General features: G+C 63.2%; 4 protein-coding genes across 4 annotated transcripts; all 4 read left to right on the top strand.

Moving 5' to 3' along the window:
* The first annotated feature begins 6231 nt into the window (after nucleotides 1–6231).
* ID3 (inhibitor of DNA binding 3) lies at nucleotides 6232–7571 on the top strand. The gene is made up of 2 exons (XM_063355840.1): nucleotides 6232–6804; nucleotides 7500–7571. The coding sequence occupies exons 1-2, from the start codon at nucleotides 6484–6486 to the stop codon at nucleotides 7554–7556; spliced, it is 378 nt and encodes a 125-aa protein (XP_063211910.1). The 5' UTR covers nucleotides 6232–6483; the 3' UTR covers nucleotides 7557–7571.
* A 13774-nt stretch (nucleotides 7572–21345) lies between these two features.
* On the top strand, nucleotides 21346–30573 carry E2F2 (E2F transcription factor 2). The gene is made up of 6 exons (XM_063355874.1): nucleotides 21346–21630; nucleotides 27033–27120; nucleotides 28153–28372; nucleotides 28488–28646; nucleotides 28848–28962; nucleotides 29232–30573. The coding sequence occupies exons 1-6, from the start codon at nucleotides 21346–21348 to the stop codon at nucleotides 29715–29717; spliced, it is 1353 nt and encodes a 450-aa protein (XP_063211944.1). The 3' UTR covers nucleotides 29718–30573.
* A 3370-nt stretch (nucleotides 30574–33943) lies between these two features.
* Nucleotides 33944–54167, top strand: ASAP3 (ArfGAP with SH3 domain, ankyrin repeat and PH domain 3). The gene is made up of 26 exons (XM_063356040.1): nucleotides 33944–34318; nucleotides 38244–38316; nucleotides 38707–38852; nucleotides 41211–41285; nucleotides 41636–41685; nucleotides 41918–42044; nucleotides 44408–44493; nucleotides 45286–45361; nucleotides 45488–45574; nucleotides 45926–46035; nucleotides 46934–47003; nucleotides 47500–47587; nucleotides 48004–48052; nucleotides 48163–48350; nucleotides 48487–48620; nucleotides 49022–49116; nucleotides 49419–49599; nucleotides 50295–50380; nucleotides 50505–50620; nucleotides 50711–50778; nucleotides 50932–51039; nucleotides 51151–51394; nucleotides 51494–51782; nucleotides 52346–52490; nucleotides 52715–52837; nucleotides 53130–54167. Exons 1-26 carry the CDS (start codon nucleotides 34193–34195, stop codon nucleotides 53202–53204), a joined length of 3015 nt encoding a protein of 1004 aa, XP_063212110.1. The 5' UTR covers nucleotides 33944–34192; the 3' UTR covers nucleotides 53205–54167.
* Nucleotides 54168–55169: 1002 nt separating this feature from the next.
* TCEA3 (transcription elongation factor A3) lies at nucleotides 55170–63057 on the top strand. Its single transcript, XM_063356121.1, has 14 exons — nucleotides 55170–55451; nucleotides 57220–57282; nucleotides 57424–57529; nucleotides 57865–58036; nucleotides 58333–58401; nucleotides 58602–58670; nucleotides 58788–58868; nucleotides 59150–59227; nucleotides 59343–59497; nucleotides 60184–60245; nucleotides 61195–61344; nucleotides 61936–62082; nucleotides 62192–62263; nucleotides 62400–63057. Exons 1-14 carry the CDS (start codon nucleotides 55383–55385, stop codon nucleotides 62406–62408), a joined length of 1302 nt encoding a protein of 433 aa, XP_063212191.1. The 5' UTR covers nucleotides 55170–55382; the 3' UTR covers nucleotides 62409–63057.
* Nucleotides 63058–66918: the final 3861 nt, after the last annotated feature.

Raw genomic sequence — 66918 nt, 5'->3', positions numbered from 1 at the left:
GTGACGGGGACGGATGGTTGGGTTAGGGGCTCATGGCATTTTTGGGGTGGATCTGGGGAGGGTTTTAGGGTGGCGGGGGTGTGGGGGTGTCAGGTTTTCTTGGGGGGGGGGGCGGTTTGCCGGGGGACGGTGTGATGCGGGGCTGGGCAGCGCGGGCTGGGGGGTGTGATGAGTTGTAACAGTCTCGCTGGGTGTAACGAGGCCGCCTGGCAAAGCCACATCCTGCAGCGCGGCGGGACCTGGGGGGAGGAATTTTGGGGGGCTGAGAAAGGGAGGGATTTTGGGGGGGGGGGCTGAGGGGGGACCAGCAAAACCCCTCTTGGCACCTGCCCACCTGCCCGAAACCCAGGCTGGGGTCTCCTTCCCTGTGCCTCAGTTTCTCCTCTCTGGACCATGCCAGGGCTGGAGCACCCCACCATTTTTTTTTTGGGGGGGGGGGGGGGTTGGGGGGGCTGCGGTGAAGGCGGTGCCGCACCCCGGCCCCGGGGAGGATATCGTGGGAGGCAGGAGGCGCTTCGCTTTGCCACCCCGGTGACGGCGGTGGCAGCGGGGCCCGGGCTCCTCTGAGTCACCCGTGTCCCCACACCTGCGGTGGCCGGGGGGTGTGGGGGGGTGGGTGCAAGCAGGGATGCTCACACCTGCGGCCTTCGCCCCCCCAGCCTCATCCTCCTCCTCCTCCTCCTTTTGCAGGGGAAGCGATGGATGCAAGGGGCGGGAGGGGGGGGGAAATCAAAGGGGTGAAGGGAGAAGGCAGCAGAGAAAGCCGGGGCGGGGGGGGGGGGGCTGAGTGGTAAATTGTGGGTGCACCCGCAGCGGTGGCACAGCACCCACCCTGCCGGGGGCACCCACTTGTGCCCATAGACCCCCCCACCCAGAGCTGTGTGGGTAGGGGTGGGGGGCGGGTCGCATGGCACAAGCTGTCCTTACCCCAGGGTCGCTCTTGGCCCCGCTGGGGGTAACGTGGCGGTGTGATGCTCCAGCCCCCCCATGGCACTGAGGATGTCCCGAAAGGGTTGTGGGGGGGGGATAAGCCCCCCCCAGGGGTGCATATGGGGCATGGGGGGGCTGCTGCGGTGTCAGGCCTAGGGTGGGCATTGGGGTGGGGGGAAGTGGGGGCTCCGGCTGGCCTCGGGGTGGGGGGGAGACCGTGAGAACAGTGGCCGGGGAAGGGGGGGACGGACGGACGGATAGTGCAGGAAGCGCCGGGGGGGGGCGGCCGCTCCCGGCTCCCCCAGATGTGCCCGTGAGATAGGGCGGCAGGAAGCAGCTGCGGGGAATCCCGGCGCTGGGAACGGCTGCTGTCGCCTGCCCGACACCCCCCAGGCCTGTGAGACCCCCCAGCCCTGCTGTCCGTCCGCCCCCCCGCCCCCCCGCAGCCGGGTACCACCCAGGGGTGCTCCCAGTCTCCTGGCGTCCCCCCTCTGGGGAGCTGGGGGTGCCCAAGGTTTGCCCTGGAGAAGCGGCTCCGCTTCCTCGTGGGAAGCCGCGGTTCCCTCCGGCCCTGCCGGGGCTGCGGGGGGACGGAGATGGAGCCACGGCCCGGCTCCTGGCTGAGCTCTGGAGGACAAGACAGCGTCTGGAGAAACTGAGGCACGGCTGCTGGCTACTGATCGGGCTGGGCAGCTGGCCAAGGCTGGGGCCACGGGCCCACTCAAGGGGGATGTGCGTGCTCTTCTCCCTTCCCTGGGTGCTCTGGTACAAGGCAGTGCCTCCCTGTGTTCACTCTGGCCCCTAACGATGACCAGCAGGGAGTGCCCTTCGGCCCGCGGTGCTGGGCGCTGCCTGCAGGCTCAGTCGGGCCAGGCTCGCCCTGAGCCGCTCTGGGATGCTCCATCCCTGCCTCGGGCATGGGGGGACAAGGGGGGGCCCCGGGGCTAATCCCCTGCACAAACAGCTGCTCATTCCCCAGGGCTGGAGCCAGTCTCCTGGTGACAGGGCTCGGGGGGGGGGCTCGCTGCCCCTTTTTGGGTGCCCACTCCCAGCTGCTCCTTGGTCCCCCCTAGTTTTCCCCCCGTTTCCCTGCACATCCAGCGCCGTGCATGGCACAGCCCGGAGCCTCCGGTGCTGCCTGGCTCTCGCGGTGGGTCCCTGCGGTGGATGAAAGGGGTAAACTGAGGCACGGGGCATGACGGGGGGGTTGGGCTTCTTCCCGCGTGGGGTGCTGTCAGCCGTGTGTACTCGGATGTACACCCATCCGAGTCTGGCAGCTCCGATTTATAATCCCCATTTATCCCCAAACACCCTCAAATCTGGGACATCGTAGCCCAGGATGGGGCTGTCACCGTGGCCACGGGGACGCCAATGGAGGCCGGGTTTGCCAAATGGCGCTGGGGCCTTTCGGGACGTCCTCCGGGTGACTGACAGCCAGAGCGGGACCACCGTGCCTGTCCCTGCCCATCCCGGACCCGCTGCCCATCCGGGACCACCCGGTCCCAGCACGAATTGGGGTGTTGGAAGAACCAGCACCCCGGGGAGGAGCGTGGCTACCAAACCTCACCGCGTGGCACAGCCCAGCGTGACACCAGGCTGGATGCAGCCCTGGGGACGAGGTGGGAAAGAGATTTCGGAGCTGGTTTTAAGAAGCCAGAATCCCTTTTTTTTCCCTTGAGCATGCAGCTGGATTTCTTCTCCAGCACCAAAACTCCCTGGGATCACTGCCATGCCGTGCCGTGCCGTGCCGTGCCGTGCCGGGTGGGTGCCCAGGCTGGATGGTCGGCTCGAAGCATCTCCAAAAATCCATGAATTCAAGCAATTTCTCCAAACCCTCACTCCCACGTTGTGCAGAGCCAGAGCACGACTGTCCAGGCCCCCCCCTCCCCGCAGCTTCCCTCACTCCCGATGGATCCCGAGGGTCTCCGAAGATCCCATGGAGACGGGATTCCTACCCCAGCCCTATCCCGAAAGCGAATCCAGATGACCCCTGGGGAAGAGCCCTTCCCTTTGTAGCTGCCTTGGGCGCTCTGCCACGTCTCCGTTCCTCCCCTCTCCCGGCCAAATCCTTTCCCCGCAGCCAGCGCTTCCAGGCAGCCTTCGGCTTCCAAAACACAAGTAATTCCCCCCAAAAAACGCCGGCGCTGAATTCCCCCCCCCGCGGGAAAACCGGGACCCCCACACTCGCCCCACGGCGGCCGGGCCGAATCTGGCCCTTTCCACCCCGCTTTACGTCCTTCACATCCTGCCACCTGTACCGACTTATTTAAGGAAAAAAAAATAAATATATCCAACCAAACCCAAGCCCAAGGGGTGGATTTTTTTTTTTTTTTTGTCGTTGGGAGTGGGGGGGGGGAAGAAGCTGCTTGTGAACCCCCCCGCCCCAAGCGCGACGAGCCGCGGGGACCTCCGTAGATATTTGCAGCGCAAAAATCACACGGGATTAACGCCCCGTCCCCGGGAAAGGGGGAAAGGTTGCGGGGAGCGTAAGGGGGGGGGGGAACCCGGTCACACACCCCCCCCCGGGGGACATGGGGAGGCTTTGAGTTGTTTGGGGGGGGGGGGGCTCGCCGAGCTGGGTAAACCCCAACTCCCGCTCCTTCTCCTCCTTTTATTTCTATTTATTTCTAATTTAATTTTTTTAAAATTGTTTTTATTTATATTTATATTCGTGTTTATATTTATATTATTTTTAATTTTAATAAAACGCCCAGTGTGGGCCTTTTTCACCCCGAAACCATCGCGCCCCGCACCGCAGCAGCCGCGCTCCCTTCCTCCCCCCTTTTTTCCTTCCTCCTCCTCGCCAAAAAATCCACGCGCGCACCCCCCCCCACACACACACACGCCCCCCCCCCCCAAAGAAAAAAACAAGCCACGGAGCGAGGACACCCCAAATCTAGATCCGACACCCTAAAAACGTGACCCCCCCAGCGGGGGGGGGGGGGGGTTGAAACATCCTCACGCTGCCACTTCGGCGCGGTCGGGGATACCCCAAAACCGGCAAAAAGCGCCCCGAAAATGACAAAGCGGCGCTCGGCGGCGGCGGTGGTGGGGATGGCGGGGAAGAAGAGAAGAGGAGGAGGAGGAGGAGGAGGAGGAGGAGGAGGGGGGGGGGGAGGAGGGGGGGAGGAAGGTTGCCTTGGCCACGCATCCCTGTGTGAATGCATGACGTGCGCAGGGCTGGCGCCAGGCTGTCTGGGGCCGGGAGTTAGATCAACACAGCTGGAGGGCCCGGGCCACAGCTGGGCAAAGGCAGCGGGTCCCGCCGCCCAGGCAGCGCCCGGTGGGAACCGCCGCCAACAACCCCCCCCCCCCCCCGCAAACAAAAGCTTCCCCCCCCCCCCCCCGCAATCCCGAGCAGCCTTTCAGCCCCCCCCCCCATCCCTCGGGAAATGGGGGGGGGAGGCATGGGAATAAGCGGAGGGGGGGGGGTGGGGGGGTGGGAGACGGCGGTGCGCCGGTGTTTTGGGGATGGGATGGATTGGGGGGAAGGGGAGGCGGGGGGGGGGGTCGCTTCACCGGATAAAAAGCATTCGGGTGGGTTGAAAAGACTTTTTTTTTTTTTTTTTTTTTTTTAAAACGCTTTGTAACTTTTCATTTAAAAAAATTGCTTTTTTAAAATAAATTTTAATTTATTTTTTTTTAATTTTTAAAAAAGTTTTCTTTAATTTTTCCCTTTTTTTTTTTTTTTTTATAGCGGGTGTGGGGGGGGTCCCGTTGTTGCCGCTTGCCCCGGAGCAGGTTAATAAGGGTAATTATGGCTCTTCCGATCTGCCACCCTTCACACGGAGGCGATTTCCCAGGAAATTCGTAAGGGGGGGGGGGGGCAAGGGGAGGTGTAAAAAAAAAAAAAAAAAAAAGGACAAAAAAATAATCCAACCCCAATCCAAAGGGCTGGGTGCTGCTTTCAGGAGGGGTTTGGGGGGGGGGGGGGGCATAGAGCCGCTCAAGGGCTGGGGGTGAAGGGGGGAGGGCGGCTGCCCCCCCCCCCGCCTTGCGGCCCCCAGACTCCCGGGGGGAGTTTGGGGGGGGGGGGGGTGTTGCAAAGGGGGGAAACAAAACCCAGCGGCACCGAATTGGGATTTGGGCAGATCTGGAATAAATTGCTGCTGTGGGCAGGCGTAATTTGGTCCAGGTGCCTCTGCCCCCCCACCCCCCCGAATCCCCCCATTAGCTGGGACCCCCGGGGGCCGAGCGGGGTCCCAGGGTGCCCCCCACCCTTTTGGCTGTAACATCCCCTTCCTGCTCTCACCCCCCTCTAAGCAAAACCTATGGAAATTCCCCCAAAACAAGATGTCGGGGGGGGGGGGCATTGCAGCTCGATTTTAACAGGGGGTTCACACTCTGGCGCCGTGACACCGCCCCCCCCCCCCCCCCCCGGGACCCCTCCATGTGCCACCGACACGCGTGGGCACCGGCCGCCCCACATCGCTCCAACTTTTTTCGGAGCTTTTGGAGGCAGCGACGGTTCGAGGGAGGCGGGGGGGGGGGGGTGTTGGAATTTGCCTTCGTCTCCCCCTTCATCACTTTTTCTGAAATAACCCCCCTGCCTATAAATCTCCTTGGGGGCCTCCCCCCCTACCCCCAAAAAAAAAAAAAACAAAAAAAGCCCCCCCAAAAAAAAAAACCCCTCCAGGCCTCTCGCAGTTGCTGACCTAAATCTGGTTTCTCCATCGTAACCTCAGTTTTACCGCAATTAATTTTTTTCTGCTGGTCACAAGATAATTCCCGACGCCAGAAAGTCTGGAGGTCAGATGAGAAGCGGATTGAGGAACAGGGCGGCACTAATTTCCTTACGGGATCGCCCCCTAAAAAAACCGGGGAGGGGGACACACACACACACACACACACACACAAACGACACACGGGGGGACGGGACACCCCCCCGTCCCTCCCCACCGTGGCCCTGCCTAAAAATAGGGGGGACTCGCTGGGATGGGGTGTTGGGGGAGCAGTTTGGGGGCCGGGGGGGGGGGGGAAGCTGGGGTGGGGTTTTGGGGGGGCCACGGGAGCGGGTTTGGGGTCTGGATGTGGGGAGGGGGGGGGGATACACGACCGCGCAGGTTTTCCCCCCCCCCCCCCACCCCGTGGGGCCACCCCGGCCACCAAGGGTCATTTTGGAGGGGGGGGTGGGGGGGTGGGGGGGGTGGTGCCTCTCGCTTAATTTAGATGCAAGGGTGGGGTTTAGTGGGTCATTAACATAAAAGGGGTGGGGCCATACCTCATTTGCATACGGGGCGGGCCCCCGCGGGGCTCCCTATATAAGGAGCGGCGCGGGGGTGCCCCCTCCCCAGTGCGCCAGGAGCTCGGAGCGTTTGGGGTTGGGGGGGAGGGTGGAGCTGCTCGTCCCGGGGCTCGGTGGTCCAAGCTTTTGGTGGTCCCGCTGCTCGGAGGTCCCAGCAGAGCCCCAGCCGTCGCGGCACCCACCGAGGAGGCGCCCAGGCATTTTTTTCCCTCCCCCTTTGCCCCCTCCCCCCCCCCCCCCCTTCCCTCCAGCATCCCCAGCAGTGCTCAGACACCCCCCCCTCCCCCCCCCCGCCCCCTCTCCCCACCATGAAAGCCATCAGCCCGGTGCGATCCGTCCGGAGCTGCTACGAGGCCGTTTGCTGCCTTTCGGAGCAGAGTTTGGCTATCGCCCGGGGGGGCAACAACAAGAGCCCGGCCTTGGAGGAGCCCATGAACTTGCTGTACGACATGAACGATTGTTATTCCAAACTGCGGGAGCTGGTGCCGGGAATCCCGCAAGGCAGCAAGGTGAGCCAGGTGGAGATCCTCCAGCATGTCATCGACTACATCTTCGACCTCCAGATCGTGCTGGAGGAGGGGGCCAAGGGCCGCGACCCCTCCCCCGAGGCCACCCTACTGTCGCTCAAGGTAAGGGTTCTTTTGGGCTGGAGGGGGGGGCGGCGGAGGTGGAGGGTTTTGGGGGGACGTGTGGGGCTGGGGGGGATGTGGATATGTTGGGTTTGGAGGGCATAGGTCGGGTTGGGGGGGGACGTGTCGGGCTGGGGGGGTGCGGAGATGTTGGGTTTTGGGGTGTCGGGGCGGGGGGGGGGTGCGGAGATGCTGCTTTTGGAGGGCATATGTTGGTTTGGGGGGTGACATGCCGCGATGGGAGTGTGTGGGTATGTTGATCTGGGGGGGGGGCACACGGGACATGCTGGGTTGGGGGGGGACATACTGAACTGGGGGAATGTGGATATGTTGGGGTTTTTTTTGGGGGGGTAGGGATACGTTGGTTGAGGGGGGACGACGGGACACATGGGCTGGGGGTGTGTGGATATGTTGGATGGGGGGGCGGGGGGGGGACGTGTCAGGTTGGGGGCATGTGGATATGTTGAGTTGGGGGAGAGGTATGTTGGCTTTTGGGGGGGCACGACGGAGGGACGGACACATGTCGGGTTGGGGGGGGGATGTGGATATGTTGGTTTGGGATGTGGGGGGGACATGCTGGGCTGGGGGTGATGGCGCCGTGCCGGGTGCGTTGGGGGGGGGGGGGGGGGATGTGTCCTGGCGCGGTGGGGCCGTGGGGGGCCATGGGGCCTGATCCCTGTCCCCGCTCTCCGCAGGCGGCCGGGCTCGCCTCTGAACTCTGCTCCAAAGACGAGAGAAGTTTGTGTCACTAACGGCTCCTCCATCAGGTGAGTGTGTCCCCCCCTCCCAACACCCCCCCCCTCCAGCATCAGCATCCCCAGGGGACCGACACCGGCCCCGATGCACCGCGGTCCCCCGGCTTGGGGCGACCCCCAAATCCCCAAACCCAGATTTACCACGGCGCTAATGGTATTTTATTATTTTTTTTTTTTCCCCCTCCTCCTCCCCCCGCCTTTTCTCCTTCAACACCCCCCCCCTCCCCCCCCCCCCCACGCCTTTCTCCTCTCTCCTCCCGGTGCCAATTAGCAAACAGGCAGCGAGTGTCGGTTCCTGGTTCGTTATCAGCCGGAGGTAAATAGCAGCTTCCTCCGTGGCGCCGGGCTGTCTGCGATCTACCGGCCCCGCCATCGCCTCCCCCGGGCCCGGCCACCGCGGGCGGGGAGCGGCTGGTCCCGACCCCCCACCATCCTTCCAGCATCGCCCCCCCCACACACACACCCCGCCTTCCCTCCCCCACGCCAAGCATCCCGGCTTCAGCAGGATCTTTGGACCCGAACCGAAATGAGACACTTTTGAATGAGAAAACTGATGAAGAGGCGGTTGTTCTGTATATTTTGGGATTATAGCAGCGAGTCCTTTTTTTTTTAAAGGTGGTTAAAGGGGATGGGGAGGGGCGGGGGGGGGGAGGATTAGGGGGTTTTGGGGAGGGGGTGGGGGTGGGGGGGCGACATCCTCGAGTCTGAACCAAACTCTCTGGGGCCGCGGGCCTCGTGTATTGTGGAGCTCTATACTAGAGTATAACGTTTTTGTACCTTTTGTGCAGGAAGGTGAATTTCTGCAAACATGCCTTGTACTTGCTTTATAAACTTTTTATAAAAGTTACCATTTTTACATAATAAAAAAAACCCAAAACAAACCACGGGTCGTTTTGAATGTGTCCGTTCCCCCCTCCCCCGGCCATCCATGGGCTGGAGAGAGATGGGATGCACCCATGGGTGGGAGAGCAGCACTTTGGGGGGTGGAAGCCCCCCCCCCCCCCCCCCCCCCCCAAACCCTCTGGCCGACATTGTAACTTCTAGGGTTACGGGGAGGAATCTCATTAATTGTTTAATAGCTTTGAAATGTCAGCTCAGGTATGGGAGGAATTAACCCTAGGCTGCCGTCTCCCGGCTGAGGTGTCTGCCAGCTATTTTGGGTGCTGCTCCGCTTATCTGATATGGAAGGAGGAGGGAAGACGCTGCCGAGCCCCGGGGACCATTTGGAGGTGTAGCTGGAGCCTTGGGAGGGAGGCGGGGGGGGGGGGGAAAAGATGCCTTTTCCAGGGGTTTCCACACTACCTTGCAAAAAATCCCCAGAGCTGCCCGGTGCCCTGGGGCAGGATTTGAGCTGGAAGGGGTGATACTTTGGGATGGTGCCCCCCCCCCCCACACACACACCCAGGATACCCCCAAGGGAAGGGGAGTTTCTGGCCTGCAGCTGCCCTGGCTCTAATTAGGGCCGCTCTGAGCATTGTAATTCCCCAGGTGGCATCCACACTGTGCACTCCTGCCTGGACAACCCCCCCCCCCTGCCCCGGGGCTGAGGAGGGGGGGCAGCACCCTAGGGAAGGGGTGTTAGGAGCAGAAATGCCTTTCCCTCCCTTTGGATTGATGCTGTGGTTTCCCTTTGCCCCCCCCCCCCCCCCCCTGCCCTGGAGCAGATGCTGCCGGCTCAGCTGTGGAGCCCCATGGCCGCAGCACAGCTGGGCCGGATCCTGCTCCCTGGGGAAGGTGCTGGCCTGCCTGCAATCAGGGTCAGGCTGCTTCCCCCCCACACACCCCCGGGGTTAAAATCCCCCCCACCTGTAGCACCATCTCCTCCATCCCCTCTGCTGGGCTTTGGCTTTGTGGCTGCAGGCTCGGCGTGGGTGCTCGCCCCATGGCATCGGGGGGTCCCCAGGGTGCTGCAGCATCCAGGTGAGCTGGGTCAGGGGCTGCGCGGTGGCAGGAGGGGTCTTGGGGCATAGGGTGTTGCAAACGTCCCTCCGCATGCACCGGCTTCAACCTGCATCACTGCGACGGCCAACATGAGCGTGGGGTGCAGCTGGCACCCGCCAAGCACCCCGTGTCCGTGGGCACTTCCATGGGGAAAAGCACCATGTGGGGCACCCAAAAAGCCATGGCTGGTCCAACGGGATCACACCCCCCGCCCGAGAACATCCCTCCCTCCTCCCAGCTTGATGTCCCCAGGCTCCCCCAGGGCATGTTACCCTCTGGCACCCACGGGTGGTGGGGTGGGACGGGGTGACCCCGGGCTGTCCCGCTGCGGTGGGAGGGAGGTGAGGGTGTCCAGCTGGAAACCGCCGCTTCTGGGAACGGAGCTGCTGGTTTGTTAAAGGGTAAAAATAGGGTTTTACCATCTCTGCTGCCTTTCAGCTTGGGAGGAAAAGCCAAGGGGTGGGTTAGGGGTGAGCGTCCCCGTGCTCACCCCGCTGTCGGGGTCCTCCAGCCGCACCAGTGCTGATGTGCCAAAGGGATTTAACTGGGATGGGTGGGAAAAGCACCCTGGGAATGAGCTGGGGGACTGGGATGGGGCTCGGTAGCTGCAAAATGGGGGTCCCAGCAGCGTGAGCACCCCAGCTCGCAATGGGTCCCCCAGCTGGGGTGATGGCGGTGGAGATCCTGGATCCGTGGGAGCAGTTAATGAGCCCAGTTTGGGACTGGGGTTACTGGGAGCAGTGGGGGCAGGCACTGGTGGGGTGGGAGAAACCAGTCCTGCGGCAGCTTTTGGGATGGTAACGGGACCAGGGAGGCGGAGGGGGACTCCCAGCCCGGGGGAGCGGAGGTGGCCCCCCTGTCTCTGTCCCCTCGCTGGGGGGTCAGGGCAGGGGATTCCCTTGGCCAAGGCCAGGGGCCGCGGGTCCCCGGGGGGAGGGGGCAGGGTTTGGCAGGGCGAGGGTTTGGCGCTGGCTCCTGGGAAGGCTCCCAGGGCCATCGCCTCCTCCCCCGGGACGGACGAACGGACGGATCCCGGCGCCTTTCCTGGAACAGCCGCCCAGCCGTTCCCAGGCCCCAGGGATGGCCGGGGGGGAGCGGGAGGAGGGGCACAAGCCTTGCCTGGACCCCCAGCCTGGGCTGTGGCGTGATGCCGATACTTTCCTTGGACACCCTGGTTAAAAAAAAAAACAACAAAGAAAGAAAGAAAAAAAGAAATAAAAAAAAGAAAGAAAGAAAGAAAAAGAAAGAAAAAAGAAAGAAAAAAAAGAAAGAAAAAAAGAAAGAAAAAAAAGAAAGAAAAAAGAAAGAAAAAAAGAAAGAAAAAAAGAAAGAAAAAAGAAAGAAAAAAGAAAGAAAGAAAGAAAAAAAGAAATGAAAACAGAAAGAAGAAATAAAAAGGAAAGAAAAAAAAGAAGAGAAAGAAAAAAAGAAAGAAAATGGGAAAAAAACACGACTGAAAATAGCTCCTGTTGCCCCACCGGGGCTGGGATTTACCCTGGGGGGGCAGATTTAGTGGAAGAAATGCCCCCGCCGCACAACCCGGGCTTCGCGCTTTTATCTTCCCGACGACATCGCAAGGGTGCAAAAAAAAAAGAGAAAAAAAAAAGAGGATGAGGAGAGGGGAAAAAAAAAAAAATTAATAATAACCCCAGGAGGTGGAGGGGGGGGCGGGGGGGGGGGGTGAAGGCCAAACGTCCCCCAGGCGCTGTGCCGGTGGCCGGCCGGGCCGGCTCGCTCGCCTCTTGGCAAGAGCAAGAGTCTGATGCAATCGGCTGCGCTGACGGAGGCCGCGGTTCCCCACCTGTATTTGCCATTGTGTGCCCGGAGCTGTTTGCAGGTGTTTGCTGGCGCCGTACTGTCTGAGCCGCATTTCCCTCCTCCTCCTCCCGCTGCCTGCCCCGGCCAAGGCCTGGGCCCCCCCCCCCCCGCGCTCCCCGGCTCCCCGCCAGCCGGCCGCCGCCTCGCCGGGACGGATGCCGCGCTCACACGCCTGGCCTTGGGCGGACGCGCCCCCGGCTGGGCGCGCTCCCGCGTGGGACGGGGCTCGGCGGGCGCTTAGCGTGTGTGTGTGTGTGTGTGTGTGTGTGCACTCGTGCCTGTGTGCTCTTACACGTGTGTACATGCACTGGACACTCGCGCCTCCAGACACTCGCACGCCTACAGCCACTTACAGGCGTGTACGCGCACATGCCTACAGACACACGCGTGCCCATGTGCACTTACACATGTGTGTGCACTTACACATGTGCCTATGTGCACTTACACACGTGTGTGTGCACTTACACACGTACCTATGTGCACTTACACACGTGTGGGTGCACTTACACACGTGCCTACAGGCACACACGTGCCCATGTGCACTTACACACGTGTGTGTGCACTTACACACGTGCCTACAGGCACACACGTGCCCATGTGCACTTACACACGTGTGTGTGCACTTACACACGTGCCTACAGACACACACGTGCCTATGTGCACTTACACACGTGTGGGTGCACTTACACACATGCCTACAGGCACACACGTGCCTATGTGCACTTACACACGTGTGTGTGCACTTACACACGTGCCTACAGACACACACGTGCCCATGTGCACTTACACATGTGTGTGCACTTACACATGTGCCTATGTGCACTTACACACGTGTGTGTGCACTTACACACGTGCCCATGTGCACTTACACACGTGTGGGTGCACTTACACACGTGCCTACAGGCACACACGTGCCCATGTGCACTTACACACGTGTGTGTGCACTTACACACGTGCCTACAGGCACACACGTGCCCATGTGCACTTACACACGTGTGTGTGCACTTACACACGTGCCTACAGACACACACGTGCCCATGTGCACTTACACACGTGTGTGTGCACTTACACACGTGCCTACAGGCACACACGTGCCCATGTGCACTTACACACGTGTGGGTGCACTTACACACGTGCCTACAGACACGCACGTGCCTACGTGCACTTACACACATGTGTGTGCACTTACACACGTGCCTACAGGCACACATGTGCCTATGTGCACTTACACACGTGCCTACAGGCACGCACAGGCATACACACTTACACACGTGTATATGCATGTACACACATGCCTATGTGCACTTACACACGTGCCTACATGCTTGCACACATGTATGTGCACTTACACACCTGTATATGTGCTTACACGCATGCCTACAGAAACACACACGCCTACAGACGTGTGCCTATGTGCACTTACACGCGTGTATATGCACTTACAGACATGCCTGTAGACACACATGTGTCTGTGCACGTACACACGTGTATATGCACTTACACACATGCCTACGTGCACTTACACACACGCCTACAGTTACACACACGCCTACATGCTTGCACACATGTATGTGCACTTACACACCTGTATATGCATTTACGCACACGCCTACAGAAACACACACGCCTACAGACGTGTGTGTATGTGCACTTACACGCGTGTATATGCACTTACAGACATGCCTGTAGACACACATGTGTCTATGTGCACTTACACACATGCCTACGTGCACTTACACACACGCCTACAGTTACACATGCGCCTACATGCTTGCACACATGTATGTGCACTTACACACATGTATATGCGCTTACACGCATGCCTACAGAAACACGCATGCCTACAGAAACACACACGCCTACACTTACACACATGCCTACACTTACACACATGCCTACGTGCTTACACACATGTATATGCACTTACACACATGCCTATGTGCACTTACACACACCCCTACACTTACACATGCGCCTACATGCTTGCACACATGTATGTGCACTTACACACCTGTATATGCATTTACGCACATGCCTACAGAAACACACACGCCTACAGACGTGTGCCTATGTGCACTTACACGCGTGTATATGCACTTACAGACATGCCTGTAGACACACATGTGTCTATGTGCACTTACACACATGCCTATGTGCACTTACACACACGCCTACAGTTACACACGCGCCTACATGCTTGCACACATGTATGTGCACTTACATGTATATGCGCTTACACACATGCCTACAGAAACACACACGCCTACAGACACTTACACGCGTGCCTATGCGCACTTACACGCGTGTATATGCACTTACAGACATGCCTGTAGACACACACATGCCTGCGGACACACACGCCTACACACATGTGCATATACGCACTTACACACATGCCTATGTGCACTTACACACATGCGTATATGCACTTACACACGTGTATACACATTACACACACGCCTACACTTACACACATGCCTATGTGCTTACACACATGTATATGCACTTACACACATGCCTATGTGCACTTACACACACGCCTACACTTACACACGCGCCTACATGCTTGCACACATGTATGTGCACTTACACACCTGTATATGCATTTACGCACATGCCTACAGAAACACACACGCCTACAGACGTGTGCCTATGTGCACTTACACGCGTGTATATGCACTTACAGACATGCCTGCAGACACACGTGTCTATGTGCACTTACACACGTGTATATGCACTTACACACATGCCTACAGACACACACATGCCTACACACGCATGCGTATATGCACCTACACACGTGTATATGCACCTACATTTACACAGGCGCCTACATGCTTGCACACATGTATGTGCACTTACACACCTGTATATGTGCTTACACGCATGCCTACAGAAACACACACGCCTACAGACACTTACACACGTGCCTACACTTACACACATGCCTATGTGCACTTACACACGTGCGTATATGCACTTACACACATGCCTGCAGACACACACGTGTGTATATGCACTTACACACATGTCTACGCGCACTGACACACGCGCATATGCACACCATGCATTTGCATGTGCATGCATGCCCCTGTACACACACACACACACGCTTACACACACATGCAGACACACATCCTCCAATGGCAGCATGTGCGTGTGCTTACGGGCACACGCATACACGTATGCGCACATGCCTATGTGCACTTACATGCCTACAGACACTTACACACGTGTCTATGCACACTTACACACGCATGCATGCACTCACACACACATGCTTAGCACACGCGCAGACACGCAGACATACATACCCTCATGACAGTATGTGCGTGCACTTAGCGTGTGTGCGTGCACTTAGTGTGTGTGCGCACAAGCGGTCATGTGCACGTGCGTGCACGTATGCAGACATGCCTATGTGCACTTACACGCATGCCTGCAGACCCTTACACATGTGCCTATGCGCACATACACACACACACGCGCGTGCACTGATGCACACACATGCATTTGCCACTCACGCACACGCTTATGCACACATGCAGACATACGTGCCCCAACGAGGGTACGCACATGTGTGCACGTGCACGCTCTGGCAGACACACGTGTGCGCGCACACACGCACACACAAGGCACCAGCCGCGCACGCGCTCCTCCAAAACACGCGTGTGCGCACGTCCACATGCACCGAGGCGCGCGGGGCTGCAACGAGGGTGCAAGACGTGCACCCCCCCCCCAAACAGCGACACATGCACACACGCGTGAACACACACACACACGCGCACCCCCCGATCCAGACAACAAGGACATGCATCCACACGCGTGCAAACGCACAGCACCCCAAATCCAAACACGCAGCCCCCCCCCCCCCGCACTCTGCTCCCCCCCCACCGCCCCCGGGTGCTCCCAGCCCTGGAAGGGGATCCCAGGGGACACCCCGCGGCCGTTCCAGCTCCTCCCAGCCCCACTGACGGGTGCCGGGGGGCTGGAGCCCGGCCTGGCTCCGGGGGTGGGGATGAGTCAGGGCCGCGGGTGTATTTCGGGCTCAGCTGGGGACAGCACCCGAACCTCAGCCCCATCCTGCCCGGCACAGGGCGTTCCTGGCGCCCTCGACACCCCGCTCACGCCTCGCCCCGCTCCGGTTCCCACCCTGCCAACGAGTGGGGAAACTGAGGCACGCTCGGCATTTCCAAGGTGGGAAAGGGGTGCACAAAACCCCAGCCTCCCCCGCCACCCTCCCAGAGCCCCCCCCCAGATTTCCTTTGGCACCCTCCACCCCAGAAGCTCCTCATTCCCCAGCCGGGAGGGCTCATCCTGGTGGAGCTCAGCACCCTTTTGGCTGGAGCTCCTGGAGGTGCTGGGGGATTGGTGGGGGGGCGCTATTCCTGCCCCCTCCCTTTAACAGGGAACAAACAGGGTTGTCCCCCCTCATTCCACAGGTGGGGAAAGCAAAGCCCCCTCCTCACCCCCCTGCAGACCCCCCCAGCGTCCTGGCAGCCACCCCCCCAGTGCTCCTGCCAGCCCCTCGCCTTCCCTTTCCCACAGGTGACATGGGGGCTCTGTCCCACGGAGGGACGGGGGTTCCCCCACGCAGACCCAAAATTCGCAGGGGCTGGGGGGAGGCAAAGGCTGGAGCAGAGGAAGGAAGGCTCGTTACTGCTGGGTTTTAATTAACAGGGGGATTTGGGGCGTGGAGCTTTGTGATGGGCTTGGTCACCTGGAGAGACCTGAACCGCTGACACCCATGGGGACTCGGTGGTGCAGCCACAGGCTGTCGTGGGGATGGCCCTGGCCGCGGGTGAGGATGAGGTGGGTGATGGGGGAGCATCTGGGGGCTGGATGTGATGTGGGGAAGGTCGTCCCGGTTGTGGGGCCGAATCAGCCGAGAAACCTGGGTCTTTAGCCACAAAAAATTGTGCCTTTGGGTCCCTGAGCTCCCTCCGTGCCTCAGTTTCCCCATTCATATAGAGGGAAGTGGCTGCAGCTCTAGGAAGCAAACTGGGACAGAGGAAGGGTGCTGCTGGGATAACTGGGAAAGGCTCATGGTGATACCGGCCCAGCCTGGCTCTGGGACACTGGCACGTGTCCCTTGTCCCCTCGCATTTCCCTGGCTGTATGGGGGCACTGAAGCCATCAATGTCCCCCTGGTTTTAAACTGGAGCCAAACCAGTTTGGGGAATGGAGTCCCCACTAACCTCTCTGCCTCCACAACGCTCCCCTGGTCCTTGCCCCCCTCCCATGTCCCCGTCCCCCCCCCCCCCCGCCCCGTGCTGGGGAGCAGCAGTGATGTCCCCGAGTCCCTCCTCCATCCCTCGGTCCTTGTGCTCCAGCGTCCTTTCCTTCATCCCTGCACCCCGTGTCCCCCTGTCCCTCCTCCCCCGTGTCCCCCCATCCCTGCGTCTCTCCATCCCACCCTCCCTCGCCGGCTCCGGCCCCGGCGGCCCGGGGATGCCGGCGCCGGGGTTGGGGGGGCCGGGACAGTACGGGGATACCGGGGCCGGGCGGAGCGGGGACCGGGGCGGTGTTGGGCTCCGCAGCCGCGGCTCGCTGCTGCCGTCTCCAGGGCAGAGGAGGAAGAGCCCGGCTCGCCGCCGGGACCGCCAGCAAGGACCGGGACCTCCTCCGGTGCCCCCTGGCAACGACCGGGACCTTCTCCGGTGCCCCCCGCCGGGAAGGACCGGGACCTCCTTCGATGTCTCCCCGGGAAGGACCGGGACCTCCTTCGGTGTCCCCCGCCGGGAAGGACCGGGACCTCCTCCGGTGTCTCCCCGGGAAGGACCGGGACGTCCTCCGGTGCCCCCTGGCAACGACCGGGACCTTCTCCGGTGCCACCCCCCAGGAAGGACCGGGACCTCCTTCGATGTCTCCCCGGGAAGGACCGGGACCTCCTTCGGTGTCCCCCCTGGGAAGGACCGGGACCTTTTCCGATACCCCCCAGGGAAGGACCTGGACCTCCTCTGGTCTTGGCCAACGGGGTCCACCACTGGCCACAGCACCTCCGGGACTGAGCGGTCACAGAGCCAGCAGCAGGACGGTCCTTTCCCACCACGTTGGTCCATCCCACCTCCCTGGCAGGCTCGGGGGTGCCACGGGGGGCGGGGGGGGGAGGTTCAGCTCCCAGCAGGGAGGCTGAGGAGCTTGGCCAGACCCTGCTCATGCCAGGGACCCCTGGTGCTGGGGGCTGGAGGATGGAGGATGCTGAGCGCCTTTCCCAGTGCGGGGAAGGTGCTGGGACCCCCATCACTTTCTCCATGCAGATCTTCTCGGTGCCGGGCACCATCCTGTTTGACGAGTCTGTCCCAGCCCGTTTTGGTGACCTGAGTCTGGGTGACCCTGTACTCGCTCTTCACCTGCATCATGCTGGACGGCTGGTTGGACATCTATGAGACCTTCCAGTGAGCACACAGTGGGGTGAGCCCACCATGAGGCGGGGGCTCAGGGACAGCTGGGGCTGAGCCTCCTCTGGGAGGGATATGGGGTGCACGGGGGGCTCCTTCCCTGTGGATGCTGAGAGGATCCTCTGGGGCTTGGTGCTGGGGTGGTGGCCACCACCAACTGTCAGCCAGACGGTCCCTGTCCCCAACAAGGTTCTTCAGGGCAGACCCTGAAGAGGATGGCGGCCATTTACTTCATCATCTTCATCACGAGCGAGGCCTTCATCTGTGCCAACCTGCTGGTGGCCATGGTGACATCCAGCCTGTGGGAATCCCCGTTCACCCATGCCAAGGAGGAGCAGAGGGAGCAGGAGCCCAACCGGGAGGAGAGCCAGGGCCAGGCACCCAGGGCAGGCTGGCACTGCCGGCCTCCGAAATGGGGCAAGGGTGGACAAGGAAGCATCCGTCAAACCCACCCTGAAAGGTTCGGTGGTTCCCTGTAGGCATGGCCTCGGTGGAGAAGGGCTGCGTGGTTCTTCCTCCGCAGCCAAAAGCCAGGAGAATTTTGATAAAATGGGTGTTTCTTACAAAACCCCATGGACGGGAGGAGGCTGGAAGTGGAGGTTTTCCAGCAGTTCGAAGCTGGTTGTAGCAGAGATCTGCACTTTGCACCCACCAGCAGCATTTAAAGGCCGGGATTTCCATCTCCATAGGACTCTGAGCTTGGCTTGTTTGATGACAAGGGTTAGTCCTTTTGTCCCTGCGTTAACCCTTTCAGCCAAACGGTGGGTGGCCAACACGAACCCTCAGCTCAGCCCGAAGGTGATGGGGGATGGAGCCTTCATGGACATCTCCCAGGACCCGTTCACCGGCAGCGAGCCAGGCAAGCTGAGCAAGGAGACCTCGCGTGAAGTCCATCGCCTCCTGGAAAGCAGCAAGGAGAACATCAGGGAGTACAAATAGATCCGTGAGGAGCTCGATGTGTAAGACCTACTGCAGACCTTCCTCTTTGCTGGCTTGGTCGTAGGGTGGGTGGGGTGGGATCAGCCCATTTATCCCTTGCCAAGGCAAAACCTCTCCAGAGAGAGCTGTGTCTTTGGGTTGGGGGGTGGAAACTGGTGGACCTCCACCCGGAGGTATTGCTGAGCGACATATCAGCCTATGGCTTCTGGCATGGGAGAGGACTTTGCTGGTGGAAGGACGTGGCTGGAAAGCCTGGAGAAGGCTTGTTGAGCAGGTCTTAGGTACTGGAGGAGGAAGGATGCTCCTAACTCCTCCCTTGGCTGTTCCTCCAGCATAGGGGAGGAGGTGAGGGCCATTGGGTTCAACGTGGCGCAGGAAACACGAGCTGATTCAGCAGAAGATCTTCAACACCACCTTCTTGGACAGCCCGTACCCCAGTGAGGTCACATTAATGATGTCTGGGGACATCGCCTCCAGTTTGTCCAACCTGCAGGAGGTAGGGGAACAACCTGCCAGCACCAGCCCCCAAAGCCCAAGCTCTCCCCACAACCTGATGTCCCTGTCCCAAGGGTCACCCAGCCGAAGCCAGCCCAAGGCAGCCAAGCGACACGGATTTATCCGCCCCGCCGGGCACGGCGTTGTCTTTGTGCACTGAAATGGAGACAGCCGTTGCCTTCTCCCCCGTAGGGGAGAAGATGAAGGTCTGGGTGGGTTGAGCTGCCAAGTTCAGCCGTGCTCCTGGCAGAGGGACATGGTGCCCAGCCGCCCGGTGGCTTTACTGCTGCCAGGCTTTGTGTTCTGCCTCAAAGCCCTTGCCCGGTGGGAGGCACGCGTCTGTCCTGGATCGGAGGCTCCTGGCAAAATTTTTGTGTGTCATCCCCCAAGCTGAGTTGGAGTCCGGGGGTCTGGTGTCCATCCTGACCCACAGCTGAGGCGACAGTGCCGGGGCGTGTGTCTGTCCATCTGTCTGTCTTCCAGGAGGCTTCTTTGCGCTGAGGCGACAGTGCCGGGGCGTGTGTCTGCCCATCTGTCTGTCTTCCAGGAGGCTTCTTTGCAAGAAAATCCATCTCTGCAGCTGAACGTCCCCATCCCAGGCATGGACCTGAAGCTGCCTGATGCTGGAGGAGAGAACGATGGAGGGGAGAACGATGGGGAGGAGAACGATGGAGGGGAGAACGATGGAGGAGAGAACGATGGAGGAGAGAACGATGGGGAGGAGAACGATGGGGAGAACAATGGAGAGGACAACGATGGAGGAGAGAACGATGGAGGAGAGAACGATGGGGAGGAGAACGATGGAGGGGAGAACGATGGAGGGGAGAAGATGGAGAGGAGAATGATGGAGGGGAACCAGGTGATGGAGAGGAACCAAACAATGGAGAGGAACCAGACAATAGAGAGGAACCAGGTGATGGAGAGGAACCAACCACTGTGGCTCGGTGGCCCCAGCAGGATTAAACAGTGTCTCAGCTGAGTGACTGCGGTGGCCTTTTACTGGTCCCAGTGAGTCTCGCAGTTGCCCTCACCCATTGCCTCGGTGCTTCCCGCCACTGCTGCACCCTGAAACACCCCGTGGGCCAAACGGGGGGCCCGGCACCCCCTCCTTCCTCCCCCCCACCCCTTTGCCGGGCAGACCTGGAGCCCTCCAAGGACACGTGATGGGTGGCCGGTGGCTGGGACTGGGAGGCTAGTGGGTGGAGGGTTGGGCGAACTGGTGTGAGTGAGCCGGGGGCCAAATCTGCTCACGCTGAGCCCCTCGGAGGTCCCTGCCCCCCCCCACCCCCCAAACAGCACCAAGCTCTGCCTGCAGTGGGGGTGTGCTGCCAGGCAGCCTCTGGCTGGAGGACCCCAAAATATCGTGTCTCCCAAAATAGATGCAACCACCCCCCCCCCCCGGAGAAGCTGGGGATGGGAATGGCGGTGGGGGGCGGTCGGGATGGGGGGGTCACAGTGCTGAGCCTGGAACCCACCAGATTGGGGGGAGGGGGGTGGTGCTTTTCAATAAGTAATTAATTAATTAAAAAATCAATCCCAGCCCCAGTGACGCCCCCATCCCAGCCCCCCAACAGGCCACGCCCACTTGATTTGCATACAGGGCCCCCGCCTCCCCCCCGCCTCTGCGCGGCCCCTTTAAGGCCCCCCCCCACCCCCGGCGCGGCGCCGCCGGCTGCCGCGGGAAGGGCGGGGCGGCGGCCAATCAGCGCGCGGCATTTTCCGCGGGAAATCCGAATTTCGCGGGACGGCGTTTGGCGCTTAAAAAAAAAAAAAAAAAAAAAAAAAAGAAGACAGAGAAGAGAGAGAAAAAAAAAAAAAAAAAAGAAGAAAAAATAAGGCGCGATCGGGGCCGGGCACGATCGGGCAGGAGCGGAGCCGGGTGGGGGGGGGGCACCGGGCCCAACCTGCCCCGGCCCCATCCGGCCCCAGTTTTGGGGCTAAAAACGCTTTTTCCGCCCGGTTTTGGTGGCGCCGCCGCGTTGCTTCTCTGCAGGTTTTTCCGGGGGGTGTGTGTTTTGGTTTTTTTGGGGTGGTTTTTTTTTTTTTTTTTGGAAACCGGCGGGTGTCAGCGCCCGGCGGACGACACCCCCCCCCCCCATCCCCCCCCCAAAAAAATGCCGCCGCTGAGATTGTGACCTGGCTGGGGTGCTTCTGTCCCCCTCCCCAGGGCCGGGCTTCTCGGAAAGGACTTTGCAATGCTGCGGCTTCCCAGGGGAGTGTCCCCCGCCCCGGGGAGGGGGGGCACCGCCCTCCCGCCCCCCCCTCCCCACCACCACCCGAAGAAGGTCATGTCGGTGATGGGCTCTGTGGAGCGGGGGGCTTCCAGCCTGGGCAGCCCCCCGTTATCCACCGGCTCCTTCACCCAGGTCTACACGCCGGCGGCTGTCAGCGTCCCCGCTGCCCTGGGGGGGTGTCTTTATGCCACCCCCCAGGGTCCCCAGCTCAGGACCCTCCGCTCGGCCTCGGCGGGACGGCTGCAGGTAAGGTGTCTGCACCCCATCCCCTCCCCGGGCTTCGCCGCCGTGGGACGCGGGGCTGGGGGCTCCGTGGGGACTGGGGAGCAGGGGGGTGGGTGACCCCAGGATGCAGAGCCCCCCTCCCCTTCCAAATTTTGCGGCCGATATGGGGGGGGGGTCCGTACCCCCCCTCGGAGGTCTCTTTGGGGTGGGGGAGGGTAAGGTTTGAAATCAGAAGTCGCAGTGAAATGGCTCGTACGTTTCTCAACTTCCCTTCGCCCCTGTGGGCCTGCAAAGCTCCCGGCTTCCGCTTTTCAGCCTTTTTCGGCCTTTTTTACCCCCCACCCCCCCCACCCCCCTCTCCAGCTTGCAAACAGTCTGGGTCGTGCCTCCAAACCCGGCCGTGGCGCTGAGGCCCTTTGCAAAACCTCTTTTTGTATTAAGGGAACGGGTTTCATCATGTGGGTGGGGGGCACCGGCCCTTGCCCTGGGGCTGTGACCCCCCGGGGGTGACCCGTCACCCGGGGAGGTGGGGGGACACGGGGTTCAGCGCCGCTGCCCGAGCTTGGTTCCTGCCTGCAGTTACAGCCGGGCTTGCAATGCCTTTTTTTGGGGGGGGGTGTGTGTGTGTGTGGGGGGGAATTTGAAGCAATCCCCATCCTCCATGGGACACCCCAAGGCTTTGAAGCAGGGACCCTGATGCTGGCACAGGGAGGGGGTTGGTGGCCCTGGATGTGTCCCTGTCACCGAGCCAGGGGACAGGGCTGTGCTTGCAAAGCCTGGCACCTGCCGTCCCTAAACAGGGAAACTGAGGCCCAGGTCCGGTGTTGGCCCCGTGCCCGGCATCGGGGTGCAGGGGTGGCTCGGCCCGGCCCGGTTCTCATCCTGGGCCCCCCGCCGAGCCCCCGGCCGGTCGTTCCCGCTGGCAGCTGGCATTTAATTCCTGCCCGCCCCAACCCGGGCACGCATCCAACCTTCACTGGGAGCCTCTGTTCTCCTCGGGTCCTGGGAGGCATCCCAGACCCCGCTAACTTCGATTTAGTTTTTTCAAGGCTTGATTTATTTATTTATTCCCCCCTCCCCTTTCCCCCATCCCTGACGCTCGGTGGCAGCTGGGGACATCGCGGTGGCTGGGGGAGAGGGGGTGTCCTTGCTCCCCCGTCCGTGCGTCCCCCCCCACCCCGAGGCTGGCTGGGGCCGTTGCAAGCCCCATCCCGGGGGGCTCCGGGGCCACCTGTCTTTTCCCTGCTCTCTTTGTCTCCGAAACGCGTGAGATGATGAATCCTGCGCTGCCGGGGGCTGTTGTGGAGGGAGAGACCCGTGCTGCCACCCCCCCACCCCCCCAAAAAACACCTCACAAACTCACAGTCCTGTTTCTCTGCATCGCTGCGGGGCTGGTTTGGGGATAGTGGCCTCTTTGGCATCACCACCATCGTCATCGTCACCCACACAAGGCCCCAGCCAGGGAGGTGTTCAGGGTGCTCCTGCCCACAGCTGTTTCCTGACTGGGGTCTTGGGGGGCTCGTGTGGCACTTGGGGACATGGAGTGACACTTGGGGACAAGAGGGTTTGGGCTGGTGGCCTCTTTGACATTACCATCATCATCACCCATGCCAGGAGATGCTCAGGGTGCTCCCACCCACGACTGTCCCCTGAACGGGGTCCGGGTGGGCTCATGGGACGCTTGGGGACATGGAAGTGCTCCTGCATCCCCCTTGGTGGCTGGCAAGCGGCGTTCCCCTCTGTCCCCATCCCATTCCCTGATGCCGTGATCCCACTCCCGGTGCTGGAGATCCCATTTCCAATCCCGGTGCGACGACACTCGCAGCCCCAGCAGCTGGGCGCCCCCCCCCCAAACCCCTGCCCCCCAGTTTATGGGCACAACCTTTGTGTGCAGATCCGGGGCAATCAGATAATGAGCGTTTCCTCCCAATTCCTGGCCAGGGCAATTGCGGCCGCTCCCACTTGCTGGATTTGTGCCGTATAAATGCTCCAGGGTCACCTGGTGCAGCTGGAGGGAGCCCATCACCCCACGTCCGGCCGCGGGAAAGCGGGATGCCTTGTCTCTCATGGTCGAAAAACTTCTCGGATTTCCTTTAGTCTCTGATTTGAGGGTTCTGGAGCAGGAGAATGCGTTTCCCCCCATGAACGTGTGTATTTCGGAGGGGTTTTATCCAGTGCCAATCCCACCCTGAGTATTTGCCCAGCTCCTGGCTCTATGGGGTCCCTATAGGGGCCATGGGGGCTCTATGGGGGCTCAGGGCTGCGAAGGATCCCCAGAGTGAGCGGAGTCCTGGCTCTCTGTGCCTCCTCTGTGCCGGGACGTTGGTGTTCAGAGTCCGCCGCGGTTTCGGCATGAGCTGGCAGGCTGGGCTGCCCGTGCAAAGAGCACCCAGGGTGGCAGGAGGGTGGCAGCCCCTGTGGGTGCTGGGCTCTGGAGCCCTTCCCTGGCGGGAGAACCGCTCGGCAGCACCCCGGTTTCTGCTGGGGTGACCCAGGGTGATCCCATCCCGCTTTGATCCCGTCCCGCTTTGATCCCATCAAGGCTTTTTCTGCACAGGCCGGAGAGGGGATTTTTTTTTTGGGGTGCAGGGAGTTGGGAGGAGGGGAAGGATGGATGGGAAGGTGGTGTCACCCTCAGAGGGGTTTTACAGCCTCCAGCCCCTCTCCGCCGGAGAACATCTCATGCCAGGCCTTCCCCCTCCATCCATGCTGGGATGGGGCTGTCGGAGGGGATGGAGATGCTGGCTGCATCTCGGAGCGGTACCCAGCGTGGGGGTCCAGCCTCCCCCCCACCGCAGGGAGGGCTCCCCATCCCACAGCCAGGGCTGGGCTCAGCCTCCCTCCCCGCCCCACGATGGCGCTGAAAACCCCTCTGACCCCCTAAATCTGGGGGTTCTGCGTCCCCCCGCTCCATGCCCTGCCATCCCAAAGACAGGGAGGGGTGCATCTGGTGGGGGGGGGGGGGGGCTGATCCAGGAGCCCCTTGGCACGAGCAGCATCCCTGGCGCGGTGGCACGATCCTGGGGTGCCCGGTGGCCCCCCGCCAGCTCCGGGTGCCCATTCCCGGGCACTGCGTTCCCACGCCCCGGGGAGGGCGGAGGGGCTGGCACAGGGCGGGGGGGGGGGGGGGGGGAAACCGGGGTGTGTAGTGGGGGTGCAGAAGGGCCGGGCAGGGCCCGGGCAAGCCCGGAGAAGGCAGCGGGTGCTGTTGAAAGGAAGCGTTGGCAGGAGGAACCCGCCGTGGCCCCCCCGGGGCTGCTCTGATGCTTGGGCTGGGTGCAGGGTGTAGCCCCTGGCGCCAGGGCTGGGCTGAGGGTGCTTGGCAGGCAGAGCTGGCAGGGGGCCCAGCCTGCCCTCCCCCCCCCTCCACTTTACACCCCCCCCCACCAGCAGGCTCCTGCCCTCCCCCAGGTGGGGGTCGAGCCTCCTTTCCCACCCTCAGCATCATAGCGGGGTCCCCCCCCGGCCCCGCATCCTGGGAAGCAGTGGTTAGGGGCTGGCGAGCAGCGTGGGGGGGTCCTCGCAGTGCTCTGGGGGGGGGGCGGGGGGGGTGTCTTGGGGTTTGGTCCCTGCCCCCCCCCCCCCCGCCTCTCCCCAGCCCTGGCAGGGCGCTGGGAGCCCCTGGCTGTGCCCCGCTCAGCTGTTGTGTGCCTAATCCTGCCCAGCCGGGGGCGGGGGGGGCAGCAGCTGGGACACAGGAGGGACCCCCTTGTCCATTGTCCCTTCCTGGTGTGCCCCTGCCCGAACCCCCCGAGCTCCCCCGCTCCCCCCCCCCCGCCCCCAACCCTGAACGGCAGGGGGTCCCCCTTTGTCCCTTCCTCCACATGGGGACACCCCCTTGGTGGCCGTGGCTGTGGCCCTGGGGGGTGGGAGGTGGCTGGGGACACCAGGACCTGCCCTGGGTTGCTCCTGTGCCTCAGTTTCCCCATTGCTTGGGCAGCTGGGGTGCAGCCAGCCCCCCCGCCCCCCCCCCCCCGACATCAGTGGTGGGGACACAGCCATGGGTGTCTGGAGAAGCAAGGGTTTGGGTGCCAGCAGGAGGAGGGGGGGGGGCCAGAGGATGCCCCCCCTCCCCTCCTTGTCCCAAATGGTGCTGGCAGATGCTTTGGGGTCTGATGTGGGGCAGGTGTTTCCCATGGGCTCGGCGTTAACCGTTGGGGTGCCGGCAGCTCGGGGGCAGATCCGGGGGCGCGGGGCCGGGGATGGAGGCGCGTTCGCTGGGGAAAACCCGCTGGGGGAAAGGGAGGGAGGCAAGAGATTCCCACAGGAGCTTGGGACCAACCTGGCTCCCTGGGGGGGCGGAAAACAGCCCCCGGCGCCTCTCCTCCTGCCGGCCCCCACGGGTGGGAACGCCGCCCAACCCTTCCCCGCAAAAGTGGGGTGCGCTCCCCTCCGGGAGCCACTGTCGGAGCTGAGCGCGGGGACCCGGGCACCATGCGGGACGTGCTGGGGGGGACCCTGTGGGACAGCCCGGCCTGGGAGCAGGTACTTGGAGTTGGGTGGAGGGGGGGGGGCTGCTTTCTACTGCTGACCAAAGTCCCCCAGCTCATATGCAGGGGGGGGTCCTGAGGGATTTGCACCTGTTGGGGGGGGTGTTGGTTTTCGTGACAGCCCCCCCCGGGTCCTCTCTGCATCTGCTTTGCTGCACCTCCCTCCCCCCCACCCCCCCTTCCCTTCATCTTTTCTCCCCAAGTGATGCTGGAGCGGGGCCGGGGGGAGGGAATGTCCCTTGGGGGCCATTTCAAAGGAGTCGCTTGCCCTGGTGAGGGGACAGCATATGCGGGGACATGCCCCAGGACTGTGTGCCCCCCTCCCTCCCCCTTTCCCCCCCCCCAACTTCACCTCGCCCCAGTTTCCCTCCAGCTGGGTGCACGTGTCCGGGGCACCCACGGGTCCCCGGGGAGGGCTGAGCCCCGGCCCCAGGTGCGGCGGTAGCAGCTGGGTGCCCTCGGCTGCCTCCAACCGTGGCGGGGGGGGTGCGTGTGTGTGGGGTGAGGCGGGGGTGAAACCCTGCACCCCAACGATCCATCTGGGAGGGTGAGGATCCGGCCTGGGAGCTGCCGCCGCGTTCCCAAGGCTCAGCCCCACGGAGCCATGCCAGGAGCTGGTGGAGGAATCCCAGTGGGTTCCCCGCGGCTGCCGTGGGATCGCTGGGACGGGCTGGGGTGCTTTGGCGGGAGCGGGCAGGAAGCCATGGTGGGGGGGTGCCGGGACCCCCCCATCTCCTCCCCCCCCATCTCCATCGCCCTCTCGGGTGTGGAGCCCTTCCCAGAAGGGGGGTGGTTTGCAACTTGATGAGTCTCTTGCAAGATCCACCCCCCCCTTGCCAACCCTGGGCTGTGGCACCCCCGGGGGGGGGTCTGGGGGGGCTCAGGGAGGGTATCTGGCTCTTTCCCGATGTGGGGGTTTCTCTCCTGTTCCAGGCCAAGAGGAAGCTGGACCTGGAAGGCCCCGAATTTCGCACGCCCAAGGGGAAGGGCAGGACGCTGGCGCAGGTCCCCAGCCCCAGGAGTAAGTGGCGCTGGGAGAGATGTGTGTGTGGGGGGGAAGCTGGGGGGGGGACAGACCCCGTTTCTCTCCCCTCTTAATGCTGCTGCGATGTCCCCTCTAGCACCACCCAAAGTGACCCGAGGTGGCCCCGGCTCCTCAGCCCCTCCTTGCTTCTGCTCGGCAGCTCTTTGAGCTGGTTGAACTCACTGCGCCGGCAGAAAACTCCTGGGGGGGTGAGGGGGGGGTATTTTTGGGTTATTTTCCCACCAGATTAGGGATCGTACAGTGTTTAATGTCCCCAGCGGGTCCAGCCCTGTGTCACCACCATCCCATGGCCCAGGCTAAGGAGAAGGTGGGGAGGTGTCTCGTGTCTGGCCCCATGTCACCTCCATCACGTGTCCCACACTAGGAAAAGGATGGGGGGAGTCTCTTGTCTCCACCCCCCTGTCACCTCCATCCCATGGCCCAGGCTAAGGAGAGGATGGTGAGGGTCTCTTGTGTCCAGCACCGTGTCACCTCTGTCCCATCGCCCACCCTATGGAGAGGACAGGAAAGTCTCTTGTGTTCAGCGCTGTGTCACCTCCACCACATGCCTATGCTAAGGAGCATATGGGGAGGTCTCTCGTGTCACCTCCATCACGTGTCCCACACTGAGGAGAGGATGGGGAGGTCTCTCATGTCACCTCCATCATGTGTCCCACACTGAGGAGAGGATGGGGAGGTCTCTCACGTCACCTCCATCATGTGTCCCACACTGAGGAGAGGATGGGGAGGTCTCTCACGTCACCTCCATCATGTGTCCCACACCAAGGAGAGGATGGGGAGGTCTCGTGTCATCTCCAACACATGTTCCACACTAAAGAGTGGATGGGGAGGTCTCTCGTGTCACCTCCATCACGTGTCCCGCACTAAGGAGTGGATGTGGAGGTCTTTTGTGTCACCTCCATCACGTGTCCCACACTAAGGAGAGGATGGGGAGGTCTCTCATGTCACCTCCATCATGTGTCCCACACTAAGGAGAGGATGGGGGGGGGGTCTCTTGTTTCCCCGCAGCCCCCAAGTCTCCTGGGGAGAAGACCCGCTACGACACCTCGCTGGGGTTGCTTACCAAAAAATTCATCCGTTTGCTGAATGAGTCATCCGACGGCGTGGTGGATCTCAACCGGGCGGCCGAGGTGCTGGAGGTCCAGAAACGACGCATCTACGACATCACCAACGTGCTGGAGGGCATCCAGCTCATCCGCAAGAAGTCCAAGAACCACATCCAGTGGATGTAAGTGATGCTGGGGGGAATGGACATGGGACGTGGGGATGGGGCAAGGTGGGGGGACGGGTGGCTCGGGGACGTGTAAAGTGTGCTGTCACTCAGGTGCTGTCTCCACTGGCAGGGGGACGGGGATCTTTGAGGACGCGGCGGTGACGGAGAAGGAGCAGGCGCTGCGGGGGGAGGTGGCCGAGCTGGCCAGGATGGAGGGGACGCTGGACCAGGTCCTGCAGGACTGTGCCTTGCAGTTCCACCAGCTGACCGACGACGAAGCCAACCAGAGATATCCTTGCTGGGGGAGATGGGGAGGGAGGACGGGGTGTTGGGGACAGGGGACAGGGTCTTGGGGACCCCTCTGAGCCACTTCTCCTCCAGTTGGCTTCCCCTGGGATGGGGCGGGATATTCGGAGGCTGCTGTTGGGATGGGGGGGTTGAGCCGTCCCACTCGCAGCCCCTCTTTTTCCTATACCTGGTCCCCGTCCACGCTGGCCTATGTCACCTACCAGGACCTCTGTGCCATCAGCAGCTTCCAGGAGCAGACGGTGATCGCCGTGAAGGCTCCTCCGGAGACGCAGCTGGAGGTGCCGGACTTCAGCGAGGTGCGTGCGGGGCCAGGACGGGGGTCGGTCCTGGGGTGCGGGTGCTGCTGTATCCGCGCCACCCTTGATGGCTTCATCTGGGGCATCCCAAGGGTGCAGCCCAGCATGGCCCTGGGGGGCTTTGGGGTGTCTCCGTGGGGCTGTTTGAGCCTGAGCTGGTCCTTTAGGGGTTGCGATACCTTGCCTGGACCCCACCCGGGTTGGGGGCAGTGGGGTGGGATATGGGTGCCCATCTGGGTGCCCCGCTGAGCCTTGCTCTGCCCCCCCAGGACAACCTCCAGCTCCACCTGAAGAGCACCAACGGCCCCATCGAGGTGTACCTCTGCCCGGAGGAGATCACGGAGGAGAGCCCCACCAAGGACCACGACGTCCCCCCCGCTGCCACCTCCCCACGGGACCACGCCGTACCCCCTTCCCTGCCACACAGCCCCGGGACAGCCCCTCAGCCGCCCCACACCGCCCCGCAGAGCTGGGGGGGCACAGGATCCCCCTCCTCACCATCATCTCTGCCTCTCGCTGTCCAAGGGGGGCCCAGTTCCTTGCTGGAGGTGGAAGCCGGTCTCCTGGGCTCGCCCCCACACCTCTTGCAGCAGACGGAGGACCAGCTGCCCTGCACCCCCTCCCACCTGGACTCAGGACCCTTCGTCACCTTCTCGCCCCCCCTGGAACAGGACGACTATCTCTGGGGGCTGGAGGGCGAGGGCATCAGTGACCTCTTCGAGGCGTACGACCTGGGGGACCTGCTGAAGCACTGAGCAACCCCCCCGCCCCCCACCTTGCCATTGTCCCCTCCGGTCATTTGTGTCCTGAGCGCGTGGGGTCTCTGCGGGGCGGCCGGAGAGCGTGGGGTGGGTTGGGGGGGTGCTGGTTTTTTTGCAGGTGGTGGGGGAGGGCTTGCGTTGTCCACCCTGGGTGGCTTCTCCTCGCTCTCCTGGGTTGGTTGTCACCTGAGGGCTGTGGTTGTCACCTCGCTGGGCTCCGGGAGCGCCCTGGGGTGGTGTAAACCCCTGGGAAGGATCCGGCCAGGTCCCATCCCAGCTCCCCGCCATAACCCCCCATGGCACTGGGGGTGGGTTAGGGGCACCCCTGGGTGGCAGAGAAACCCCTGCCCGGACTGGGACATGTCGGGGGGGGTGGTGGTGGCATGTTTTGGGACCACTCCCAGTTGCTCCCAGTTAGACTGGTTCTTCAGGGTCATGACGGGTTGTTTCCAGCGGTGTTTCCCGCGCCCCGCAGCTGCGGCTGGCATCCAAAATCAGCGGCTCCGGCAAATCCCTGTCCAGGACACGGAGATGTATTTCTTGGGGGGCTGCAGCCCCTCTCCTCCAGTCTGTACCAGCTCCCTCCAGCCTCTCGGAGCTATCGGTACTGGGGAGGGGGGGTAATGAAACTGGAGTGTACTGGGAGGAGGGATGCTATCAACTGGTGGCTGGAGCATCACCTGTGGAGAGGGGCTTGGGAAGCAGCGCGGGACGAGCCCCTGGACACGGGGCTGGACGCGGCTTTTAATTGTGCCATTGCAAAATAGATGTAATTATTGCACTGTATTTATACGGGATCCCCCTTTTCGGCACGGCGCTGGCGAGGGGCGGGTTGGTATTTTGATTTTTAAGCGGGCGTATTTAAGTTGTCCTCCTTGGGGTTGGTTCTCCTGCGGTTTGGCTGGGAGGTGGCGTGGGTGGGAGTGTGTGTTTTGGCGTGGAAAAACTTGTGGCACTTGATGTTTTCTGCCTGGGAGGGGATGAAATAAAATGAAACTTTGGAGTTGGAAGGGGCTCTTTCCCTTTAAGCGGCGAAACGCTGGGGCGGTTTGGGAGGACTGAGGTGTTGGGCTGGTTTTGCTCCTGTTTTCAGCGTAAAAAAGCCTGGTTTGGGGCCTTTTAAGTGGCCAATCGGCTCTGGAGGAGCTGGTGGAGAAGAGAGTTGAGATGAATTTGTGGCTGGAGCGAGGGAAACGGGTCTGACCTGCTGCGGATCGGTGATTTCCAGCCCAAATCCGGCCGGGATGAGCCTTCGCCCGAGCTTGAGCCCCTTGGGCGTGGGAAAAGCGCCGGAGTCGGGGCTGGGATGGGTTTGTGCACCCGGATTTGAGGGCAGGTTTGGAGGTTGCAGAGCGAGACCCCGGTGGGGCCGTGCCCATGGAGGGTCCCTTCCCTGGGGTACTGCCCCAGGTCACCGGCCCCTGCCAAGTCCTGCCGTGACACGGTGGTGACAACAGTGCTGGTGGCACGGTGACGGCTAGTGGTACCCAGTGATGGCCGGGGTATCTGGGGTACCCGCTGATGTCCGGTGGTACCCAGTGGTGACTGGTGGTCTCTGGGGTACCCAGTGATGGCCGGGGTATCTGGTGATGGATGGTGGTACCTGGTGATGTCCAGTGGTACCCAGTGGTGGCCGGGGTATCTGGTGGTCTCTGGGGTAGTCAGTGATGTCTGGTGGTACCCAGTGATGGTCGGAGTATCCGGTGATGGATGGTGGTACCTGGTGATGTCTGGGGTACCCGGTGATGATCGGTGGTACCCAGTGATGTCCAGTGGTACCTGGCAATGTCTGATGGCACCTGGGGTCACGACACATGTTGCAACGTTCATCTGGCGGGGCAGAAGAAGAGGAGGAGGAGGAGGAAGAAGAAAAGGAGGAGGAGGAAGAAGAAGAGGAAGAAGAGGAGGAGGAGGAGGAGAACGCCGGGCCAGGTGAGCCGGGTGAGGGGCACAGACTGCTGTAGCCACGATCCTGTCCTCTGTCCCCCTGCGTGTCCCGGAGGAGCTGGGGGGTGTCCCCTGGTCGTGTCACCCCACCCCACCCCCGCAGTCCCCAAGCCCGCCAGGAGGTGGCAGGGCCACCCCAGCAAAGGGGCTGTCGCCAGCCCCGCGCCGGCAGGGACCCCGCGGTACCCCCGGGAGAAGCGGGGTGTCTGGGGGGGGGTCTCGGTCCTGCCCGGGGGTGGGGAGGGCTGCAGGGGTTTGGGGGGGGTCCAGCCCGCCCCACGCTGTCTCTGCCCTGGGCTGCCCCTGTGGCTGCTCTGCTGAGGCCAGTGTCGCCCCCCTGTGTCCCCCAAGGAGGCTCCGGGGGTGTCTGTCTGCTGGGGGGGCTCCTTCCCAGTGGGAACCCCCGAATTTCCCCCGTTCCCGTCCTGCCTGGGCTGCAGCCTCTTAACCCTGTGTCTGCCAGAGCCCTGCTGAAGGAGATGACCAGGGACCTCAGTGTGGGTGCTGGTCGTCCCCCCCCCGCCAAATTGGGGTGGGCAAATTGCACCCCAAGGCTAAACCGTGGGCACTTCTGCTTGCTGGTGCCGGGGGGACTGAATATTTAAAGTACAACCGTTCACCCTATGGCTCTTCCCATGTCCCTGTCCCCCCCCAGTGACACTGGATTAGAGCAGGGTTTGGCCTGGCTCCGTCAGATCAGGCACAAACCCGAGTTTTACTGACCCCCCCCTCCAGGCTCAGTAAAGGGGACGGGGGTCTGTCACCCCCCGATCTACCCTGGATGAGGGGTGCTTGGTCTGGGGGGCGGGAGCGAGGGGCCTGGGGGGGGGTTGCAAAGCAACCTCACACCCACGTCGTCCTCTCTCGTGGCAAACCAACCCCGCAGAGCACAGCTGAGGCTTTGTGTCCCTTTCTTTCCAGTTTGTCACCAGCCCCATCCCCATGGCGGGATGCGCTCAGCGTGTGCCCGGCCTCAGCGCCTGCCCGCGGAGCATCCGGGCTCCCCCATCCTCTGGGAATGGCAAATCACCAGGGAATGGGACATCAGAATCCAGCCCCTCGGACCTGCGAGGTGAGGGGCTGGGCGGCCGCAGAGGTCCCCTCCGTTGGGGTGATGTGGCCCCTGTGCTCCCCGGCTGTGCTTCCCGAGGGCTCCGGGAATCACTCCCTGCCTGAAGAGGGATCGTTTTCCTTTGGGGCCGAGGAAGGGCAGGATGGGGACGGCCACCAGTTATACCAGTGCTCTGGGCAGGGATTGGGTTTTTATCCCAAGCCATCCCTGCGTGCCCAAGGTGGCTTCGGGTGTGTCCTCGCTCCCCTGCTCCTCTCCATCCCGCATCCCACCGGGACAGGAGGGGCCTGTCCGGTGCATTGTCACCCAACTCTGGGTGCTCGTCAGCCTGTCGCTGGGAGAGCTGGGTGCTGAGGCGAGGATGGGGGGGTGCGGATCCGGTGGGACCCCGGGGTTTTCCCTTCCTCTTGCCCCCACACCCCGAGACCCTGCACCTCAAGACCTGGGACCCTGCACCCCCCAGCTCCCGGCACTCGGGGTGAGGGTCACCGGGGGGACAGAGTGGGGACCCCTGCCTGCGGGGTGTCCGGACTCCCCCATCTTCTGGGAGTGGCAAATCACCAGGGAATGGGACACCAGAACCCAGCTCCTTGGACCTGTGAGGTGAGGGGCTGGGTGGCCATCCATCGGGACGATTTGACCCCAGATGTGACACCTTCAGACACGGATGAGCTGAGGGCTCTGGGAATTGCTCCGTGCCCAAAGAGGGATTGTTCCCTCTGGTGCTAAGGAAGGGCAGGATGGGGACGGCCACCAGTTATACCAGTGCTCTGGGCAGGGATTGGGTTTTTATCCCAGGCCATCCCTGTGTGCCCAAGGTGGCTTCGGGTGAGACCTCGCTCCCGGCCCCCCCTGCTCCTCTCCATCCCGCATCCCACCGGGACAGGAGGGACCTGTCCGGTGGATTGTCACCCAACTCTGGGTGCTCGCCAGCCTGTCCCTGGGAGAGCTGGGTGCCGGGGCGAGGCTGGGGGGGTGCGGATCCGGTGGGACTCCGGGGTTTTCCCTTCCTCTTGCCCCCGCACCCCGAGACTCCCGCACCCCGACACCCGGGACCCCGCATCCCCCACCTCCCGCTACGCGGGGTGAAGGTCACCGGAGGGACGGAATGGGGGGTCTTGAGGGGGGGGACGCACACCACCGGGGCTGTTCGCCTTTAACGGGCGGGCGGGCGGGGCCTCCCACGTGACGGCGGCGGGGAGGGAGCGAGCGAGCGGGCGGGCGGAGGGAGAAAGTGTCCGGCGCGGCGCGGTGCGGGGCTCCCGGTGCGGGGCATGGGGCGCTGAGCCGGGCCTGGCCGGCACCCCCGGGGCGCTCCGCTGGGGAGCTCCCGGTGCCCTCCCGGTGCGCTCCGAGCGCCCTCCCGGTGCTCTCCCCGTTCGCCCCCTGGTGCGCTCCAAGCGAACTCCCGGTGCGGTTCCCGGTTGCCCCCGCCGTGTCCGCCCGCACCATGCCCGAGCAGCTCAGCGTGGCCGAATTCCTGGCCGTCACCGGCGAGGACCTCAGCTCCCCGGCCGCCGCCGCCTTCGCCTCCAAGATGCAGAAGTGCCGGGGGGCGGTGGGGGCTCTGGAGGAGGTGAGCGGGGATGGGGGCGGGAGGCGGTGGTGGTGGGGGGGTGTCGGCCTGCGCTCCCCGACTGGGAACACCCCCCGCACCCCGCGCTGGGGCAGCCCCTGGCACCCAGAGGTGCCCAGTGCCCACCCCGGGGGGGGATCTCCCTTGCTTGGACTTCTATTTATTAGGGTCCCCCCCCCCCTTCGCCCCAAGACCTGGCGGGCACCCTAAGCTTTGGGTGGCCTTTGGGTGACCGTTTGCATCCTCCGAGCAGCCCCAGCGTGTGCTTTTTCGAGGGCAAGGCCTGCAGAAATGGGCAAAACTCTCCTTTAAAGCCAACTTTGCCTCCAGTTCCTGGTGCTGCCCAGGGCCAGGCACCATGGGGCCGGGGGGGGCGGGGGCCAGGGCATCCCCCGCGGGGCTGGGCAGAGCATCCACTGCTCCAACTGCTACCAAGGAGCCATCCCTGATGTGGTGTGGTGTCCCTGGGGGGGAGGGGGGGTGTCCCCCATGCGATTAAAGCCAGAGGAGTATTGGAGTATTTTTAGCCTCCCCCCCGAATCCCCGGCAGCGTTTGCGGGAAGGGCGGAGGTGGTGGGGTGCCTTCTTCGTCCCCCTTCTCCCGCCTGGAATAAAGGCGGTTTCCAGCTGGTCCTGTGGCTTTTGCCAACTCCTCTTAGCGAAGGAATGGCTTTGAAGGAGAGCCAGGGCTGGTGGGGAGCGTGGGGGCCCCAGGCGCCGGGGCTGCCGGGATCCCCGGGGGCAGCAGGATGGGGGTCCCTAGGCTGTAAATCTGGGGACGCACCATGGAGCATCCCTGTCCCTGCCAGCGCGTGCTGGCCACTGCCATGGATCTTCCTCTCAGCCGGGAAGGGGGAGGCAGCTCCAGCCAGGAGGAAACAGCAGGAATTTCGTTTGGCTGCTCAGAGAGGCTGTGGTTAAGGGGGACGGGGATGGGGGGAGAGGCATCCCCTGGGCATGGCGGGGGTCTCTGCGGGGTTTGCTTAGGAAAGCTCTCAGTTGAGAGATCAGACTCGTGACTGCCACTGGGGCACAGGGCTGAGCCCCTCCCCAGTCCCACCGGAGGCTGCGGGGAACCCTCGTGGGGGCTGAACCGCTGCCAGGCCTTTGGCATCCCCGTGCTCCAGCGCGAGGGGAAGAGGGAAATCCAACCGAACCAGCCCCAGCCCCACGCCGCCCTCCGAGCCCTGATGGGGCGATAGTGTCAGGCGAGGGAAATAAACGGCAGTGGCTTTGGGGAAGGCTGGGGAGCGGGAGAGACTCTCTGCGACCAAACTGAGCCGTCGTCTTCCCTGTTACCACCCCGGATCCCGGCTGGTCGGTGGCTTGGTGAGCAGGAGGGAGTGAGGATTCCTGGTCTTGCTCCAGCGGCTGCTGGGTGGGAAGGGGTGACCGTATCCCACCAGGTCCCCAAGAACAGGGCGCTGCCACCTTCGAGGCACGGCTGCGTGCACCCGTCTGGGAGCTGATCCCAAATGGGGGGACAGGAGAGATGTGGGTGAGTGGGGCGAGGGCTGGAAGCTGATGCTCGCCATTGGGGAAACATCAAGAGTTTGGCTCGGTTATCAGGCTGGAGCTGCTCCGTGCCTCAGTTTCCCTCCTGGGATCAAAGAGGGCCCTCCCCTCCCAGGGGTCTCGTGTGACTTTGGGATCCTTGAAGGTGCTGCAGAGGCAGAACCCAAAGTCTCTGGAGTGGGCTGGAATGTCGGATCCAGCCCTTGGTGGTTGGGACTGGGTGCTGGGTGCATGTCACACAAGACCATGCACCTCCGGGACGGGGCAGGGTGACATGGCAGAGGCCTCCGGCACGTTTGGTGGCAGAGCTGGCAGCCGGGCTCCCAACTCACCCCATCACCATGTGAATAATACCGTGTCCCTGCCACGTGCTGCCCTTTGCACCCAGGACAGAGTCGTCAGCCCAGCCCCTGGCACCCGCGGCGGCTCCTTCGCCGGGCGGCACGAGCCGACGGCGGAGGGGGGGGGCAGAAGAATGGCCCCCATTGAGCATCCTGTGGGGGCGTGGTGGTGGCGGCTGCCCGGGGTCCCCAGGCTGCCAGCCCATGTTGTTGTAGTGCAGGTGCGGATCCATCCCTTCCTCCATCCCTATGGGGAATCCCTCGTCTCCGAGCTGGGCTGGGAGGTGATGGGTGCTGTGGGGGCTCCAGACATCGCTGCCCTCGGCTCCGGAGGGCTGCCCCTGTGCAGCCAAGGCCTGTGTCCCCAGCAGCCAGCCCGGTACATCGGGGATGCCAGCGATGCCCGCAGCCGGGGCAGCACCGTGCAGTGATTTCCTCTGCATTTACCACTCCGGTGCCCGGCTCTGCCTGCCCCATCCCCACCAGTTGGTTTGCAGACCCCTTCCTGAAAGCCCCAGTGGCTGTCCCCAGATCGTCCCCTGTCCCTGTGTTCAGCCTCCTGCGGCCGTGAGCTGACACTGGGGTGGGTTGCCCTATCCGGGGCACTTGGAGCAGCTTCTTCCCCTGCTTCCACTTTGCCTTGATGCATCCAAAGCATCTCAAGCTGCCTCAGTTTCCCTTTCCCAGGGCTACGCCAGGTTTGTGAGCCTGAGGCCACCAGGCATCCAGCCCCAATGTCCCCCCCTGCCAAGGGAGGGGATGCCTCTATCCCAGCCCACAGCTCCGGAGGGCCTGGGGCACCCAGATTTGGTGCAGAAGGGGGCTATGGAGCATCCCAACATCCTCCCCGTTGTAGATGCCTTGTGAGACCCTCCTCTGGGGGGAATTTGGCTCCTGCCTCAGCCTGCTCCCCTCCCAGCCAGCTCATCCCAGCCAAAGCTCGTCCGCAGCATCCCATCCAGCGCGGAGGGCCTCGGAGAGCGGCGCCGAAGCCAGGCTGACCCCGCTGTCAGGAAATCGGCCTTGACATCAGCCCGAAAACCTTCGGCGAGAGCGCGAGCGAGAGAGAGAGAGCCTCTTTATTGTAATTCCTCCGCGGTTTCATCCCTCGCCCTTCTTGCCGTTCACGCCCTCGAAATATTTCCAGCCTGTTATCATGCCTCTGGTACCTGCAGCCAAGCCGCCCTTAACCCTTTCCTGATGGCTGGGGCCGGCGTGTGTTTGGGCTACGATGCTCCGCGGGCAGCGCCGCGGGCAAGTTGGCATCGGGTTGAGTTTGCCCCGGTGCTCGGTGGGGGCAAGCGGGGGCTGCCTGCGTAGGGAGGGATGGAGCGAGGATGGGGGGGGACCAGGCTGGGGATGGTCCGAGCGCAGGATGCGGCTGTTGGGGGCTGCGGGAGGGGGGGGGGCGGGGGGGTCCACAGTGCCGGGGGCCATGGCCAAGACCCTGCGTGGGCTGGGGGGCGGTTGTGGAGAGCCGTGTTTATGCGGGATTATGGGCGTTGATGCGGGATTGATGTGATTTAGGTCCATGTCGGGCATCGCGGCGGGTGGGTCCCGTTTTTGGCTCTGCCGTGGACCCCTGCGAGGAGCTGGGCACCCTCGGAGGTCTCTGGCCTGGCCCCGCGCTGTGGGGACGTGTGGTGGGGTGGCGGGGACGGGCTGGGGTATTTGTGCTACGTGATGCTTTGTCCCTTCCTTGGTTGAAAGAACCCCTGAGAGATGCGGGGAGGCATTTTCCATGGTTGCTGGAAGCTGCTGGGATCCTGGCCGAGCCTCTCGCCCCCCTGCTACCCTCTTGCTCGAACCCGCCTCTCCGGGGACAGCCAAAGCCCGGCCTGGCAGCCAAAGCCGCGGGGACCACAGGCCTGGCAGGGGACGGGCTGGATACTCCGGTGTCCCTGGGATGCCTCCGGCTCCTCTCCCAGCCCCGGGAGCTTGGCCGTTGCCCCGCACATCTGCATGGCAGAGCAGCCGCCTTTTCCAAGGGCCAGCTGGGCTGGGGGGAGCGGCGGCGGCGCTTGGCAGGGCTAACGAGCTCCGTTTGTTTTCTTTCTTCGCTTTCGCAGAGCCTGGATGGGGACCAAGCCGTACTCCAGAGGATCAGGAAATATGTGAAAGCCATTCACGTCTCCGGGCTCAGTGAGTTGTGCTTCGAGAGCTGATGGGCAGCCCTGGGCCACCGGGGTCTGTGATGGTCCCGCCCTCCACCAACGCTGGTCACGTCTGTCCCTGGGGTGATGCAGCCGGACGGTTGGGTGGCCATGGGTGCTGGCCAGCTAGCCAGCCAGCCTGGGCAACGCGATAGGGTGCCCACAACTGGCTTGAAAAGGGGTAAAAAGGGAAATCAAGACCCTTTGGGAGGTTGTTTAGGGCACGGCGCTGCTGTCCTGCAGCAGGATCAGCCCAGCTCTGCTACGGAGGGATGGGGAGACGGGTGCTGGGTGCTGGTGGGACCTCATGATGGGACCGTCTCCGCGGACGGGGTGCTGCAGGGCCACCCGTGTCCCTCACCGGTGTCCCCCCGCGCAGCCCATGTGGAGAACGAGGAGCAGTACAGCGAAGCCCTGGAGAACTTCGGCAACAACCACCTCTCCCAGAACAACCATGAGCTCTCCACCGGCTTCCTCAACCTGGCCGTCTTCACCCGCGAGGTCACGGCGCTCTTCAAGAACCTGGTGAGCCGCCCCGTGTTCCTCCAGCACGCTACTGGCATCGGGGGGAGGCTTTAACCCCCCCAAGAGATGGGATCATGGGGTTCACAGCGTCTCCAGTGCAGCCTCAGGCTGTTCTCTGCACCCAGCTGTTGCCAAGCTGGGGAAAATCTCCAGGATCCATCTGGATTTGGACAAACCACCCGGTGCAGTCCCCCTCCTCCCAGTTTAGCTGCCCTCCGCTACAGCTGGGAATCCCCAGCTCCCATCCCAGGCTTGGGAACACGCTCCTGGTGCTCCCAGACCATCCGATACCCCCGTTGCTGGATTTACAGCTCATTCCCAGCTCCGCTGGAGACGCCGACGCCGGGGATCCGATGGGCGGTTGGGTCTGCTATTTTCTTTTTTCCCTTTCTTTCTCTCTAATTTTTTTTTTTTTTTTTCCATCAATTGCATCTCTGATCTCGCTTGCCAAGAAGTAAATCAAAGCCATGCCGAGCTGCGCAGCGGGGCCTTGGGGAGCCGCGGCCGTGCGGGAAGCAGGCAGGGCAGGCAGAGAGCAGGCAGGACAGGCAAGGAGGGCGGGCAGGCAGGCAGCAGGTAGAGGGTGGGCAGGCAGCGGGTGGGCAGGACTGGCAGGCAGAGAGTAGGCAGAGAGCAGGCAGGACAGTCAGAGGGTGGGCAGGCAGAAGGCAGGCAGGCAGGGCAAGCAGGGCAGGCAGAGAGCAGGCAGGGCAGGCAGGCAGAGGCTGGGCAGACAGGCAGGGCAAGCAGGGGGCAGGCAGGCAGAGAGCAGGCAGGACAGGCAGAGGGTGGGCAGGCAGACAGCAGGCAGAGAGCAGGCAGGACAGGCAGAGGGTGGGCAGGCAGACGGCAGGCAGAGAGCAGGCAGGACGGGCAGAGGGTGGGCAGGCAGACGGCAGGCAGAGAGCAGGCAGGGCAGGCAGAGGGTGGGCAGGCAGACGGCAGGTAGAGAGCAGGCAGGCAGGCAGACAGGCAGGCAGGGGGCAGTTAGGCAGACAGCAGGCAGAGGGCAGGCAGGCAGAGGGCAAGCAGACAGGCAGGGCTGGCTACGAGCCGCACCGGCAGCACCTTCCCCACCACGGGAATGGCTCTGGTGGAGAAGTCGGTTCCCGGAGGGAGCTGGGTCTGTGCACACCCACAAAGCCTTTTTAGGGGGGGGGGTGTGGGGGGGTATGTCCCATGCCGCTGGCCCCCTCTCGCATCCCTTTCGAATCCCCCCTCCACGGCGTGTTTTTGGCCGCTGGCCCTGCTTAAGGAGGAGATTGATTTCTGCTGCCCTTCCCCCAGCAAGAATTTCAGATTTCGGCGTCTTCCTTTCCCAGTTACCCCAGTCTGGGCCTCCCCACTCCTCCCTTTCCCTACTGTCCCAGCCCGGCTGGACCCCCGCGCTCCAGGGGGGACTCTGCGGGAAGCGTCCCCCCCCCGATGGAGGAGTCGGACCGGTTCCCGGGGGAGGGCAGCACAGGTCCCCCCACCTCCCGCCCCATGTGCTGCTGGCATGGGAACAGCCACCGCCATGTCCCCCCTCTGTCCCCGGAGCGGCGTTACATGCCGGGACCGTCGACCGGATCCAAAAAGCCAGGTTTCCCCTCCTGGAGTCCCCCCGGAGCTGTCGGAAGTGGGGTGTCCTGTCACCCCGGAGCTGTTGGAATGGGGGTGCCCTGTCCCCCTCCTTGTTCAGGGCTGGTCCTGTGCCCCACAGCTGGGTTTCTCCCCAGGGTTAAAACCCCTCAGGAGCCTTTAAAATAAATCTGGGTGTGTGTGTGGGGGGGTCCCACGTGGGTGCTGGAGCTGCTCTAAGAGCACTAAAATGGGATGCTGCCCCCGGGGGCGCATGGAGGGACGCGGGGACCAGAGCAAGGTCCCGTGTCCCCATCACAGACCCCTGCATGGTGCTGGTGGGGACGGCGATGGCCGCGTTACCGTCCCCAAACCCCAGAAAAGGGGCTTGGGGGGAAAAGAAAGACATTTTGAGAACCCCCCTTTGCATTGTGGGGGGGCTCTTTGTATCACGGGGCCGTGGAGGGGCCGGTGGCATTGCCGGGTGCTGTAGGGGGACGGGGACAGGGACGGGGTGGCGATGGCGAAGCAGGGGAACAGCTTTGGTTTTGGCAGCCGCGGCGCTGATGTGGTTTGTGGGAAGGGCCCCGCGTCAGACATCTTGCAGCCAGCTTCGACAAGCCCCAGCCTGCCCCGTGCCTGGATCCGGCCCCGCTTCCAGCCTCTTTAACCCTTCCCGGGGCAGCGATGGAGCCGGGAGGGGGACCCCCAGCGCTGGGAAGGACCTGGGGCTCCGGCTCCACGACCTGCCCTGAGGTGGGGACCCCCGTCGGGTAACCCCGTCTCTGCCCTTCGCAGGTGCAGAACCTGAATAACATCGTCTCCTTCCCCCTGGACAGCCTGCTGAAGGGGCAGCTGAAGGAGGGCCGCCTGGTGAGTCCCCCTCCAGCGCTGTCCCCAGGGGCTCCGAGCCTGCAGGTCACCCATTTGGGGACATATTGCAGCAAGACCCCCCCGTTAGGGGCTCAGCTTGTGCCCATGGCCAGGAGAAGGAAGGAGCAAATCCCTGAGGCTGGGAGGCAGCAGCGAGGGCTGGAAGGGACTGGAGCAAGGGGTGAAGACCCAGTGGGGACGTCCCTTGTCCCCGAGGAGCGGTGTCCCCTCCCCAAGGAGCAGGGCAGGGTGCAGTGATGCAAAGCCCTTGGCTGTGGGACACTGCTTCGGTGCCACCGGGTCTTTCGCTATCCCTGACGGTTGCCATCCCCTCTCTCCTTTTGCCGCAGGACTCCAAGAAGCAGATCGAAAAGGCCTGGAAGGATTACGAGACCAAAGTGTAAGGAACCCCCTGCCTCCGGCAAAATCCGCCTAATCCCGCTCTGCACAAAGGTGTTTTGTCCCGGGGCTGGAGCCGGGCACCTATTGGTGCCAGTTTGCCGTCGGGTGGGCTCCGGTCCAGCCTTCCCCAGCTAGAGAGGGTCTGGAGATGTTCCTCCTGATCCCATTCCCACCATGGGACACCCCTCAGAGCAGGGTTGTCCCCAGCCCATCGCCATCCCGTCCCGCAGGGGGAAGATGGAGAAGGAGAAGGAGCGCGCCCGCTTGGCGGGGGTCATCCAGGCGGAGCCGTCGGCGGCGGAGGTGGCCGAGGACATGCAGAAGGAGCGGCGGCTCTTCCAGCTCCACATGTGCGAGGTAGGGGCTGTGCCGGGGCGGGGAAGGGACGGACGGGGACCGTTCAGCCTCAGGAGGTCACGGGGGGCCGCTCCGCTCAGAGCAGCGTGGGGGTGTCAGCCTGTCCCCACCACCAAAGCAGCCCCACGGGGGTGCGGTGCTGGGCCCTCGGTTGTCCCCATCCCATCGTGTCCCTGCACGGTCCCGGCTCAGGGACGCCCCATTCCTGAGTTGAGGACCCTGCGGGATGTGAATGGCACCCGTGGGTTACCCTGCAGCGAGGCACCCGGGGGTTGCACCCGCGTCCTCCCAACCCCGTTCCCACCCCTCCACTGCAAAGCCAGAATGTTTGGGGCAAAAAGTGAGCTTTTTGGATAACGTCCCCGAGGTTGGCTTTGTGGTTTCACCCTATTCTCAAAACTGTTCTTGGTTTTGGTTAGGGGGGGCTCACAAGTGGCCCCAGATCCCCCCCTGCTCCGATCCCAGGGGTCCGTGCTCAGGAGGTGAGGTGGGAATAGGTGAAGGATGGAGACCCAATGTCAGCCCCCCGCAGCGAAGAGGGGACCCAGCCATCCCGGCTCCGGACATCCCAGCCGCCCCCTAAACTGAGAGTGACACAGAACAGGGGACAAGCCCTCAGTGAGTTGTCCCGGGGGTTTCCCATGTCCCCGAGGGCCCGGCAGCAGCGTCGGAGCCTGATGCCGCCCCACGTATTCCCCCTCCGGCAAAGGGCAGGGGGTGCGGGGAGGAGGCTGCGCCCGCCGCAGCGGGGCCGGGGAGCTGGGACCCGGCCAGATGAGTCACTGCCTTGAATAGCACCACTATGAAATAAATAACAGCACATGGAAAAGCAGGAGCTGCAGCCCGGCCGGGGAGGGGCCGCTGAAGAGCGGCTTCATGTGTGTGCCCCGGCGTGCAGGAGAGCTGCTGCTTTCCCGGGGATCCCGCTTGGAAATGGTTGGGAGTGGGGTGGGGGGGAGGCAGCTCTTCGAAGGGGCCGGCCAGGGCTGGGGGCTGGGGGGGGGTGCGTGTCGTACGTAGGTTTGTAGGTGGATGGTGTTTGCTGCTTCCTGGGGTGGGGGCGCGATCCGATTTCGTCCCAGGGGTGATCATGGAATGGTTTGGGTTGGAAGGGACCTTAAAACCCACCCAGTGCCACCCCCTGCCCTGGGCAGGGACACCTCCCACCAGCCCAGGTTGCTCCAAGCCCCGTCCAACCTGGCCTTGAACCCCTCCAGGGATGGGGCAGCCACAGCTTCTCTGGGCAACCTGGGCCAGCGATGAGAGGGGTTTGTTGCATCTCCCCATCGCGGGCCATCTCACACCCCCAGGGGTGAATGGAGGCAGCTGGACCCGGACCCTTTGCTTGTGGGTCTCAGCGTGGGTGGCAGCGCAGGGAAGTCCTACGGGAGCCTGGCACACGTGGCCTTTTCCAGTTGGGACTTTGTTCAGGGGGTGCAGTCGGTGCCTGGACACCCCGGCGCTCCGGCTTGGATGCTACGTTGGCTTTGCACCTTCAGCGTGGAGCGATTTCCCAACCCTGCCCTGCCCAGGTGACCCCTTGCCGGGCAGAGGTGCCCAGAGTGCCCGGGGCGCCAGGAGGCTCCATCCCGGGGGCTCTATCCCGCCGTGGTCCTTCCCCACCATGGAAAACTCAGGGCTGCCTTCCCCTCCCCTCTCTTCCCGCTCCAAACCATCCTCCGGCAGCTGCGCCTGGAGAGGAGCTCGCAGGGGGAAAATTCTTTCCCCTCCGCCTTATTTTGCCGGGGGTGAGCAAGGCTCCGTGTATTTTCTGCCTGCAGCTGATGGATGGGTTTGATGGAGCGAGCTGTGATTTCCCATCCCATGGGATACCTCCGCCAGGACTGCGGACCTCCGGGGCTGATGCGCTGCAGGCGCTTGCTGCTTAAAATCTGATTTTTTTTTTTTTTTTTTTTTTTGGGGGGCGGGGGGAGCAAAGGGGTCATATCTTAAAAAACATTTGAGCTGGTTTGTGGGGTTTTTTTGTTTTGTGGTTTTTTTTTTTTTTCTTTTTCTTTTCTTCGCGAGCTGCCTTGGGCCTTGGTTGTTTATTAACTCCAGAAGGAATGAGCAGCGGGAGAAGCATGCTCGGCTGGAAACCCCGGGGCCATGCCTCGGTCCTTGAACTTGCCGGGGCTTGGAGGGTTTCCAGAGCCAGGTTTTTCTGAGGGTGGTCCCCAGCGAGCTGCCTTCGAATCCCAACGTCGTGACTCGACTTCTTGAAACCCAGCCAGCGTTTTAACCCTCCTCCCCGCGCGGGGAAGGGAAGGCGAGGGCCGAGCAGGCTCTTGCTCTTTTCCTCTGGGATACTTTCGGCCGCGCCTGGTCTCCATCACCTAACCGGGTGTCTTCTCCTCTTCCAGTACCTGCTGAAAGCCAGCGAGTCTCAGATGAAGCAGGGACCAGATTTCCTGCAGAGCCTCATCAAGTTTTTCCACGCTCAGCACAAGTAGGTCCCACCTGGGTCTAAGGGGGCTCATCCCCGGGGTCGGTTGTCACCCATGGGAGGTCCCACGAGGGACCTTCTCCCATCCCAGCTCCACAAAGCTGTTGGTGAAGAAGCTGGGCAGATCCTGTCGCTCTCTTGTTGCATCCGAGGAGTCGAAACGTGCTTTGTTGGCTTGAGGAGCTGTAAACGTGTCCGTGGGGGCTGGGGGAAGGGGGTTGGCTTGGGATATATCCGATGATTTGGTTTCTGGATAGATTTCCAGGGATGAGTTCAGCCGAGCGGCTCCGCTGTTAGCCGTGGGGCTCGTAACGAGAGTGGTTTGGAGCAAGGGATTAACATCCCCCTAGCCTTTCCCATTGCTCCCTGAGGCTGGAGTAGCAGCATGGGGGTGTCGTGTCATCTCCTCCAGCTCTCGAGTGGGGAAACTGAGGCAGGGAGGGGGCAGTTGGCCAAGAATACAACCTCGACTGGGGCTGTGACCCAGAGATCTCCAGGATCTGGCTTCTAGCAGGGCTGGTCCCCAGTGAGATGAGCTTGCGTTGAACAAGGGGCCAATCCTGGATCCCAGACACCCCAAATATTTGGGGTATCCAGACCCCATCGGCTGGGCTTAGCCCCTCCAGGGGTCTCTCTAGGTCCCGGGAGCAGAGGAACCATAAAGCAAGAGCAGCTTTGCCGGGGGGTTGCTATGGTCTCCTGCCACGTTTTCTCTGAAAAAAAACCCACCTCTTTTTTATTTTTTTTCCTCCGTCCTCCCCATCTGCATCTCAATCACATTAAATAAATGCCCAGTTTTTTCCAAGACGGCTGGAAGGCTGCCCAGAACCTCTACCCCTTCATTGAGAAGCTCGCTGTCTCCCTCCACGCGGTAAGTCCCCCAGGCTGCCATCCAGCGTCGCTCAGACGTGTCCCCCGAGACGCCACCCGCCCCGTGCCGGTCCCTGAGAACGCCCGCATTCGGCGCAGCGGTGAGGGCAGCTGCCTCCCTTTCCAGCTCCACCAAGCGCAAGAGGAGGAGGTGAAGCAGCTCACGCAGACCCGCGATTCCCTCCGCAGCATCCTCCAGCTGGAGAGCAAGGAGGTGAGACCCCGGGATGGGCAGGGGAGAGCCGGGAAGGAGGGTCGGGAGGGTGCTGGCTGCTATGGAGGGGTGAGAGCCCCGGGTTTAGCTTGGGGACGGGGAGCAGCTGGAAAAGGGGAGCTGGGGACCAAAGGGGACATCCATGGGAGCGGAGCAGGAGAGCTGGGAGATGCTCGGAGGCTGGGAAGGGACGGGGGTCTCTGGCATTCTGCTGGGCGCTGCACCCATGTAAGGATGAGGTCACTTGGGGGCAGCACCCACTTCTGCACCTCTCACTTTGCTTTTTAAATGTTTGTGGTTATTTTTGTTTTGTTTGTTTGTTTTGTTTTTTTTTCCCCCGGGTGAGCTCAGGAAAACCTGAGTAGGAAGAATTCCGGTAGCGGCTACAGCATCCACCAGCACCAAGGGAACAAGCAGTACGGGACGGAGAAGTCGGGATTTCTGTACAAGAAGAGCGATGGGTGAGGATGGGTGTTATTTGCCCAGAGAGCTCCCAGCTCCATCCCAGTGTTGCTGTGGGCTGGGAGAGCACCATGCTCATGGGAGGCCCCAGAGCTGGGACATCCCAAGATGGAACTGTTTGGGTGAGGATTTTGGTCGCTGTTAGCCAGGTCTTTGGGTGCAATTGGTCCCGTCTGATCTTGAGCATCCATCGATACTTGGAGAATGGGATTTTTCCCCAGGCTGGAGGAGACCTGAGAGCTGGTGGTCAGGGCTTGGTGGGTCTCCAACTGCAGCTGGGGAAGGAGGAGGTTTGGAGGTGGTGCAGGGGACCTTCCCCCATGATGGTTTGGTGTCATTGGCCCATTTCTTGTGTGAAGGCCCCCAACAGGCTCTGGTACTTGGGATGCTTCTCCCGTGATGCTCTCCTGGGTGGCTGGCTGGGCACAGTGGCTGGTGCTGCGTGGGTGTAGTGTCCTCGCATACGGGTCTCCAGGAACAGTGCCAAGTTCACCCTGAAGAGCTGTGTGCTGTGTGTGCTGTGGGAGGGAAAGAAATTCCTTGTTTCTTGGGCATGGAGGGAGAAAGGATCCCGGTGGGATCATCTAGGGTGAAAAATAAAGCCCTCAGAGCCCCAAAGAGAAGGTCTTCACCTTCTCAGTGGACCTCTGGGTGTTGGGCACCAGGTTTTGAGCATGTGCTTTGCCGAACTGGGGCTACCGTGATGCTGTAGCCAGCACGGCCCATGGCCAGCCCCCCCCAGCAGGACATTTCGTGCTCTCCGAGTTACAGGAAGCACAACCCCACATCCAGAAAGCCATCAGGCCAAGGGCTGCCGTGGCTGGTTTGGGAGGCGGAGGGATGTGGGTGATCAGGGCTGTGCAACGCGTCCTCACTCCTCCTCTTCCTCCTCCTCAGAATCCGCAAAGTCTGGCAGAAGAGGAAGTGCGGCGTGAAGTACGGCTGCCTGACCATCTCCCACAGCACGGTGAGGAGAGCCGGGGGGACTGCAGCCCTGACCCTTGAAGTCACCCTTTGAGCGTTGGTTTCCATTTCGGGTTTAGTTTTGCCCAAACTGGTCGCGAATCTTCCTGGCTTAAAATTTAGTATGAGCTGGGACTAAATGGGCTATAAATATAAATACGAGCTAAATGGGGTCCCCCATGTTTGCTAGGTGTCAATGGGAGGGGACGGTGGGTTTGGCCGGGGCAGCGAGATGGGTCTTGAGGTTCCAGACAAGGCCAAAAGGGGCTGGGGTGTTTTGGGAGGTGGGTGCTGCCCCCTGGTGGTGGAGGCTGCGAACTGCAGCGGGGACAGAGGACACGGCTCGGGGACGTCGAGTTCTGCAAAGGGTCGGAGAGGGTCCCACTCGCCTGGTTGTCCCAAGAGGGACCGTGGTTGTTGCCATCGGAGGTACGCGCTTGGTGATGCGCGTCTCACCCCTTTCCCAGTCCCTCAACCTGCTCCACCCTCACACCCTGCAGATAAACCGTCCCCCCGTCAAGCTGAACCTCCTCACCTGCCAAGTGCGACCCCACGCCGAGGAGAAGAAATGCTTTGACCTGGTGACGCGTGAGTGCCTGGAGCGGGATGCCAGGGCTGGGGTGGGCGGGTTTGACCTGGAGGTGGCCGAGCTGCGGGTAGGAACTCCCTTTTTGGAGGCGAGCATCCCGAGTGGGTTTTTCCAGTGGCTGGCTGGCCTTCCACCAGCCCTGCCATGGCACCTGGGCACCCTTTGCCCTTTTGATCCATCTCTGGGCATCTCCCTGCCTGCTTTTATGGAGGAAACCGACCTCTCCAAGGAGATCTAGCAAGCTCAAAGACAAAAAGAGGTCGCAACAGGGCTTGCGTGATGGAAGAGTGACGTGCAGGGATTTAATTTTAGTTTAAAGCAGCCCCTTTGGAGTAATTTCAGCCCCTTCCTGTGGTCTTTGGGCATCCCTTAATCCTCCTCCCTCACCTTCTCCCCGCTCTCCCCATCCCTGCAGACAACAGGACGTATCACTTCCAAGCGGAGGATGAACAGGAGTGTGTTGTGTAAGTGCCGCAGCCCATCCCCACTCCTTACGGTGCCAGATCCTTCTCTTCCTTCCCCATCCTCCTCCTCCTCCTCTTTCTCCTCCTGATGGGGGCTCCCTCCTGCCCAGGTGGGTCTCGGTGTTGCAGAACAGCAAGGACGAAGCCCTGAGCAACGCCTTCAAGGGGGAGCCCAACGGCGGCGGGGCGGCGGCGGGCGGCGGGGCGGACGGCGGCGTGCAGGAGCTCACCAAGCTGGTCATCAGCGAGGTGAAGAACATGCCGGGAAACAAGCAGTGTTGTGACTGCGGGGCCCCGGGTAGGTCAGGGCTTGGGGTGTCCCCCCCTCCGCTTCCCCGTCCAGGCGTGGGTTGGGTACCCGGGGAGGGGGGCTGTTGCAGCATCCCGCGGGGCTGGGTGGGGATGCTGAGCCCTGGCATCGCTCCCCCCTGCAGACCCTACGTGGCTCTCCACCAACCTGGGCATCCTGACGTGTATCGAGTGCTCCGGCATCCATCGGGAGCTGGGCGTGCATTATTCCCGCATCCAGTCCCTCACCCTGGATGTCCTCAGCACCTCCGAGCTGCTGGTAAGTGTCTCCCCGAGATCTTGCCCCCACCAGGAATCGCCCTCTGGCTCCCAAACCTCCTGAGGTGCAGAGTTCATCCCTCCTCTTCCATCCCGTCTGTGCCCAGTTTGCTCCGGCGCTCGCAAACTTGCCTCAGTTTCCCCAGTGGCAGTTTGCAGCCCCCAGCATGGGGGTCCGGGTGAATGGGGGGGACGCTGGCAGCCCCCCAGGACCTACTCCTTGTTAAAACAGACTTCTGCTGTGAAAAAACAGCATCCCCAGGGAGATGCTGCTCTGGGAAGGTCCTGGGTGGATCCGGTGGATTCCTTCCGGGTGCCTCCAGGATGTGGACAGGGATCTGGCTGGGGCGGGGTGAGCGTGGCCACGGGGGCTCGTCTCCCTCCGTCCCTCTCTCGCCGCAGCTGGCCGTCAGCGTCGGGAACACCCGCTTTAACGAGATCATGGAGGCCATGCTGCCCGCGCAGGACTGCCCCAAGCCCTCGGCCGGCAGCGATATGTGAGTTGGCCACTGGCCGGGGGGGCTCAGGGTGGGCCGGGAGGAGGAGGAGGAGTGCACGGTGCATGGTCTGTCCTTGTCCCCGCGCCACCGCCCATCAGCTCTGAGACAGCCCGGGGATGGGAGAGATGGGGATGCTGGTGTCATCGCCTGGATTTTGGTGGGGACCTGCAGCTTTTTTGGAGATTTCTCCCCGATCCCGAGGCTTCGGGAGGAGACTGGAGCCCCCGGCTGTGGTGGGGGCTGGAGCGGGTATGGTCTCCATGCCCAGTCAAGCTGATGCCATGCCGCCCTTCCCGCAGGGCCGCCCGCAAGGAGTACATCGTGGCCAAGTACATGGAGCGACGCTACGTGCAGAAAAGCGGCCGCGATGATCCCCACCGCCTCTGGGAAGCCATTCGTGCCCGTGACCTGCTGGCCCTGCTCCAGGCCTTCGCCGAGGGGCACGATCTGGCCAAGCCCCTGGCCAGCCCCGAGGGCCAGGTGAGCCCCACGCCGCCGTGGCCATCCTGCTCCCTCTGCCCGGCAGCATAAATGGATTTTCCCCCTCTGGATGCCCATGATCAGGGTTTTGGGTGGAGATCTGCCCTTGAGAAGATGAGCATCCTCGGGTCCAGCTCTTCCCTTCCCCCCATCTTGGGGGAGATGAAGCATCCTTGGGTCCAGCTCTCCTTTCCCTTTGTCTTGGGGTTGATGAGCATCCTCAGGTCCAGCTCTCTTCTCCCCTTCATCCTGGGGGAGATGAAGCATTCCTCAGGTCTAGCGCTCCTTTCCCTTTGTCTTGGGGGAGATGAAGCATCCTCAGGTCCAGCTCTCTTCTCCCCTTCATCCTGGGGGAGATAAGGCGTCCTTGGGTCCAGCTCTCCTTTCCCTTTGTCTTCAGGGAGATGAGCATCCTCAGATCTATCTCTCTTCACCCTTCGATCCCGTGGGAGATGAGCATCCTCAGATCCATCTCTCTTCACCCCTCCATCTTGGTGGGGATGAAGCATCCTTGGTTCCAGCTCTCCTTCCCCTTTGTCTTGGGGGAGATGAAGCATCCTCGGGTCCAGCTCTCCTCTCCCCTCCATCTTGGTGGGGATGAAGCATCCTCGGGTCCAGCTCTCTTCTCTCCTCCATCTCATGGGAGATGAGCACCCTCAGGTTCAGCTCTCCTCTCCCCTCCCATCTCACGGCAGGACCCGGGCGAGCTGGCGCTGCACATGGCCGTACGCCACGCCGACAGATCGTCCCTTCCTCTGGTGGACTTCATCATCCAGAACGGGTGCGTCCCCAGCTGCTGGCGGTGTCCCCTGCCCGCTCTCCTGCGGGCGGAGCGTGCGCGAGCGCGAGGGACTGATGCTTGTGTGCTCTTGAGCCTTGAATTTCATGCCGGTGGCCCTGCGCAGGGGGACGCTGGACCGGGTGACGCAGGATGGGAACACGGCTTTGCACTACGGCGCGCTCTACAACCAGCCCAACTGCCTCAAGCTGCTCCTGAAGGGCAAAGCCAGCTTCTCCATGGGTACGGGGCTGGGATGGGAGGGTTTGGGGGCGCTCTGGTGGGAGCGGAGAGACTGTAACCTGGATCCGTCCCCTTTTGTCCCTCGGGCAGTGAACGCGGCGGGCGAGACGGCTTTGGACGTGGCGAGGAGGCTCAAGCACACGGAGTGTGAAGAGCTGGTAGGTGGGATGGAGGGATGGGGGAGATGCTCGGGCTGGGGAGAGGGGACCAAAGCGCCAGGGGAGGGCTGGCACGGAGGCGGGGGGCTCCTGGCACCTGTCCGTCCTCCTCCATCCCGTGCTGAGACCCCCCTGACCTGCCCCGTCCCGCAGCTGGAGCAGGCGCAGGCGGGGAAGCTCTCCCTGCAGATCCACGTCGAATACGACTGGGAGCCCCCCCAGGAGTTCCCCTACGACAGTGAGGACGAGCTGGAGGAGAAGGTACCCGTGGGACGGTGGCAGGGGGGACACCCCCCATCCCCAGCAAGGGGTCCAGACCCTGTTGCGGGGGGGGGGGGGTGGGCAGCCCTGGAACCGGGTGTCTGCCCCCAGGTGAGCCCCCTGCAGCGCTCCTTCAAGGGCACGTCGCCGCTGGCCGCCAGCCCCCCGCCCGCCTGTCCCCAGACCCGCTGGAGCTGCATGGGGATGGACATCACCAACAAGACCTACGAGAGCATCCTGGTGCCCTCACGCCCCGCGCCCCGCCGGGCCCACAGCGAGGAGATCCCCCCGCCGCTGCCCCTCAAAAACCCCACGCGGGGCGGCTCCCGCCCCAAACCCGGCCACAGCCCCACCGGTGAGGCGGTGTCGGGGGGGGGATGTCACCCGTGGTGGGGCTGTCCCTTCACCCAGACACCAGGTTTATTGTCCCCATCGTGTGTGTGTCCCCCCGCAGAGCGCCCCGAGCTCCCCCGGCAGGCGTCGGAGCCGCACTTCCCTGGACCAGCGGAGGCTCCGGCACCGCGCAGTCTCCCCTCTGCCGGCAGCACCGGCACCCTGGATGGCCCCCCCGGACCCCCAGCACCCAGCACCCGCAGCCCTACCGAGAGCCGGCGGGCAGCGTACTGGGAGACCCGCTCGGAGACGGAGAGCAGCGGCACACGGCGGGGGCCGGAGCTGAGCCCTCCGCCCGGGCAACCCCCACCAGGCAGCACGGCCCCCGACATCCCCCCCGTCAAGTTCAGGTAGGGACACCCCCCCCGTCCAGCCTGGGGGTGCACTGGGTGTTGGGGGAGGGGGGTCATTGCGTGGTGCTGGCGGGTCAGCTTCAACCCCTGCTGGGTTGTTCCCCCCCCTCCCTGGGATAGGGAACCCCAAATTGTCCCTGGGGGGCATGGAGCAAAGGGGTCCCCACCCTGAGCTGAAGTCCCCAAGGGAGTCGATGCTGGCCCTGGGATGCGGGAGGGGACAAGGGCAATCGCAGGGCTGCTGGGTTGTCCCTGGAGAAGGGGACTCAGATTATTTGGGGGTGACACCAAGACCAGGACCCCCTGCAAGTTGTCAAATATATATATATTTTTTTTTTTTCTCTCTTTTTGGAAATTGTGGTCAATGGGCTCGTGTAAGGGAGGGTGGGTGCTGGGGCCCTTCTCCATCAGCAGGCTGTGGGTGGCATCTTGGTCCCTTGGGTCCCATGGAGGGGGGGGCCCTAACCCCACTGAGACCTTGTGGGAAGGGGGACGGGCGGGGGAAGACGCCAGCAGAGAGGGGGTGACGCTGTCCCCTCTGTCCCCACTGTCCCCGGCAGCTCGGAGAGCACCCGCTCGTACCGGCGCATCAGCGGCGTGGTGGGCAAAGCAGGGTCGGCCGTGTCCCCCCAGAGCCCTGGTGGCCCCGAGGACCCTGCGCAGAGCAAGGTGCCCCCCGTGCCCATGCCCAGGAGGTTTGCTCCGGTAGGTGCCACGACTCGGGGGCAGGGAGGGGAGGGGGTGGGGTGGGGTGGGGGTGTCTCAGAGGGGCTGCGATGACGGGGGCGGGGGGGTCACCCTCTGCATCCCCAAGCATCCCAGCTCCCCTTATCCTGGGGTGGCAGATGGGGGGATCAGGGGTGTCACATCCCTGTACCCACCTTGGGGGGGGTCTTTCACCCCCTTTCCCCCCCCCCCCACCTTTGCAGGCCAAGGGGAGGCAGAAGCGGGTGAAGGCGGTGGCTGACTGCAAGGGGGACAAAGCGCGGGAGCTGACCTTCTCTAAGGGAGAGGTGATCGTGGTGACGCGGGAGGAGGACGAGCAGAGCTGGGTGAGTGTCACCTGGGGTCCCAACCCTGGTCCCTTCCCTGTCCCCCCCCCCCCCCCCTCCGCCCAGTTCTCTTCTGGAGGAGGCTGGGTCTTCACAGGGGGCACGGACGGGTGCCCCCTGCCCTGTCTGTGCATAGAGGAGGGAGGGGGAGGCGCCCACTGATGTGTCACCATCTCTGAATCCCTCTGGGAATTTGGGAATCAGCCCCAAAGCTTCTCCCCTGCCTCAGATGGGACTCCTGACACCCCCCCCCCCCCCGCCCCCACCCCGGGCTCCTTCTCTGCACCTCCAGGTCGGCTTCATCGAGGGCGACGGCTCCCGCACTGGAGTCTTCCCAGCCAGCTTCGTCCACCTCTTGCAAGACTGATGGCGTGGCGGTGGCCCTTTTTGTCCCTGTCCCCTCAGCTGGGACCCAAGGCAGCTCCCCACTGGCCAGCGGGTGCTCGGGTGCAGCCCCAGCAGCCCTGGGGGGCTCGGCAGAGCCAGGCCACGAGGGACATGTACCCGGGACCTCGGTGTGGGACCATCCAGCCCGGCTGGACACTGCCCTCTAAGGGGGCTCGGAGACCCCCCCCCCACATTGAGAAGACCGTCCACGGATGGCGGCTGGGGGGAGCTGAAGGGCTGCGGCCTGCCCTGTGGGTAGGGCAGAGAACGCACACGCTCGCTGCACCAGTGGGCTGAGGTTTCTGTGCTGGCCCCCGGTGTCCCCGGTTCCTGCGGGCTCTGCCCATCCCTGGGGCTTTCCTCTCCCCTGTCTGCAAGGGCTTGGGGATGGGGGAGCCGCACTGGCTGCCCCCCACCCTCCTCTGCCGGGGGGCCATGGACGCCCCCCTCCCCGGCCTGGGGGGAGCGGGGCTGGGGGGCGGCCGTGTACCCCCTGGCCGCATCCTCTACCCCAACTGTGAAGCCTTTGGGATGGGCAGGGAATAGGAAAGGGCTTTTATTGACCTCGCCTGGGGGGGGCTGGAGGGTCTCTGGCCCTATCCCCCCCCTCCTCCAGGCTCTGGGAGCTGCCTGGGCTGGGGAGGATTGGGGATACTTCAAAGCTTCCCCAAAACTAGTAGCGAAATACCATTCCCTGATTTTTTTTTTTGTGTGTGGGGGGTGTGTGTGTATGTGTGTGTTCAGGTGGCCCCGCAGAGCCACTGCCCCACGTCCCTCGCCTGGGGTGGGTGCTGGATCACTGCCCCAGCCCCGGGGGGTCTCCGTGGGGGGGATTTCGCAGCTTTTTCTGGGACCAATGTCTCCCTCATGCCAGCGTCCCTCACGAGACGCCTACCCCCATGCCCCCCCCCCCACCTCCAAATTACCCTCTCCCCCTTTTTTGTTTGTGCGTCAAATGTTTCATCTCAAAACCAGCCTTTTTTTTTTTTTTATTATTATTATAAATGTTTTCTGTCTCTGGTTTCTAATAAAGCCATCGGTTTTGTAAGCGCTTGAGAGCGTGTTTGGGGCGGGGGGGGCGGGGGCACAGCCCCTGCCCTGGCGCTGGCAGGCCCCAGCCCGGGTGATGCTGGTGCTGTGCTCCGGAGCCTCCCAGGCACCGGGATCTCCGTGACCTGCTGTTGCCCATCGGGAATGTCACCCTGGGCTTTGGGGGTGTCGTGTGGTGGGGGGGGGGGGGGCGGGGGGACGACGCTTTTTTGGGTGGGTGCAGCAGGTTGGGTTTTGGGGCACCCTCCCTGCGCGCCGGCATGGATCCCGCCCGGCACAGAGCGGGATGCTCACCCTGCGGCCACCCCTGGTGGGACAGGCGAGGGGGGCTCGCTTGCTGTCACCCACCCCATCCCCACTGCCCGGGGATGGCACACCCCCCCCTTTTCCCCCCCTATCCTGCTGGTCCTTGGGGGGCTCCTGGCTGCTCCTGGGGCTTAAAAAGCCACGGGAGGTGTTGGGGGGTGTCATTTGTCACCGCAGCTTGTTCCCCCGAGGAACTCGCTACCGCCGGACACCGGCTTCGGAAAGGGGGACACCCTTGGGACCCGCAGAGCTTGCACCGGGCGGCGTCGCACCCCTCGGAAATCCCCGGCAAAGCCATCCCGCTAGGGAAACCATCATCCCGTTGGGAAAATCACATCGTCCCGCTGGGAAAACCATGGTCCCCGGCCCTCTCCCGGCCAACACCGGGCTCCATCCCCGGGGCATCCGGCACCCCGACACCCACCGGGGTCCCCTCCGGCGGGGGCGGCCGTGCCTCCCGCTGCACCCCGCTGCACGCCTCCCCCCCCCCATCCACCCCAGCTCCTGCACTCGTGGCCCTGCCCGGCGCTCTCGACTATATTTAGCCCTTCCCCGTGCTATTTGGCCTGCCTGGCAGGAGTTTATAACTGGCCGGGACGGCCCCACCTCCTTTCTGCTTTCTCTCCTTTTCCCTTCCCTTTCTTTTCCCCACGTCTCCGCTCCTTTCCGTCCCGTCCACCCCTTCGCACCCGGCCGCTCTCCCACCCTGCCCGGACCACCCCCCCCCCGCCCCCCATGAGCTCTGTCTGCCGCCGCTTTGGTCTCGCTCCACCGACCGCCGAAGCCCGGCCGAGCCGCCGGCATGGGGCCCGCTGAGGAACTGGTCCGGATTGCCAAGAAATTGGATAAGATGGTGGCCAGGAAGAGCACGGTAAGGTGGCCGAGTCCCTCGGGGCGGGTGCGCACGCGTGTGGGTGTTTGCACACGCATGCACGTTTACACGCGTGTGCATGTTTGCACACATGTGCAGGCGTGTTCGGACGTTGCAGCGTGGCTCGGGACAGGGGAGGGAGGGGAAGCGGTGGTGGTGGTGGTGGGGGGATTGCTCTTCACCCCCTCCCCTCTTGTTGCTGGTGGTCCCGGGGGGGGCTGAGCTGGTCCGGAGGGTGCTGAACACCTACAGGTGCTACCAGCACCCCAGGGTGCCGTCGGCCACCCCAGCCTGACCTTGCAACGTCAGAGATTGCACCCAGAGGTATTTTATTTTGCCTCCGATTTGGGGCTCTCCTGCACCCCGTTGCTCCCAGCCGTTGGGATCTGGGGACAAGGCTGGGGGGTGTGTGCGTGTGTGTGTGTGTGTGTGTGTGTGTGTCAGTCCCAGGGGTGGCAGCTCTGGGCACCCCTCGGCGGTGCGAGACCGCGGGCAAATGTGGGTGACAGGTGCTTGGCCACCAGCCCGGCCACCAACACCCGATCAGGGCCGGTGCCACAGGCTCAGCCCCGTGCAAGAGAAAACTCCCCGGGGGTGTGTGTGTGTGTGTGTGTTTGGCTGGTGGGGGGGAGGGCACGACCCCCCCGCCATAGACCCAGACGCAGCCCTGCCTGTTGCACAAGCGCGTGCAAAGGGAGGGGAGGGGGCCAAGTGATGGTTCCCGGGTGGCTTTGGCCATGGCGAGCCAGGGGGGGAGCCGGGATCTGGCCCCCCCGGCCACCCTTTGCGCCAGGTGAGGATCCATCCGGGGATCCTGGCGATCCGGTGACGTGTGGGCGAGCGGAGCTGAGCCCGGCCCTTAAAGTTAATATTTCACCATTTCCACCGGCCTTTGCCCCGACAAGGTGCAGGCTCCCTGGGGCAGGGGGGGGTGGGGGGAGCAGTGCTGCCGTCCCCCCCAGATCTGGTGGCTTTTTGGGATGCCAACGCTTGGAATAAAATCAGAGCCCGTGGGAGCCACACGGGCTCTGGTCCCCGCTGGGAATTACCCCGGGGACAACGGGCCTGATCCTGCCCGGCCCTCCTGCTCCGCACCCCCGTGCCTGCGCTTCGGGGTGGGGGACAGAGTCAGGGTCCCGCCGCGGTGTGGGGACGTCCCCCGCAGCCACCGCTCGCAGAGGACACGTATGGGGAGGGCCTGAGCCATGGTGGGACGGGGGGCCCAGCTTGGCGTGGGGCAGTGTCCCTGCAAGGGGGATACCTGCGAGCTGGCGTCCGCTACTGGAGCTCTAAAAATAGAGGAGGAGGAGGAGGAGGAGGAGGAGGGCTCCGTGCTGGGGCTATGTTTAGCCCTGCAGCCGCTGCGCACCCAGGGTCGGGCTGAAACCCCGCGGGTGCGTGTCCCACGGACCCTCGTACCCCTGTGTGGGGACACGCGGGTGTCCCCTGGCCGTCCCCAGCTCCCAGCAGCCCGAGGTTTCCTTCTGGAGGGATTTTTCCCAAGCTTTAAGGGAAGCTCCTGCCTCCCAGCCAGGAGCCGTGACCCTGCACCGGGATGATCCGGCCGGATCTGGGGTTTTTCCAGGAGTGCCTCGCCGCGGAGGGTCAGGCGTTCCCTGGGGCTGCTTTGTGTCCCCTCGGGGTGCCCTCCCTGGCGCTGCCCGGCGCTGGCGAGAGGAGAGGGGGTGGATGCGGGCTGCTGCGGCGTAGCCCCCCCCTCAATCCTCTTCAGCTTCTCAAGGACCCCCGTGACCTCTCCCTGCTCTAGGAAGGGGCGCTGGATCTGCTCAAGTCCCTCACCGGCTACACCATGACCATCCAGCTGCTCCAGGTGAGGGGGGTCTGGGTGGGGGGCAGCAGCTGCTGGAGGGGGAACACCCCACGGGGTGGCTCGTCTTATCCCCCCCCACCCCCCCCACCCCAGCACCAGCCGGCACACCCCTAAGGACAAATCCCTGCCGTCCGTCCCTAGACCACGCGGATCGGGGTGGCCGTCAACTCGGTGAGGAAACACTGCTCGGATGAAGAGGTGGTGGCCTCGGCCAAAATCCTCATCAAGAACTGGAAGCGGCTGCTGGGTGAGCGATGCCGGGGAGAGGCAGGAATCCCCCCACCCACCCCGGGCCCAATCCTCCCAGCACCCCAAACCCCGGATGCTCTCCGGGGGGGTCGGGGGGGGGATCAGTCCTAAGTTGGGACGTTCAGGCTCCTGTGCCACCGCAGCCACCGTAACCCAGTCCTGCCAGGCGATGCGCGGACTCAATGGGTTTTTCCAAGGGCTCGTTTTCGCTCCGGGATGGAGTGGTGTAAATCAGTGTGAGCTCCCCCCGCAAGAGCCAAGCATCCTCCCAGCCGTCCCCCCAGCCAGGTTCTGGTAGGGGCCATACCTGTGACACCCAGCTCTTTCCCCCAGAGTCCTCCACCACCCTGAAGAAGGAGAAAGACGTAGACGGGAAGAAAGAGAAGGACACGGATGGGGACAAGGAGAAGAAGGAGAAGAGGCTGGATTTTCCCAGCTGCCCCAACGAAGGGGCGAAGCACCCCAAGAGCCCAGCCGAGAAGCACAGGGAGAAGCACAAGGAGAGGTGGGGGCTCCTGCCTGCTCTTGGGGGGGCACCAACCCCATGGCCAAGGCATCAGTGGGGCTGATAGGAGACCACCCTCCTTATAAATTGTTTGCTTTATCCATCTCTGCCTGTCCAGGGGTGCCGGCAGCACCGCTGGAGAACCGACACCAGGGCAGCTTTTGGAGAGGGGAGGGAGAAATGGCATTTTTTTTTTTTTTTTTTTTTCTTTTCACTTCTTTAATGTTATTTATTCCCTGGGCGAGGGCTGTTTCGATGGGGCTCATCTGACCCTGCCCCGCTCTCTTTGTCCCTAGGAAGCCCAGCAAGTCCGGCTCTCATGCCGCCACCCCCCGGGGCCACCCTGCCGACTCCAACCCGGAGAGGTACGCGCCGAAGGGCACACGGATCCTCACGCCGGGCACTGCCAGCCTGGGGGGGCTGCTGGGGCTCGGGGGGGGTCTTGGCCGGGGATGGGGGGTGCAGATGGGCAGGCAGGATCTGGCTCACCAGGTCACAGCGGGGGGATGCTGGGGCCAGGCTCCCTGAGAGCATCTCTCCTTTCTTCTGGGCTTCTGCGCTGAAGAGAGTCCAGCAACGGCCGGAGCCCCACTGCGTCCTCGAAGAAGCCACCTCTGGATGGCAAGAAGGAGAGGTGGGTGCCTGGGCTGGATGGGATGGGAGATGTCGGACCCCAGCCCCACGCTGGGCTGTGGATGGGGGTCTGGACCCACCCTATCGCCGCTCTCTGACGTGGGGCTTGTCCTGCCAGGAGAGACTCTGCCGACTCAAGGTCCTCCACCACCTCGGCCATCTCCTCTTCCTCCCCGCAGAAGAGACCATCAGGGGAGCGGTAAGGAGGGGACGTCCCCGGGCAGCCTGGGGAGGCTTTGGGGATCCCCTTTGGGGACCGTGGGACCCACGGCTGGGGTGGGTAGAGGTGGCTGGGAGCCCTGATCCTGCCATGGGCACCAGGACGTTGTCCTTGAGGAGCAAATCCTCCCCCGGGGAAGATTCCTGTCGGCTTCCGAGCGCTCGCGTTGATGTGCTGGTGCCTGAGGTCGGGCCACCTTTCTCTGCCCCCTGTCCTGTCTCTGGTGTCACCCCCACCGTCCCCCTCCGTGCCACCCCCAGGAGAGCCTCCGTGGGCACCAGCCCCTCGCCAGCTCCCACCGGCTCCCGGAGAAACTCCAGCGACAGCAAGGAGGAGAGGTAGGAGAGACCCATCCCACTGCCATGGGACCCCCGGCAGGTCCCCGGGGCTGTGCCAGGACCCCGGCGCCTGCCTGTCCTCCCCCCCGCCACCCCCCGCCGTGTGTCCCTGCAGAGCCAACAGCAGCAAGGCCAAAGCGGAGCCGCCGCGGACCCCCACCAGCCCCACCTTCTCAGCCAGCCCCTGCTTCCTGGCCCCCTGCTATCTCACGGGGGACTCGGTGCGGGACAAGTGCATCGAGATGCTGACGGCCGCCCTCCGCATGGACGGTGAGTGGGGTCGGGGGGGGGTGGTGCTGGAGCTGGGGCACGCTGGGGCTTGTGGGGGGTGGGGGGTGGAGAGGGGGGCGCGGTGCAGGAGCTGGCTGCCCCGAGCAACCAGGCAACTTTAAGCCCTGGTTTCATCACACGTGGCAAAACAGGGAGGAAAGAAGCTTCCAAGCCTACGTTGAGCCATGGGGTCGCAGCACTGCCCCGGCCAACCCCCCCCCCGCCTTCCCACACTGGGTTATTCAAAGGGGCAGCAGGAAACCCATCATCTCCTCCCTAAGCTACTGGCCCGAACTGGGCTGTTTCTCCAACGGGATAGCCCTAAGGGAAGCAACCCTACAATAACAAGCCAGGCTCGGCGTCCTGGGGCACCCACAGCCCTGCGACAGCCCCTGGACCTACAAACAAATGGCAGCTGTAGCTCGTGGCTCAGTGTTCAACCCCAAAAACGAAAGAAAAGGCGGTTGGAGGGGTCCCCGGTAAGGGGTTGGATGTGGAGATGAGGGTCCTCGTGAGGTTCAAGACGGGTAAAAATAGGTTTAGTAGAGATGGGGTGCCTGGGACAAGTTGAGGGGGGGAAAGGTGAGATTTTTTTGGGGGGGGGGGGGGGGGGAGTTTCTCGATGCACGGTGAGACCCGGCTGGTTTCACGCCCGAAAGTCACCCCTCGGCCTCTCCGCCCTTTAGACGACTACAAAGAGTTTGGCGTCAACTGCGAGAAGATGGCGTCGGAGATCGAAGACCATATCCTTTTGGGGGGGGCTGGGAGTCCCCAGGCTCCATCCCCTGGCGGGGGGGACACACGTGGGCTGAAGAGCGGTGGTGGGGACAGGACGGAGGGTGGTGGGGACAAGGACAGAGGGTGACGGGCTCTGCTGTGCCGGTTGCCTGCAGAGGGAGCCCAGACCCCGGTTAGAGGCTGATGCTGATGCTGAGCATCTCCTGGGCACCTGCCTTAGTCTGGGGGGGGGGTCTGTGTGTCCCCCCCACCCCTCTGCTCAGGGACCTGCCTCCGTCCCTGCAGACATGAACCCCAAACCCGGACCAGGTCTCTCTTTTGAGCCTGCTGTGGGTGCCCGTGTCTCTTACCAGCCCCGTGCCCAGGCTGTGCCACGCTGGCAGGGATGGAGCCCCCTCCGTTCACCCCCCAACTCAAGGCTTGGGGGTCTCCTGGCAGCCCCCCCCCCAAGACCGGGACCAGTCCCAAGGTGGTTTGCGCTTCGATTTTTGGTTCATCCCACGCTCTGGCCATGTGTGCCCACGGCCTCGTGGGACACCCCCCCCGCTGAAGCTGCCACCTCATCCCATCCGCCCGCATCCGTGCAGGCAGTCGGTGGCTTTTTGGCCAGCCTGGGAGGGGGAGAGCGGGCTGAGCCCCCCCCCCCCCACCGTGAACTCAGCACAGGACTTGGGCATGGTCCCTGACCGCCTTTGGGTGTCACAGCCGGGAAATGCGAAGTTGTTTTCCACCCCACGTCCCAAGTTGTGCTTCGTCACCCAAGGAGGGGGAGACCCCCCCCCACAGATGGTGCCCCAGGGAGCAAAACCCTGTTGAGATCGGCCACCTCCACATGCACGTGGGCACTGGCCCTGGTGACAATCCGCACCACCGAGCCCAGAGCAGCAGCGCGTGCCCACGGGGGCCGCCGTCCCCCTGACATTGCCCTCTTGATTCCTTGACGGAACCCCCCACATATCTTCCAGGAGCTGAAGAGCACGGACATGAAGTATCGCAACCGGGTGCGGAGCAGGATCAGCAACCTGAAGGACCCCAAGAACCCCAGCCTGCGCAGGAACGTGCTGTGCGGGGCCATCCCGCCCAGCCTCATCGCCCGCATGACTGCCGAGGTGGGCAGCGGGGTGGGGGGGGGCACGGGGCTGGCTCTTGTGGACCATGTCCATGCCCATCAGTGTCCGTTCTTGGTGCCCAAGGGCTGGCTGGGTCTTGGCTTGCTGGTGTCCACGCTGGATTTGTCCCAACATCTCCCCATCCCACCTTGGGGCTGGCTGGAGCGCGAGAAGCATCAGAGCAGGGGTGCGTCAGCAGGGGGGCGGCAGCCAAAAAAGATCCGGGCACTGCCTGGCGCCCCCCCCCCCCGCCCCAGAGCCCTGTGACACCCCCCCCCCCCATCATAGAGCTGGGCGGGGGGTGTCACACTGTCAGGAGCCAGGCTTGAGAGTCCTCTTCTCAACCACGGTCCCCAAATCCGGCGGCTGGGAGCCCAGTTCCCTCCGTGGGGAGCCAGGTCCCTGCAGGCAGCAGTTGCAGGTTGAGGATGGGGTGATTTTTTTTCATCCGGATGGGCCGGAGCCCTCCACCAAGAACAGAGAGAAGGATCAGTCCTGGTCCTGGAGAGGATGGGGAGGGTGCTGGACCGCGGTGGCTTGCACCCCATGCCGGCTTGGCTGCTGACGCTGCCGGGCCGGTGCCGGTGGCAGGAGATGGCCAGCGATGAGCTGAAGAAGCTGAGGAACGCCATGACCCAGGAGGCCATCCGGGAGCACCAGATGGCCAAGACGGGCGGCACCGTCACCGACCTCTTCCAGTGCGGCAAGTGCAAGAAGAAGAACTGCACCTACAACCAGGTCAGCCCCGAAAAGCCCCCCGGGGCTCCCCCCTCCCTGTCCCCAGGGGACCCCGACTCGGGGGACGCCGGAGGGGTCTCCGCTGACCCCGCCACCCGCTCCATCCTAGGTGCAGACGCGCAGCGCCGATGAGCCCATGACGACATTCGTGCTGTGCAACGAATGTGGGAACCGCTGGAAGGTCTGTGCCCAGCCTGGGATTGCTCGGGGTGTCCCAACCCTCTCCCGGCCCCGGAGGGTTGGCAGAGCCCCCCAGAATGGTGCCGGGGGGCTGGGTGAGGGCTCACCGCCCGCCCCCGGCTCTGCTTCTCCTGCAGTTCTGCTGACGGCGCCCGGCGACAGGCCTGGAGGGGACACGGTGCAAGACGGGATGCTGTGACGGCCACATCAGGCAGCCGGGGTGGGGAGGGAGGGTGACGGGGTGGCACCGGTCGCCGCGTCCTGGCTCCCTGCTTCCTTGCACTGGGCTCCCTCGAACATCCCCGGGAGCCGGGCTCCGGCGACAGGTGGGTTTGCTCGGGAAGACCCCGGTGAATTCAAGCGGTTCCTCCCTGTAAACACCTTCCCTTTGCTTGGGGTGTGCTGGGAGCCCACTGGGAACGGACTGGGAGACCGGCCTGAATGCGCCCTTCCCTGGAGAAAAGCTGGACTTGGACAATTTGGGGACAGGAGGGGCGTTGCCCCGTGGATGTGGGGCTGTGCCACTGTCCTGGGGGCCGGGGGTGAGAAAGGGCCGGGTTTTACCCCCAAATACGCTCTTCTTGACCTAAGCGCGCGCAGTGGGAGGCCACGGAGGCAGGCAGGGTGGTCGCAGCGGTGTCTGGATGCCGGAGGGATGCCACCGCGTCCCTCCGCTCTGTGACACGCGGATCTGGCTTGAGGGCACTGTGTCCCTAGGAAAGAAGGAGGGATGGGGGGGAGGCGGGAAAGGAGTAGGGAAAAACTCTCCAGCCAGAGCAATAAAGGTGTGAACAGCCTCTGCGGCGTAATCTGCTTTCTGAAGGGGGGATTGGGACCCCCGCCTTGGTTCGTACCCCCCCCCAGCTCAAGCTTTGCTGTCCTCCAAGACCCCCCAAGCCAGCTCCACATGTGTCTTCAACGCACCAGCCCCCAGCTTGGGCTGTAATGGTGGCTTGATGCCCAGCCATCGCCTACCTGGTGATTAAAAAATCTTTAATTAAGGCCAGAGATGACTCCCCGGCTGGGTCTGGATGCTGGAGGCTGTCCCGCATGGCAGGGCAGCGCCTCCACCGACAGCCGGGAGGGTTTTCCAGGGAAAGGGCATCGGGGACGGGCCCGGGAGGTGCGCCTTTGGCTACAGGAGGTGCAGGACGGAGCCTGGTGGCACCGAGCCCGTCCCTCACGGCCACCAGCTTCTCCCAGCAGCTCCGTTTGGCAGCAGCGAGACGTGACGGGGACGCAGGTAAGGTCGCGGTGACCGCGGGTGACCGGGGACGGGGGATGAGGGTGCTCCCGCGCCTGCGCCAGCCGACGGGCAGGAGCGGAGGAGGACGGTGGAGCTGTCGAATTAACCAATCGTTAATTATTTCATCTGGGGCTGAAGTGTGTATTTGTTGCCCAGGCCGAGCTCAGGGCAGTTTGCGCCCGCATTCGGGTGCCAACCCCTCAGTCCTTGGGGGTCTCCCGGCAGCCCAGGGAAGGGTCGGACACCCCCGAGAGTCCGCTTTGGGCGGCGGTGCTCGTTAGCACGCCGAAGTCATTAATAAGCCTGCCAGGCAATTATTTACACTTGCAAAGCGCGTGTGGCTGCAATTAAGGAATATAGTGGCTTGTGGGGGATGAATAAAACATCGGGGTGACCTTGGGCGGCGCGGGGAGGGCAGGACGGGCAGCGCCGCGCCAGCAGCACGGGGGGCCGGGGCTCGCGTCCTGTCCCCCGGGTGCAATTGGGCATGTTTGGGTGGGACAAGGCCGAAACAGGGGGATTTGGACCTCTATTTTTTTGCAGTCCGGTCCAGCAATACCGGAGGGAGCCTGCTCCCACGTCGTGACGGAGCTCCTGCCAGCCCCATGCGTCCGCCTGTCCCTCAGGGGACATGTCCCCCAAGGGAACTGTCACCCTGTGCACCCTTCCTGAGAAATCCCAGAGGAGGAAAGGGAGCAGGGAAGGAAACTGGAGAGCTGGGCGCTGCTGGAGGCCCCCCCACCATCTATGCAAGGGTGTCCCCCCCCGGCCCTGGGAGGGCTTTCCCACCCCGCCTGGGGCCAGGGGAGCTCCTGGCCCTGAAGGATGCTCTGGGCTCTGGGTGGGGATGCAGGATCCGGCCCCCTGCAGCCTGGTGGGTGGGTGGGTGTCACAGGGGCTGGGAATAACGAGGGGCTCTCTGGCATCCAGCAGTTTCCAGGGGTTGAAACGGGCTCTAGGTGGCTCTTGGGGACAGTCCCCAGGGCTGAGCCTCCACCCCGCTCCACGGGGAAGGCACAAACACATGCGTAGCTGTTACAAAAACCCGCTTCCCGAATTTCCAATCCCCAAACTGGGATGGCTGACGGCACTCAGGGTCTGGCCGAGCCCCCCGGCAGATCCCACCATCCCCTCCCCAGCCGTCAGCCCCGCGGGTGCCGCGTCCCTGGGGCTTTCCCCTCTCATCTCCGCAGGTGACGGTCCCCTCATCTCCTCCGCATCCCCCAGCCTGGCCAGGAATTAAGTGCAGGCAAGCGCCTTCTTGCCAGCGCTCAGCCCGGGAGCTCTCTCTTGAACTTTAGGGGAAGTGGGCACTTCAGTTCTGATTTTTCAGCAGCTCTCGAGAGGTGAAGCCATGGCTTCAAGCGGCAAATGCTAACGCTGCTTCCCACCCCTGCCCGCACGGCCCCTGCGGGCAGGGAGGCTCAGACAAGAGCCCTCAGGAGCTCTGGGGCTCTGTCGCAGCCCCGGGCTGAGTCGAGCTCCACCTGGGGCTGTTCGTGACTTCGCAATGATGGAGACACCCGTTCGGTCCCTGCTAGGGGTGGCTTTATCCCCCCCGCCCCCGCCCCGGGGCTCCAGGGTCTGGATGCTCCGAAGCTTCATCAGCGGCCGGCGCCTGTCCCTGCATGAGACGCTGAATCCTCCGTGTGATGGAGGCGTTATTTTCAACCTGCAATGCTTTAAATGCTTTAAAGAACCCCACGGCGTGCCTCCCCCCGCCCCCCTGGCCGTGTCCCCCATGCCGCCGCGGTGATGGGGACACCCACCACCGGTGCCACCAGCACCCATCCCCTCCCCATGGCCTGCCCTGAGCCACCCCCAGGGGACACGGCTGTCCCACAGGAGTGGAATCCAGCACGCAGACACCTGAGCATCCACGGTTTGCTTTGCCATCCTGGCTCACCCGGGGTCCGAACCCCCCCTCCCAGCCCCGCGTCCCAGCCCCCCGACTCGTCCCGCGGCGTGGGGCTTCGCCGCTGCCCTTCTCCCCCGCATTTTTTCCAGCCTTGACAAAAAAAAAAGAAAAAAGAAAAAAAAAAGAAAAAAATCAGCCATTTGCTGTTCAGCGGTTTCCGTGGCAACCCCATTTCCCCATCCTCTCGCTCCATGTCTCGCTAACCCCCTCCCTGGCCCTGGTCGCTGGTCCCCAAAGCGTGGTGGCGGGTCCCTATCCGCGGGGATGGAGCGGGAGGTGGTGGATCCTGTTGTCCCCGACTCGGGACGGCTGGTCTTTGCCGGGGGGGGAACCCTTTTCCAAGGCTCGCCGAGCGCCTGGATGTCTTGGAAGGGGGATGGAGCGACTGGCGGTGAATCGTGTCGGAATTGAACTAAATTAATGCAATTCCGGAGCTGGCTTTTACCCCTCCATGCGGGTCCCCGTGCCCTACTGCCCGGGGCAGTGGGACCCCCCCTTTCTCAACATCGAGCAGGGGTCGGGCCGCTCTGGACCCTCTTTGGGGGGATGCTGTGGCTGCATGCCCCCCCTCCCCGAGCCCCCAGGAGGCTGGCGGTGTTTTGGGGGCTACTTCTGGCCCATGGGAGCATCTCTGGATCCATCAAGGAAGGCTGTGCGTGCCCTGGGCTGCGGCGTCGCAATTTAATGCATGTCAGGATGGCTGAGCGCGTGTCCCTCGCCAGTTTTGTGTCCGGGGTGAGGAACGGGGGGGGTGACGGAGGGACGGGGGGCGGGGGCGCACAGCGACCTGTCACCGAGGCCTGGGCTGGGGCATCCAGTGCGGTGCCGAGCGCCGGGCTCATCCTGCACCATCAAGGGCTTGCAGAAAAGCCCTGACATGGGACACGAAGGGCTGCGTTCGACGGGAGCCTGACCCTCGTTAGGGCTGCCCCACAATTAGCCGTCAGGTCCTGACGTCCCCCGAGCCAGCCCGCCGGCTCGCGTCCCTCGCGGCGGCTGGAAACCCGAGTGGTATTTAGCCGTAGCTTCATCAGCTGTTTTGTTTTCTCTCTCTCCTTAAAGGTCAGGAGGCTCTGCCTGATGTTCCCGCTGCAGAGCCGTGGGGATCGACTCCTCTGGTCACCGGCACCGGGGCAGAGCAGCTTGTCCAAGTGACAACCTTACTCCTTACCCAGCATCGCGGGAGCCACCCGTGCCCCCAGCTTTTACCCCTGTGGTATAATCCTGCTTCGTCCTCCTTCACTTCAGGGCTGCTCGAATGTGCAGCGGGGGAAGAAAATGTCCGTTAAATAGATTAAACTGACCCTCCGCTTGCTCCAAGCCCCGGGGGATGAGTGGAAGAGATGCCCGAAGAAAGGATTTGCCCTCAAAAATCAGAACAAACCTGCCAAAGCCCGCTGCGAGGGCAGAGGGAAAACCTGAGACAGCACCGGCAGCCTCTGCGATAAAAACTGGATGCCCAAGGTGAAGAACAGACCCCAAACCCCTCATC

Source organism: Chroicocephalus ridibundus, chromosome 19 (genome assembly GCF_963924245.1).
Source record: "Chroicocephalus ridibundus chromosome 19, bChrRid1.1, whole genome shotgun sequence".
Classification (NCBI taxonomy): Eukaryota; Metazoa; Chordata; class Aves; order Charadriiformes; family Laridae; genus Chroicocephalus; species Chroicocephalus ridibundus.
The sequence above is the reverse complement of the archived record's forward strand: the minus strand, read 5'-3'. Positions and strand labels throughout refer to the sequence as shown.

What these genes read in the sequence shown, in the direction of transcription:
- ASAP3 (XM_063356040.1), top strand. Translation starts at nt 34,193, where the DNA reads ATGCCCGAGCAGCTCAGCGTGGCCGAATTCCTGGCCGTCACCGGCGAG. An exon ending in GATGAACAGGAGTGTGTTGT is followed by an intron (nt 48,053 to 48,162) that starts GTAAGTGCCGCA and finishes CCTCCTGCCCAG; the next exon opens with GTGGGTCTCGGTGTTGCAGA. An exon ending in AGGACGAGCTGGAGGAGAAG is followed by an intron (nt 51,040 to 51,150) that starts GTACCCGTGGGA and finishes GTCTGCCCCCAG; the next exon opens with GTGAGCCCCCTGCAGCGCTC.
- TCEA3 (XM_063356121.1), top strand. Translation starts at nt 55,383, where the DNA reads ATGGGGCCCGCTGAGGAACTGGTCCGGATTGCCAAGAAATTGGATAAG. An exon ending in TCGCCCGCATGACTGCCGAG is followed by an intron (nt 61,345 to 61,935) that starts GTGGGCAGCGGG and finishes TGCCGGTGGCAG; the next exon opens with GAGATGGCCAGCGATGAGCT. An exon ending in AGAACTGCACCTACAACCAG is followed by an intron (nt 62,083 to 62,191) that starts GTCAGCCCCGAA and finishes GCTCCATCCTAG; the next exon opens with GTGCAGACGCGCAGCGCCGA.
- ID3 (XM_063355840.1), top strand. Translation starts at nt 6,484, where the DNA reads ATGAAAGCCATCAGCCCGGTGCGATCCGTCCGGAGCTGCTACGAGGCC. An exon ending in CCACCCTACTGTCGCTCAAG is followed by an intron (nt 6,805 to 7,499) that starts GTAAGGGTTCTT and finishes CGCTCTCCGCAG; the next exon opens with GCGGCCGGGCTCGCCTCTGA.
- E2F2 (XM_063355874.1), top strand. Translation starts at nt 21,346, where the DNA reads ATGCTGCGGCTTCCCAGGGGAGTGTCCCCCGCCCCGGGGAGGGGGGGC. An exon ending in GACGACGAAGCCAACCAGAG is followed by an intron (nt 28,647 to 28,847) that starts ATATCCTTGCTG and finishes GTCCCCGTCCAC; the next exon opens with GCTGGCCTATGTCACCTACC. An exon ending in AGGTGCCGGACTTCAGCGAG is followed by an intron (nt 28,963 to 29,231) that starts GTGCGTGCGGGG and finishes CTGCCCCCCCAG; the next exon opens with GACAACCTCCAGCTCCACCT.